Source organism: Aegilops tauschii, chromosome 4 (assembly GCF_002575655.3).
Source record: "Aegilops tauschii subsp. strangulata cultivar AL8/78 chromosome 4, Aet v6.0, whole genome shotgun sequence".
In the NCBI taxonomy this organism is placed as follows: domain Eukaryota; kingdom Viridiplantae; phylum Streptophyta; class Magnoliopsida; order Poales; family Poaceae; genus Aegilops; species Aegilops tauschii.
The window spans coordinates 324,737,568-324,809,656 of record NC_053038.3 but is presented as its reverse complement, the minus strand read 5'-3'; the positions used below and the strand labels follow the sequence as shown (position 1 = coordinate 324,809,656).

Here is a 72,089-nt window from a genome sequence, read left to right as displayed (position 1 = left end):
CGAAGGTCTGAGGTAAACTACTCACACATCATCGGAGAGGCTATGGTGTTGATGTAGAAGCCCTCCGTGATCGATGCCCCCTCCGACGGAGCGCCGGAAAAGGCCCCAAGATGGGATCTCACGGGTACAGAAGGTTGCGGCGGTGGAAATAGGGTTTCGTGGTGCTCTCGGATGTTTTCGGGGTACGTAGGTATATATAGGAGGAAGAAGTAGGTCGGTGGAGCTACGAGGGGCCCACGAGGGTGGGGGCGTGCCCAGGGGGGCAGGTGCGCCTCCCTGCCTCGTGGCCTCCTCGTTCGTTTCTTGACGTCCACTCCAAGTCCTCTGGATTACGTTTGTTCCAAAAATAACTCTCCCGAAGGTTTCATTCCGTTTGGACTCCGTTTGATATTCCTTTTCTGCGAAACACTGAAATAGGCAAAAAAACAGCAATTTGCACTGGGCCTTGGGTTAATTGGTTAGTCCCAAAAATAATATAAAAGTGTATAATAAAGCCCATTAAACATCCAAAACAGAATATATAATAGCATGGAACAATCAAATATTATAGATACGTTGGAGACGTATCAAGCATCCCCAAGCTTAATTCCTGCTCGTCCTCGAGTAGGTAAATGATAAAAACAGAATTTTTGATGTGGAATGCTTCCTAACATATTTCTCTTTGTAATTTTCTTTATTGTGGCATGAATGTTCAGATCCGAAAGATTCAAGATAAAAGTTTAATATTGACATAAAAATAATAATACTTCAAGCATACTAACAAAGCAATCATGTCTTCTCAAAATAGCATGGCCAAAGAAAGTTATCCCTACAAAACCATATAGTCTGGCTATGCTCTATCTTCATCACATAAAGTATTTAATCATGCACAACCCCGATGACAAGCCAAGCAATTGTTTCATACTTTTGATGTTCTCAAACTTTTTCAATCTTCACGCAATACATGAGCGTGAGCCATGGACATAGCACTATATGTGGAATAGAATGGTGGTTGTGGAGAAGACAAAAAGGAGAAGATAGTCTCACATCAACTTGGTGTATCAACGGGTTATGGAGATGCCCATTAATAGATATCAATGTGAGTGAGTAGGGATTGCCATGCAACGGATGCACTAGAGCTATAAGTGTATGAAAGCTCAACAAAAGAAACTAAGTGGGTGTGTATCCAGCTGGCTTGCTCATGAAGACCTAGGGCATTTTTGAGGAAGCCCATCATTGGAATATACAAGCCAAGTTCTATAATGTAAAATTCCCACTAGTATATGAAAGTGACAACATAGGAGACTCTCTATCATGAAGATCATGGTGCTACTTTGAAGCACAAGTGTGGTAAAAGGATAGTAACATTGTCCCTTCTCTCTTTTTCTCTCATTTTTTTGGGCCTTTTTTCTTTTTTTATGGCCTCTTTTTTTTTCTTTTTTTTCCTCTTTTTTTCTTCGTCCGGAGTCTCATCCCGACTTGTGGGGGAATCATGGTCTCCATCATCCTTTCCTCACTTGGGACAATGCTCTAATAATGATGATCATCACACTTTTATTTACTTACAAGCTCAAAAATTACAAGTCAATACTTAGAACAAAATATGACTCTATGTGAATGCCTCCGGCGGGGTACCGGGATATGCAATGAATCAAGAGTGACATGTATGAAAGAATTATGAAGGTGGCTTTGCCACAAATACGATGTCAACTACATGATCATGCAAAGCAATATGACAATGATGGAGTGTGTCATAATAAACGGAACGGTGGTAAGTTGCATGGCAATATATCTCGGAATGGCTATGGAAATGCCATAATAGGTAGGTATGGTAGCTGTTTTGAGGAAGGTAATGGTGGGTGTATGGTACCGGCGAAAGTTGCGCGATACTAGAGAGGGTAGCAATGGTGGAAGGGTGAGAGTGCGTATAATCCATGGACTCAACATTAGTCATAAAGAACTCACATACTTATTGCAAAAATCTATTAGTTATCGAAACGAAGTACTACGCGCATGCTCCTAGGGGGATAGATTGGTAGGAAAAGACCATCGCTCGTCCCCGACCGCCACTCATAAGGAAGACAATCAATAAATAAATCATGCTCCGACTTCATCACATAACGGTTCACCATATGTGCATGCTACGGGAATCACAAACTTTAACACAAGTATTTCTCAAATTCACAACTACTCAACTAGCATGACTTTAATATCACCATCTTCATATCTCAAAACAATTATCAAGTATCAAACTTCTCATAGTATTCAATGCACTCTATATGATAGTTTTTATTATATCCAACTTGGATGCCTATCATATTAGGACTAATTTTTTAACCAAAGCAAATTACTATGATGTTCTAAAAGACTCTCAAAATAATATAAGTGAAGCATGAGAGATCAATTATTTCTATAAAATAAAACCATCGCCATGCTCTAGAGCAAAATTTTCTAGCTCAAAAGATATAAGTGAAGCACATCGAGTATTCTAATAAATTCCGATTCATGTGTGTCTCTCCCAAAAGGTGTGTACAGCAAGGATGATTGTGGTGAACTAAAAAGTAAAGACTCAAATCATACAAGACGCTCCAAGCAAAACACATATCATGTGGTGAATAAAAATATAGCTCCAAGTAAAGTTACCGATGGACGAAGACGAAAGAGGGGATGCCTTCCGTGGCATCCCCAAGCTTAGGCTTTTGGTTATCCTTGTATTTTACCTTGGGGTGCCTTGGGCATCTCCAATCTTAGGCTCTTGCCACTCCTTGTTCCATAATCCATCAAATCTTTACCCAAAACTTGAAAACTTCACAACACAAAACTCAACAGAAAATCTCATGAGCTCCGTTAGCGAAAGAAAACAAAACACCACTTCAAGGTACTGTAATGAACTCATTATTTATTTATATTGGTGTTAAACCTACTGTATTCCAACTTCTCCATGGTTCATAACCTCCGATACTAGCCATAGATTCATCAAAATAAGCAAACAACACACGAAAAACAGAATCTGTCAAAAACAGAACAGTCTGTAGTAATCTGTATCTAACGCAAACTTCAGGAACTCAGAAAAATCTACCAAACTATGACGACATAGATAATTTGTTTATTGATCTATTTAAATTGGAATCAGTATTTTATCACGTTCTGGTGATTTTTAACAATTGTTTTCATGAGCAGAAAGTTTCTGACTTTTTCAGCAAGATCAAATAACTATCGTCCAAGAAGATCCTATAGGTTTTACTTGGCACAAACACTAATTAAAACATAAAACCACATCTAACCAGAGGCTAGATAAATTATTTAATAGGAACAAAAAGCAAGGAACAAAAATAAAATTGGGTTTCCTCCCAACAAGCGCTATCGTTTAACGCCCCTAGCTAGGCTTAGGATTTCAACGATGCTCACACGAAAGATAATAATTGAAACACAAAGAGAGCATCATGAAACATGTGACAAACATATTTAAGTCTAACATACTTCCTATGCATAGGCATCTTATAGGCAAACAAATTATCAAGGCAAGCAAAATCTAGCATATGCAAGGAAGCGGAAAGAAACAATAGCAATATCAACATAACGAGAGGTAATTTAGTAACATGAAAATTTCTACAATCATATTTTCCTCTCTCATCATAATTATATGTAGGATCATAGGCAAATTCAACAAAATAGCTATCACATAACATATTTTCAACACGATCCACATGCATGCGAAGTTGACACTCTTCCAAAATAGTGGGATTAACATTAACTAAAGTCATGACCTCTCCAAACCCACTTTTATCAAAAATTTCATAAGATTGAACATTCTCCAAATATGTGGGATCTAAAGTTGACACTCTTCCAAACCCACTTTCAATATTATTGCAAACACTATTATCAATCTCATATTCATCATGGGCTTAAATAAATTTTCAAGATCATAAGAAGAATCACCCCAATCATGATCATTGCAACAAGTAGTAGACATAGCAAAACTAGCATCCCCAAGCTTAGGGTTTTGCATATTATTAGCACAATTGACATAAAGAGAATTTATAGTAAAATCATTGCAATCATGATTTTATTCAAGGAGCTATCGTGAATCTCTTCATAAATTTCTTCATCACAATTTTCAGATTCACGAATTTCAAGCAAAACTTCATAAAGATAATCTAGTGCACAAAACTCACTAGCAATTGGTTCGTCATAATTGGATCTCTTAAAAAGATTAGCAAGCGGATGGGGATCCATAGATCTTAGGTTCTCTGAATAGTAATAAATAAACAACTATTCCAACCAAACGAGCAAACGAGCCAAGTGAGACATCAAAGCAAACGAAAAGACGAACAGAAGAAGGGCGAATAAAACGGCAAGGGTGAAGTGGGGGACAGGAAAACGAGAGGCAAATGGCAAATAATGTAATGCGAGGGATAAGAGCTTGTGATGGGTACTTGATATGTCTTGACTTGTGCGTAGACTCCCCGGCAACGGCGCCAAAAATCCTTCTTGCTACCTCTTGAGCATGCGTTGGTTTTCCCTTGAAGAGGAAAGGGTGATGCAACAAAGTAGCGTAAGTATTTCCCTCAGTTTTTGAGAACCAAGGTATCAATCCAGTAGGAGGCCACACGCAAGCCCCTCGTACCTACACAAACAAACAAGAACCTTGCAACCAACGCGATAAAGGGGTTGTTAATCCATTCACAACCACTTGCAAAAGTGAGATCTGGTAGAGATAATAAGATAAATATTTTTGGTATTTTTATGATAAAGATTGCAAAATAAACGGCGACAGAAATAGCTAGTTGACGAGAGATTAATATAATGGAAGATAGACCCCGGGGTCATAGGTTTCACTAGTGGCTTCTCTCAAGATAGCATAAGTATCATGGTGGGTGAACAAATTACTGTCGAGCAATTGATAGAAAAGTGCATAGTTATGAGAATATCTAGGCATGATCATGTATATAGGCATCACGTCCGCGACAAGTAGACCGACTCCTACCTGCATCTACTACTATTACTCCACACATCGACCGCTATCCAGCATGCATCTAGAGTATTAAGTTCATAAGAACAGAGTGACACATTAGGCAAGATGACATGATGTAGAGGGATAAACTCAAGCAATATGATATAAACCCCATCTTTTTATCCTCGATGGCAACAATGCAATACGTGTCGTTTCCCCTTCTGTCACTGGGGTCGAGCACCGCATGATTGAACCCAAAGCTAAGCACTTCTCCCATTGCAAGAAAGATCAATCTAGTAGGCCAAACCAAACTAATAATTCAAAGAGACTTGCAAAGATAACCAATCATACATAAAAGAATTCAGAGGAGATTCAAATATTGTTCATAGATAATCTTGATCATAAACCCACAATTCATCGGATCTCAACAAACACACCGCAAAAAGAATTACGTCGAATAGATCTCCAAGAAGATCGAGGAGAACTTTGTATTAAGATCCAAAGAGAGAGAAGAAGCCATCTAGCTAATAGCTATGGACCCGAAGGTCTGAGGTAAACTACTCACACATCATTGGAGAGGCTATGGTGTTGATGTAGAAGCCCTCCATGATCGATGCCCCCTCCGGCGGAGCGCCGGAAAAGGCCCCAAGATGGGATCTCATGGGTATAGAAGGTTGCGGCGGTGGAAATAGGGTTTTGTGGTGCTCTCGGGTGTTTTCGGGGTACGTAGGTATATATAGGAGGAAGAAGTAGGTCGGTGGAGCTACGAGGGGTCCACGAGGGTGGGGGCGCGCCCAGGGGGGCAGGCGCGCCTCCCTGCCTCGTGGCCTCCTTGTTCGTTTCTTAACGTCCACTCCAAGTCCTCTGGATCACGTTTGTTCCAAAAATAACTCTCCTGAAGGTTTCATTCCGTTTGGACTCCGTTTGATATTCCTTTTCTGCGAAACACCGAAATAGGCAAAAAACAGCAATTTGCACTGGGCCTTGGGTTAATAGGTTAGTCCCAAAAATAATATAAAAGTGTATAATAAAGCCCATTAAACATCCAAAACAGAATATATAATAACATGGAACAATAAAAAATTATAGATACGTTGGAGACGTATCATTTATTAAGATGTGCTACAACAGTTTCAGATTCATAGCCATAAAAAGGATCAGATTCAACCAAAGTAATTATCTCAGGGTCGACAGAGAAATCATAATCCTTATCAGTAATACAGATAGGTGAAGTAGCAAAAGCAGGGTCATATTTCATTCTAGCATTCAATGATTTTTCTTTCAGCTTAGCTAATAATTTCTTAAGATCATATCTATCATTGCAAGCAAGAAAATCTCTAGCAGTTTCTTCATCCATAATATAACCCTCAGGCACAACAGACAATTCATATCTAGGGGGAGAACCTTCATCATCACTTTCATCCATATTATCAGTTTCAATAATTTCATTCTCTCTAACCCTAGCAAGTTGTTCATCCAGAAATTCACCTAGTGGCACAGTATTATCAAGCATAGAAGTAGTTTCATCATAAGTATCATGCATAGCAGAAGTGGCATCATCAATAACATGCGACATATTGGAATTCATAGCAGAAGCAGGTTTAGGTGTCGCAAGTTTACTCAAAACAGAAGGAGAATCAAGTGCAGAGCTAGAAGGCAGTTCCTTACCTCCCCTCGTAGTTGAGGGATAAATTTTGGTTTTTTCGTCTTTCAAGTTCCTCATAGTGACCAGCAGATATAAATCCCAAGTGACTCAAAGAATAGAACTATGCTCCCCGGCAACGGCGCCAGAAAATAGTCTTGATAACCCACAAGTATAGGGGATCGCAACAGTTTTCGAGGGTAGAGTATTCAACCCAAATTTATTGATTCGACACAAGGGAAGCCAAAGAATATTCTCAAGTATTAGCAGTTGAGTTGTCAATTCAACCACACCTGGATAACTTAATATCTGCAGCAAAGTATTTAGTAGCAAATTAGTATGGAAGTAACGGTAACGGTTGCAAAAGTAGCAGTAGCAATTTGTAGTAATTGTAACAGTGGCAACAAAAAAGTAACTAAGCAAAGATCAATATGTGAAAAGCTCGTAGGCATTGGATCAGTGATGGATAATTATGTCGGATGCAATTCTTCATGCAACAGTTATAACATAGGGTGATACAGAACTAGCTCCAGTTCATCAATGTAATGTAGGTATGTACTCCGAATATAGTCATACGTGCTTATGGAAAAGAACTTGCATGACATCTTTTGTCCTACCCTCTCGTGGCAGCGGGGTCCTATTGGAAACTAAGGGATATAGGCCTCCTTTTAATAGAGTGCCGTACCAAAGCATTAACACTTAGTGAATACATGAACTCCTCAAACTACAGTCATCACCGGGAGTGGTCCCGATTATTGTCACTTCAGGGTTACCGGATCATAACACATAGTAGGTGATTAATGACTTGCAAGATAGGATCAAGAACTTACATATATTCATGAAACATAATAGGTTCAGATCTGAACTCATGGCACTCGGGCCCTAGTGACAAGCATTAAGCATAGCAAAGTCATAACAACATCAATCTCAGAACATAATGGATACTAGGGATCAAACCCTAACAAAACTAACTCGATTACATGATAAATCTCATCCAACCCATCACCGTCCAGCAAGCCTACGATGGAATTACTCACGCACGGCGGTGAGCATCATGAAATTGGTGATGGAGGATGGTTGATGATGACGACGGCGATGGATTCCCCTCTCCGGAGCCCCGAACGGACTCCAGATCAGCCCTCCCGAGAGAGATTAGGGCTTGGCGGCGGCTCCGTATTGTCAAACGCGATGAATCCTTCTCTCTGATTTTTTTTCTCCCCGAACGTGAATATATAGAGTTGGAGTTGAGGTCGGTGGAGCACCAGGGGGCCCACGAGGCAGGGGGCGCGCCCCCACCCTCTTGGACAGGGTGTGGGCCCCTGGTCTTGATTCTTTCACCAGTATTTTTTATAAATTCCAAAAATATTTTCCGTGAAGCTTCAGGTCATTCTGAGAACTTTTATTTCTGGACAAAAATAACACCATGGCAATTCTACTGAAAACAGTGTCAGTCCGGGTTAGTTCCATTCAAATCATGCAAGTTAGAGTCCAAAACAAAGGCAAAAGTGTTTGGAAAAGTAGATATGATGGAGACGTATCATTGACCTACGAAGTATGGTAGTAACTTGATCTAAAGTTTCATCATCATTATCATTAGCTTCCTCACTAATTGGTGTAGGCATCACCTAAACTGATTTCTGTGATGAACTACTTTCCAATTTAAGGGTAGGTACAATTACCTCATCAAGTTCTACTTTCCTCCCACTCACTTCTTTCGAGAGAAACTCCTTCTCTAGAAAGGATCCATTCTTAGCAACAAAGATCTTGCCTTTGGATCTGTGATAGAAGGTGTACCCAATAGTCTCTTTTGGGTATTCTATGAAGACACACTTCTCCGTTTTGGGTTCGAGCTTATCAGGCTGAAGCCTTTCCACACAAGCATCGCAACCCCAAACTTTAAGAAACGACAGCTTAGGTTTCTTGCCAAACCACAGTTCATACAGTGTCGTCTCAACGGATTTAGATGGTGCCCTATTTAATGTGAATGCAACTGTCTCTAATGCATAACCCCATAACGACAGTGGTAAATCGGTAAGAGACATCATAGATCGCACCATATCTAATAAAGTACGGTTACGACATTCGGACACACCATTACGCAGTGGTGTTCCAGGTGGCATGAGTTGTGAAACTATTCCACATTGTTTTAAATGAAGGCTAAACTCGTAACTCAAATATTCGTCTCCGCGATCAAATCGTAGAAACTTTATTTTCTTGTTACGATGATTCTCCACTTCACTCTGAGATTCTTTGAACTTTTCAAATGTTTCAGACTTGTGTTTCATTAAGTAGATATACCCATATCTGCTCAAATCATCTGTGAAGGTCAGGAAATAACGATACCCGCCGTGAGCCTCAACACTCATCGGATCGCATACATCGGTATGTATTATTTCCAATAAGTCAGTAGCTCGCTCCATTGTTCTGGAGAACGGAGTTTTAGTCATCTTGCCCACGAGGCATGGTTCGCAAGCATCAAATGATTCATAATCAAGTGATTCCAAAAGTCCATCTGCATGGAGTTTCTTCATGCGCTTTACACCAATATGACCTAAACGGCAGTGCCACAAATATGTTGCACTATCATTATCAACTTTGCATCTTTTGGCATCAATACTATGAATATGTGTATCACTACGATCGAGATTCAATAAACCATTTACATTGGGTGTAAGACCATAGAAGGTTTTATTCATTTAAATAGAACAACAATTATTCTTTGACTTAAATGAATAACCGTATTGCAATAAACATGATCCAATCATATTCATGCTCAACGCAAACACCAAATAACATTTATTTAGGTTCAACACTAATCCCGAAGGTAAAGGGAGCATGCGATGGTGATCTTATCAACCTTGGAATCATTTCCAACACACATCGTCACCTCGCCCTTAACTAGTCTTTGTTCATTTTTTAATTCCTGTTTCGAGTTACTACTCTTAGCAACTGAACCGGTATCAAATACCAAGGGGTTGCTATAAACACTAGTAAAGTACACATCAATAACATGTATATCAAATATACCTTTGTTCACTTTGCCATCCTTCTTATCCACCAAGTATCTAGAGGTAGTTCCAGTTCCAGTGACCATTTCCTTTGTAGTAGAAGCACTCAGTTTTAGGCTTGAGTCTAGCTTTGGGTTTCTTCACGGGAGTGACAACTTGTTTGTCATTCTTTCTTGAAGTTCCCTTTCTATTCCTTTGCCCTTTTCTTGAAACTAGTGGTCTTGTAAACCATCAACATTTGATGCTCTTTCCTGATTTCTACCTTCGCCGATTTCGGCATCGCGAAGAGCTCGGGAATCATTTTCGTCATCCCCTTGCATATTATAGTTCATCACGAAGTTCTAGTAGCTTGGTGATAGTGACTAGTCTATCAATCACTATCTTATCTGGAAGATTAACTCCCACTTGATTCAAGTGATTGTAGTACTCAGACATTCTGAGCACATGCTCACTGGTTGAGTATTCTCCTCCATCTTGTAGGCAAAGTACTTGTCAGAGGTCTCATACCTCTCGACTCGGGCATGAGTCTGAAATACCAATTTCAGCTCTTGGAACATCTTATATGCTCCGTGGAGTTCAAAACGTTTTTTAAGTCCCGGTTCTAAGCCGTAAAGCATGGTGCACTAAACTATCAAATAGTCATCATACTGAGCTTGCCAAACGTTCATAACGTCTGCATCTGGTCCTGCAATAGGTCCGTCACCTAGCGGTGCATTAAGGACATAATTCTTCTATGCAGCAATGAGGATAATCCTCAGATGACGGACCGAGTCCGCATCATTGCTAGTATCATCTTTCAACTTATTTTTCTCTAGGAACATATCAAAAATAAACGGGGAGCTACATCGCAAGCTATTGATCTACAACATAGATATGCAAATACTATCAGGGCTAAGTTCATGATAAATTAAAGTTCAATTAATCATATTACTTAAGAACTCCCACTTAGATAGACATCCCTCTAGTCATCTAAATGGTCACGTGATCCATATCAACTAAACCATGTCTGATCATCACGTGAGATGGAGTAGTTTTCAATGGTGAACATCACTATGTTGATCATATCTACTATATGATTCACGTTCGACCTTTCGGTCTCAGTGTTCCGAGGATCATATCTAACCCGAGTATTCTGCACGTGCAAAACTGGCTTGCACCCGTTGTATGTGAACCTAGAGCTTATCACACCCAATCATTACATGGTGTCTCGGCACGACAAACTGTAGCAATGGTGCATACTCGGGGAGAACACTTATACCTTGAAATTTAGTGATGGATCATCTTATAATGCTACCGCCATACTAAGCAAAATAAGATGCATAAAAGATAAACATCACATGCAATCAGAACATGTGACATGATATGGCCATCATCATCTTGTGCCTTTGATCTCCATCTCCAAAGCACCGTCATGATCTCCATCGTCACCGGCTTGACACCTTGATCTCCATCATAGCATCCTTGTCGTCTCGCCAACTATTGCTTCTACGACTATCGCTACCGCTTAGTGATAAAGTGAAGCAATTACATGGCGATTGCATTTCATACAATAAAGCGACAACCATAAGGCTCCTGCCAGTTGCCGATAACTTCTACAAAACATGATCATCTCATACAAAAATTTATATCTCATCATGTCTTGACCATATCACATCACAACATGCCCTGCAAAAACAAGTTACACGTCCTCTACTTTGTTGTTGCAAGTTTTATGTGGCTGCTACGGGCTTCTAGCAAGAACCGTTCTTACCTACGCATCAAAACCACAACGACATTTCGTCAAGTGTGCTGTTTTAACCTTCAACAAGGACCGACCATAGTCAAACTCGATTCAACTAAAGTTGGAGAAACAGACACCCGCCAGCAACCTGTGTGCGAAGCACGTCGGTAGAACCAGTCTCATGAACGCGGTCATGTAATGTCGGTCTGGGCCGCTTCATCCAACAATACCGCCGAATCAAAGTAAGACGTTGGTGAAGTATGACTATTATCGCCCACAACTCATTGTGTTCTACTCGTGCATATATCATCTACGCATAGACCTGGCTCTGATGCCACTGTTGGGGAACGTAGTAATTGAAAAAAATTCCTACTATCACACAAGATCTATCTAGGAGATGCATAGCAATGAGGGGGGAGAGTGTGTCCACATACCCTCATAGACCGAAAGCGGAAGCGTTTAGTAACGCGATTGATGTAGTCGAATGTCTTCACGATCCAACCAATCCAAGTACCGAATGTACGGCACCTCCGTGTTCAGCACACGTTCAACACGATGATGTCCCTCGAGCTCATGATCCAGTAGAGGGTCGAGGGAGAGTTTCATTAGCACGACGGCATGGCGACGGTGATGATGAAGTTACCGGCGCAGGGCTTCGCCTAAGCACTACGACGATATGACCGAGGTGTTAAACTGTGGAGGGTGGCACCGCACACGGCTAAGAGATTGTCTGTTGTGCTTTGGGGTGCCCCCTAGCCACGTATATAAAGGAGGGAGAGGAGGAGGCCGGCGGCCAGGAGGGGCGCGCCATAGGGGGAGTCCAACTAGGATTCCCAATCCTAGTTGGACTCCCCTTCCTTTTCCAAGAGGGGGAGAGAGGGAAGGAGGAGGAGAGGGAGAAGGAACGAGGGGGGTGCCGCCCCCTCCCTAGTCCAATTCGGACTTGCCATGGTGGGAGCGCGCGGCCACCCTTGCGGCCCTCCTCTCCTTTCCACTAAGGCTCACTACTTCCCCGAGGGGGTTCCGGTAACCTCCCGGTACTCCGAAAAATACCTGAATCACTCCGGAACCATTCCGGTGTCCGAATATAACCTTCCAATATATCAATCTTTACCTCTCGACCATTTCGAGACTCCTCGTCATGTCCGTGATCTCATCCGGGACTCCGAACAATCTTCGGTCATCAAAATCACATAACTCATAATACAAATCGTCGTCGAACGTTAAGCGTGCGGACCCTACGGGTTCGAGAACTATGTAGACATGACCGAGACACATCTCCGGTCAATAACAATTAGCGGAACCTGGATGCTCATATTGGCTCCTACATATTCTACAAAGATCTTTATCGGTCAAACCGCATAACAACATACGTCATTCCCTTTGTCATCGGTATGTTACTTGCCCGAGATTCGATCGTCGAAATCCTTATACCTAGTTCAATCTCGTTACCGGCAAGTCTCTTTACTCGTTCTGTAATGCATCATCCTGTAACTAACTCATTAGTCACATTGCTTTCAAGGCTTATAGTGATGTGCATTACCGAGAGGGCCCAGAGATACCTCTCCGAAACACAGAGTGACAAATCCTAATCTCGATCTATGCCAACCCAACAAACACCTTCGGAGACACCTGTAGAGCATCTTTATAATCACCCTTTTACGTTGTGACGTTTGATAGCACACAAGGTATTCCTCCGGTATTCGGGAGTTGCATAATCTCATAGTCAGAGGAATATGTATAAGTCATGAAGAAAGCAATAGCAATAAAACTTAACGATCATTATGCTAAGCTAACAGATGGGTCTTGTCCATCACATCATTCTCCTAATGATGTGATCTCGTTCATCAAATGACAACACATGTCTATGGTCAGAAAACTTAACCATCTTTGATTAACGAGCTAGTCTAGTAGAGGCATACTAGGGACACTTTGTTTTGTCTATGTATTCACACATGTATCAAGTTTCCAGTTAATACAATCCTAGCATGAATAATAGATATTTATCATGACATAAGGAAATATAAATAACAACTTTATTATTGCCTCTAGGGCATATTTCCTTCAAAAGCAGGGGAGGTCAACAGGAAAAAAATGTAAAGTGTGTGTAGTATTACAAAGAAAAGCACAGTAGCTGCCATATTGCACCCGCAAAAATAAGTTGCCACTCGTATTGCCGTTGGGGTAGCAGTTGTAGTATGCAAATGTGGAGTTTGAACACATGGTAGAACATGGCAGAGTATGAACTAGCTTTAAAATGGAAAATGAATTGCGTACTAAAAAGTCCATGATGATCTAAATGTGGTTGGAAATGTTGAAGGTGCGTTTATGCATGAGTGAAGCTGCCATTTGTAAAACACATGAACTTGCCATGTCGCTTGAAAAAATAACTTGCTGTCTGCCAAAGCTTCGTGTTTAGTATAAATTATTCAGTTGTTAATTGTGCCTGGGTCATGTCAATACCATGATAAAAAATGTTTGTCGAATAATTTGTGCATGAATAAAATGCAGGGCCTCCGGACGCAGCTACTGCCACTTGGGGCGCACTGGCTATTCCAGAGTCGCACGCATACCAGACTTCCCAACCAAACTACACCGAGCAGACTGTCGTTCGCAAGGCAGGAGCGTCGAGAACCAGAAGAAACAACAGTCTTGAATCTGATGTGAGCAACTCAAGAGCAGATGACTCAAACTCGGATGCGGAGACAGTTGGTGAACATGAGGATGAAGATGAACAAGATGATGATCAGGGAGAGGATGAGACACATGGGCATGAGTGCGAACAAGATGATGATGTGGTACAGGATGAGCCGCATGAGGATGAGCTGCAATCATCGCTAGTACCTCCAGCACCACGTTTGTGCACATGAAATTTGCTACATTTGAAGATGCAAAGGAATAATACCAGAGTTATGCAAAGTTCAATGGTTTTGCAGTATACACAGATCATCACAGAAAACTAGTAAAAATAGGAAAGTACAACAAAGCTGAGTTGAGGTGCTTCAAGTCAAGAAAGAACAAGAAGAAAAAAGGGGGGAAATGGTCCAGTCATCGGAGAGCGGCGAAGAGACATCATGGTCAAAACAAATTGCCCTGCCAGGATGAAGCTGAACGTCGAAGGGGCCTGGTGTGTGGTAACAAAGTACGTGGGACGTCACAATCATGAAATGATAAAGAAATTTGACCTGGTTAGGTTTCTGAGTGCTCACCGTGGGTTCACGCCGGAGGAGCAGCAGTTTGTAAAGTTGCTCCATGATTGCAACCTCCAACCTGGGAGAATGGTCCACATCCTATCAATGATACACAGCAAAACAGGGAAGCTCAGCAGCATGCCATATCTTCCTTCAGATGTGGTTAACCTGGTGGCAAAGTATCGAAGGGAAAGTCAACGGACGGACATGGAGGACACAATTGCATACTTCATGGAAAAGAGAAGGAAGACCCTGATTTCTTCTACAAAATCAAGCTGGATGGGGAGGACCGCGTGATGAACATGTATTGGATAGATGGTGCAGTGCGCAGGGCGAACAAGCACTTTCGTGACTGTGTGTCCTTCGATGCTACATATCTGACCAATATGTACAAGATTCCATGTGCTCCATTCATTGGCATAAACAACCTGTTGGGGAACGTAGTAATTTCAAAAAAATTCCTACGCACACGCAAGATCATGGTGATGCATAGCAACGAGAGGGGAGAGTGTTGTCCACGTACCCTCGTAGACCGTAAGCGGAAGCGTTATAACAACGCGGTTGATGTAGTCGTACGTCTTCACGATCGACCGATCCTAGTACCAAAAGTACGACACCTCCACGATCTGCACACGTTCGGCTCGGTGACGTCCCACGAACTCACGATCCAGCAGAGTGTCGAGGGAGAGCTTCGTCAGCACGACGGCGTGATGACGGTGATGATGAAGCTACCGGCGCAGGGCTTCGCCTAAGCACTGCAACGATATGACCGAGGTGGATTATGGTGGAGGGGGGCACCGCACACGGCTAAGAGATCAATGATCAACTTGGTGTGTCTATGGGGTGCCCCCTCCCCCGTATATAAAGGAGTGGAGGAGGGGGAGAGGGCCGGCCTCCTAGGCGCGCCCAAGGGGGGAGTCCTACTCCCGGTGGGAGTAGGATTCGCCCTTTCCCTTGTTGGAGTAGGAGAGAAGGAAGGGGGAGAGAGAGGGAAGGAAAGGGGGGCCCGGCCCCCCACCCAATTCGGATTGGGCTAGGGGGGCGCGCCCTCCACCTTGGCCTTCCTCTCCTCTATTCAACTAAGGCCCAATAAGGCCCATATACTCCCCGGGGGGTTCCGGTAACCTCCTGGTACTCCGGTAAATGCCCGAACTCACCCAGAACCATTCCGATGTCCAAACATAGCCATCCAATATATCGATCTTTATGTCTCGACCATTTTGAGACTCCTCATCATGTCCGTGATCACACCTGGGACTCCGAACAACCTTCGGTACATCAAAACACATAAACTCATAATACCGATCGTCACCGAACGTTAAGCGTGCGGACCCTATGGGTTCGAGAACTATGTAGACATGACCGAGACACGTTTCCGGTCAATAACCAATAGCGGAACCTGGATGTTCATATTGGCTCCCACATATTCTACGAAGATCTTTATCGGTCAAACCGCATAACAACATATGTTGTTCCCTTTGTCATCGGTATGTTACTTGCTCGAGATTCGGTCGTCGGTATCTCAATACCTAGTTTAATCTCGTTACCGGCAAGTCTCTTTCCTCGTTCCGTAATGCATCATCCTGCAACTAACTCATTAGTCACATTGCTTGCAAGGCTTATAGTGATGTGCATTACCGAGAGGGCCCAAAGATACCTCTCCGACAATCCGAGTGACAAATCCTAATCTTGATCTATGCCAACTCAACAATTACCATCGGAGACACCTGTAGAGAACCTTTATAATCACCCAGTTACGTTGTGACGTTTCATAGCACACAAAGTGTTCCTCCGGTATTCGAGAGTTGCATAATCTCATAGTCATAGGAACATGTATAAGTCATGAAGAAAGCAATAGCAATACTAAACGATCAAGTGCTAAGCTAACAGAATGGGTCAAGTCAATCATATCATTCTCTAATGATGTGATCCCGTTAATCAAATGAAAACTCATGTCTATGGCTAGGAAACTTAACCATCTTTGATTCAACGAGCTAGTCAAGTAGAGGCATACTAGTGACACTCTGTCTGTCTATGCATTCACACATGTACTAAGTTTCCGGTTAATACAATTCTAGCATGAATAATAAACATTTGTCATGATATAAGGAAATATAAATAACAACTTCATTATTGCCTCTAGGGCATATTTCCTTCAGTCTCCCACTTGCACTAGAGTCAATAACCTAGTTCACATCGCCATGTGATTTAACACCAATAGTTCACATCACCATGTGATTAACACCCATAGTTCACATCGCCATGTGACCAACACTCAAAGGGTTTACTAGAGTCAGTAATCTTAGTTCACATCACCATGTGATTAACACCCAAAGAGTACTAAGGTGTGATCATGTTTTGCTTGTGAGAGAAGTTTAGTCAACGGGTCTGCCATATTCAGATCCATATGTATTTTGCAAATTTCTATGTCAACAATGCTCTGCATGGAGCTACTCTAGCTAATTGCTCCCACTTTCAATATGTACCCAGATTGAGACTTAGAGTCATCTGGATCAATGTCAAAACTTGCATCGACGTAACCCTTTACGACGAACCTTTTGTCACCTCCATAATCGAGAAACATATCCTTATTCCACTAAGGATAATTTTGACCTCTTTCCAGTGATCTACTCCTAGATCACTATTGTACTCCCTTGCCAAACACAGTGCAGGGTATACAATAGGTCTGGTACACAGCATGGCATACTTTTATAGAACCTATGGCTGAGGCATAGGGAATGACTTTCATTCTCTTCCTATCTTCTGTCGTGGTCGGGCTTTGAGTCTTACTCAACTTCACACCTTACAACACAGGCAAGAACTCCTTCTTTGACTATTCCATTTTGAACTACTTCAAAAATTTGTCAAGGTATGTACTCATTGAAAAAACTTATCAAGCGTCTTGATCTATCTCTATAGATCTTGATGCTCAATATGTAAGCAGCTTCATCGAGGTCTTTCATTGAAAAACTCCTTTCAAACACTCCTTTATGCTTTCCAGAAAATTCTACATCATTTCCGATCAACAATATGTCATTCACATATACTTATCAGAAAGGTGTAGTGCTCCCACTCACTTTCTTGTAAATACAGGCTTTATCGCAAGTTTGTATAAAACTATATGCTTTGATCAACTCATCAAAGCGTATATTCCAACTCCGAGATGCTTGCACCAGTCCATAGATGGATCGCTAGAGCTTGCACATTTTGTTAGCACTTTTAGGATCGACTGGTTGCATCATATACAACTCTTCTTTAAGAAATCCATTAAGGAATGCAGTTTTGACATCCATTTGCCAGATTTCATAAAATGTGGCAATTGCTAATATGATTCGGACAGACTTAAGCATTGCTACGAGTGAGAAAATCTCATCGTAGTCAACACCTTGAACTTTGTCAAAAACCTTTTTCGACAAGTCTAGCTTTGTAGATAGTAACACTACTATCAGCGACCGTCTTCTTCTTGAAGATCCATTTATTTTCTATGGCTTGCCGATCATCGGGTAAGTCAACCAAAGTCCACACTTTGTTCTCATACATGGATCCCATCTCAGATCTCATGGCCTCAAGCCATTTTGCGGAATCAGAGCTCATCATCGCTTCCTCATAGTTCGTAGGTTCGTCATGGTCAAGTAACATGACCTCCAGAACAGGATTACCGTCCCACTCTGGTGCAGACCGTACTCTGGTTGACCTACGAGGTTCGGTAGTAACTTGATCTGAAGTTTCATGATCATCATCATTAATCTTCCTCACTAATTGGTGTAGGCATCACTAGAACTGATTTCTATGATGAACTATTTTCCAATTCGGGAGAAGGTACAATTACCTCATCAAGTTCTACTTTCCTCCCACTCACTTCTTTCAAGAGAAACTCCTTCTCTAGAAAGGATCCATTCTTAGCAACAAAGATCTTGCCTTCGGATCTGTGGTAGAAGGTGTACCCAACATTTTCTGTTGGGTATCCTATGAAGACGCACTTCTCCGATTTGGGTTTGAGCTTATCAGGTTGAAACTTTTTCACATAAGCATTGCAACCTCAAACTTTAAGAAACGACAGCTTAGGTTTCTTACCAAACCATAGTTCATACGGTGTCGTCTCAACAGATTTAGACGGTGCCCTATTTAACGTGAATGTAGCTGTCTCTAATGCATAACCCCCAAATGATAGTGGTAAATCAGTAAGAGACATCATAGATTGCACTATATCCAATAAAGTACGGTTATGACGTTCGGACACACCATTATGTTGTGGTGTTCTAGGTGGCATGAGTTTGTGAAACTATTCCACATTGTTTTAATTGAAGGCCAAACTCATAACTCTAATATTTTCCTCTGCGATCAGATTGTAGAAACTTTATTTTCTTGTTACGATGATTCTCTACTTCACTCTGAAAATATTTGAACTTTTCAAGTGTTTCAGACTTGTGTTTCATCAAGTAGATATACACATATATGCTCAAATCATCTGTGAAGGTCAGAAAACAATGGTACCCGCCGTGAGCCTCAACACTCATTGGACCGCATACATCGGTATGTATTATTTCCAATAAGTCAGTGGCTCGCTCCATTGTTCCGGAGAACGGAGTCTTAGTCATCTTGCCCATGAGGCATGGTTCGCAAGCATCAAGTGATTCCAAAAGCCCATCAGCATTGGTTTTCTTCATGCGCTTTACACCAATATGACCTAAACGGCAGTGCCACAAATATGTTGCATTATCATTATCAACTTTGCATCTTTTGGCATCAATATTATGAATATGTGTATCAACACGATCGAGATTCAATAAACCATTTATTTTTAGTGTATGACCATAGAAGGTTTTATTCATGTAAACAGAACAACAATTATTCTTTGACTTAAATGAATAACCGTATTGCAATAAACATGATCTAATCATATTCATGCTCAACGCAAACACCAAATAACATTTATTTTAGGTTCAACACTAACCCCGAAGGTAAAGGGAGTGTGCGATGGTGATCTTATCATCCTTGGAATCATTTCCAACACACATCGCCACCTCGCCCTTAACTAGTCTCTGTTTATTTTGCAACTCTTGTTTCGAGTTACTACTCTTAGCAACTGAACCGGTATCAAATACCGAGGGGTTGCTATAAACACTAGTAAAGTACACATCAATAACATGTATATCAAATATACCTTTGTTCACTTTGCCATCCTTCTTATCCGCCAAGTATCTAGGGGTAGTTCCAGTTCCAGTGACCATTTCCTTTGTAGTAGAAGCACTCAGTTTTAGGCTTGAGTCTAGCTTTGGGTTTCTTCACGGGAGTGACAACTTGTTTGTCATTCTTTCTTGAAGTTCCCTTTCTATTCCTTTGCCCTTTTCTTGAAACTAGTGGTCTTGTAAACCATCAACATTTGATGCTCTTTCCTGATTTCTACCTTCGCCGATTTCAGCATCGCGAAGAGCCCGGGAATTACTTTCATCATCCCTTGCATATTATAGTTCATCACGAGGTTCTAGTAACTTGGTGATAGTGACTAGAGAACTTTGTCAATTACTATATTATCTGGAAGATTAAATCCCACTTCATTCAAGCAATTGTAGTACCCAGACAATCTGAGCACATGCTCACTGGTTGAGCTATTCTCCTCCATCTTGTAGGCAAAGTACTGTCAGAGGTCTCATACCTCTCGACACGAGCATGGGTATGAAATACCAATTTCAACTCTTGGAACATCTTATATGATCCGTGTCAAAACATTTTTGAAGTCCCGGTTCTAAGCCGTAAAGCATGGTGCACTTAAACTATCAAGTAGTCATCATACCGAGCTTTGTCAAACGTTCATAACGTCTGCATCTGCTCCTGCAATAGGTCTGTCACCTAGCGATGCATCAAGGACATAATTATTCTGTGCAGCAATGAGGATAATCCTCAGATCACGGACCAAGTCCGCATCATTGCTACTATCATCTTTCAACTTATTTTTCTCTAGGAACATATCAAAAATAAACCGGGAGCTACATCGCGAGCTATTGATCTACAACATAGTTATGCAAATACTATCAGGACTAAGTTCATGATAAATTAAAGTTCAATTAATCATATTACTAAAGAACTCCCACTTAGATAGACATCCCTCTAGTCATCTAAATGATCACGTGATCCATATCAACTAAACCATGTCCGATCATCACGTGAGATGGAGTAGTTTTCAATGCTGAACATCACTATGTTGATCATATCTACTATATGATTCACGCTCGACCTTTCAGTCTCAGTGTTCCGAGGCCATATCTGCATATGCTAGGCTCGTCAAGTTTAACCCGAGTATTTTGCGTGTGCAAAACTGGCTTGCACCCGTTGTATGTGAACGTAGAGCTTATCACACCCAATCATCACGTGGTGTCTCAGCATGAAGAACTGTCGCAACGGTGCATACTCAGGGAGAACACTTATACCTTGAAATTTAGTGAGAGATCATCTTATAATGCTACCGTCGAACTAAGCAAAATAAGATGCATAAAGGATAAACATCACATGCAATCAATATAAGTGATATGATATGGCCATCATCATCTTGTGCCTTTGATCTCCATCTGCAAAGCACCGTCATGATCACCATCGTCACCGGTGCGACACCTTGATCTCCATCGTAGCATCGTTGTCGTCTCGCCAACTATTGCTTCTATGACTATCGCTACCGCTTAGTGATAAAGTAAAGCAATTACATGGCGATTGCATTTCATACAATAAAGCGACAACCATATGGCTCTGATACGTCTCCAACGTATCTATAATTTTTTATTGTTCCATGCTATTATATTATCTGTTTTGGATGTTTATGGGCTTTATTAAACACTTTTATATTATTTTTGGGACTAACCTATTAACCCAAAGCCCAGTGCCAGTTTCTGTTTTTCTTCTTGTTTCAATGTTTCGCAGAAAAGGAATATCAAACGGAGTCCAAACGGAATGAAACCTTCGGAAAAGTTATTTTTGGAAAGAAAGCAATACGGGAGACTTGGAGTGCACGTCAGGGGATCAACGAGGAGGGCACGAGGCAGGGGGCGCGCCCTCCACCCTCGTGGGCCCCTCATGGCTCCCCTTACCGACTTCTTTCGCCTATATATCTCCATATACCCTAAAACGATCGGGGAACAGAATAGATCGGGAGTGCCGCCGCCGCAAGCCTCTATAGCCACCAAAAACCAATCGGGACCCTGTTCCGGCACCCTGCCGGAGGGGGGAACCCTCACCGGTGGCCATCTTCATCATCCCGGCGCTCTCCATGACGAGGAGGGAGTAGTTCACCCTTGGGGCTGAGGGTATGTACTAGTAGCTATGTGTTTGATCTCTCTCTCTCTCGTGTTCTTGAGGTGATACGATCTTGACGTATCGCGAGCTTTGCTATTATAGTTGGATCTTATGATGTTTCTCCCCCTCTACTCTCTTGTGATGGATTGAGTTTCCCCTTTGAAGTTATCTTATCGGATTGACTCTTTTAATGATTTGAGAACACTTGATGTATGTCTTGCGTGGGATAACCATGGTGACAATGGGTTATTCTATTGATTCACTTGATGTATGTTTTGGTGATCAACTTGCGGGTTCCGCCCATGAACCTATGCATAGGGGTTGGCACACGTTTTCGTCTTGACTCTCCGGTAGAAACTTTGGGGCACTCTTTGAGGTTCTGTGTGTTGGTTGAATAGATGAATCTGAGATTGTGTGATGCATATCGTATAATCATACCCACGGATACTTGAGGTGACATTGGAGTATCTAGGTGACATTAGGGTTTTGGTTGATGGGTGTCTTAAGGTGTTATTTTACTATGAACTCTAGGGCTGTTTGTGACACTTATAGGAATAGCCCAATGGATTGATCGGAAAAAATAACTTTGAGGTGGTTTCGACCCTTCCATAATCTCTTCGTTTGTTCTCCGCTATTAGTGACTTTGGAGTGACTCTTTGTTGCATGTTGAGGGATAGTTATATGATCCAATTATGTTATTATTGTTGAGAGAACTTGCACTAGTGAAAGTATGAACCCTAGGCCTTGTTTCCTAGCATTGCAATACCGTTTACGCTCACTTTTATCATTAGTTACCTTGCTGTTTTTATATTTTCAGTTTACAAAAACCCATATCTACCATCCATATTGCACTTGTATCACCATCTCTTCGCCGAACTAGTGCACCTATACAATTTACCATTGTATTGGGTGTGTTGGGGACACAAGAGACTCTTTGTTATTTGGTTGTAGGGTTGTTTGAGAGAGACCACCTTCATCCTACGCCTCCCACGGATTGATAAACCTTAGGTCATCCACTTGAGGGAAATTTGCTACTGTCCTACAAACCTCTGCACGTGGAGGCCCAACAACGTCTACAAGAAGAAGGTTGTGTAGTAGACATCAGGCTCCTACCAGTTGCCGATAACTCCATTACAAAACATGATCATCTCATACAATAAAATTTAGCATGATGTCTTGACCATATCACATCACAACATGCCCTGCAAAAACAAGTTAGATGTCCTCTACTTTGTTATTGCAAGTTTTACGTGGCTGCTACGGGCTGAGCAAGAACCGTTCTTACCTACGCATCAAAACCACAACGATTTTTCGTCAAGTATGTGTTGTTTTAACCTTCAACAAGGACCGGGCGTAGCCACACTCGATTCAACTAAAGTTGGAGAAACTGACACCCGCCAGCCACCTGTGTGCGAAGCACGTCGGTACAACCAGTCTCGCGTAAGCGTACACGTAATATCGGTCCGGGCCGCTTCATCCAACAATACCGCCGAATCAAAGTATGACATGCTCGTAAGAAGTATGAATGTTATCGCCCACAACTCACTTGTGTTCTACTCGTGCATATAACATCTACGCATAAACCTGGCTCGGATGCCACCGTTGGGGAACGTAGTAATTTCAAAAAAAATCCTACGCACACGCAAGATCATGGTGATGCATAGCAATGAGAGGGGAGAGTGTTCTCCACGTACCCTCATAGACCGTAAGTGGAAGCGTTATGACAACGTGGTTGATGTAGTCGTACATCTTCACGATCGACTGATCCTAGTACCGAAAGTACGGCACCTCTGCGATCTGCACACGTTTGGCTCGGTGACGTCCCACAAACTCACGATCCAGCAGAGTGTCGAGGGAGAGCTTCGTCAGCATGACGCCGTGATGACAGTGATGATGAAGCTACCGGCACAGGGCTTCGCCTAAGCACTGATACGATATGACCGAGGTGGATTATGGTGGAGGGGGGCACCGCACATGGCTAAGAGATCAATGATCAACTTGTGTGTCTATGGGGTGCCCCCCTCCCCCATATATAAAGGAGTGGAGGAGGGGGAGAGGGCCGGCCTCCTAGGCGCGCCCAAGGGGGGAGTCCTACTCCCGGTGGGAGTAGGATTCCCCCTTTCCCTTGTTGGAGTAGGAGAGAAGGAAGGGGGAGAGAGAGGGAAGGAAAGGGGGGCCGGCCCCCACCCAATTCGGATTGGGCTAGGGGGGCGTGCCCTCCACCTTGGCCTTCTTCTCCTCTATTCCACTAAGGCCCGATAAGGCCCATATACTCCCCGGGGGGTTCCGGTAACCTCCCGGTACTCCGGTAAATGCCCGAACTCACCCCGAACCATTCCGGTGTCCAAACATAGCCATCCAATATATTGATCTTTATGTCTCGACCATTTCGAGACTCCTCGTCATGTCTGTGATCACATCCGGGACTCCAAACAACCTTCGTACATCAAAACACATAAACTCATAATACCGATCGTCACCGAATGTTAAGCGTGCGGACCCTACGGGTTCGAGAACTATGTAGACATGACCGAGACACGTTTCCGGTCAATAAACAATAGCGGAACCTGGATGTTCATATTGGCTCCCACATATTCTATGAAGATCTTTATCGGTCAAACCGCATAACAACATACGTTGTTCCCTTTGTCATCGGTATGTTACTTGCCCGAGATTCGATCGTCGGTATCTCAATACCTAGTTTAATCTCGTTACCGGCAAGTCTCTTTACTCGTTCCGTAATGCATCAGCCCTCCAACTAACTCATTAATCACATTGCTTGCAAGGCTTATAGTGATGTGCATTACCGAGAGGGCCCAGAGATACCTCTCTGACAATCCGAGTGACGAATTCTAATCTTGATCTATGCCAAATCGACAAGTACCATCGGAGACACCTGTAGATCACCTTTATAATCACCCAGTTATGTTGTGACGTTTGGTAGCACACAAAGTGTTCCTCCAGTATTCGGGAGTTGCATAATCTCATAGTCATAGGAACATGTATAAGTCATGAAGAAAGCAATAGCAATATACTAAACGATCAAGTGCTAAGCTAACGGAATGGGTCAAGTTAATCACATAATTCTCTAATGATGTGATCCCGTTAATCAAATGACAACTCATGTCTATGGCTAGGAAACTTAACCATCTTTGATTCAACAAGCTAGTCAAGTAGAGGCATACTAGTGAGACTCTGTTTGTCTATGTATTCACACATGTACTAAGTTTCCGGTTAATACAATTCTAGCATGAATAATAAACATTTATCATGATATAAGGAAATATAAATAACAACTTTATTATTGCCTCTAGGGCATATTTCCTTCACAACCACAGCCAATCGCTGCAGTTCGGGTGTGGGTTTATTAGGAACGAGGATGCTGGTAGTTATATTTGGCTATTCAAGACTTTCAAGGAATGCATGGGCGGGCTTGAACCGATGAACATCATGACAGACCAGGATTTCGTTATGTGGTATTGAGGAAGTGTTCCCTAACACAATACACATGCACTATAGGTGGCATGTTATTAAGAAAGCAGAAGAAACGTTGGGTCCCTTTTTTGCTGAAAGACCGGAACTGCACAAAGCATTTGAATTGTGTGTTGACCATAGTTTGACACCGGAAGAATTCGAGCAAAGCTGGAAAGCAATGATAGATAAATACCAGGTTCAAGACAATGAAACACTACAAAACCTTTGGGAGAAGAGGAAGTTTTGGGTGCCAGCTTATTTCATGCAGGGCTTCTATCCCTTTCTGCAAACAACCCAGTGTAGCGAAGGTTTCAACGCAGTGGTGAAGAGATATGTGAACCCAGGGAACTCAATTCTTAGGTTTGTGCAGCAGTACAATGCAATTCAGCAAAAAAAATTGGGTGCAGAGCTACAAGCGTTGGCAAACACAGCTCTAAAGAACGCAAGGATGCTCACGTGTAACCCATTGGAGAGACAAATGATGAAGGTTTATACCCAACAAATATTCCACAAGTAAGGTTTTTTGCATTCATGGTTATCGGGGTTTTGTAAAGGAAATAGTTGGTTCACTTAGTAGTTTAAATTTAGTTGCTATATTGGGTGTACAAAGGTATTGACATGCTTGTTCATAGAACTGATTGGCATGTTGGGTGCACATGTAGATGCCATGCTGGTTTTAACAGTGGTTACCATTTTGTAGTTTGAATGGTAGTTGCATGGTAGATGAACAATGATGATGATGGATACTTATTGAAAATAGACATGTGAACTTGCCATGCATGAATGACCTATGTTGCCATTACGTAGCAGAAATAGTTGCCATGTTTGTGTAAAGACTTAGCTCTAAACTTGACATGGTTTGTCAATGAATTTTGTTGTGATTTTATCAGCAAACCCGTGCCATGTGTTGCATGGTACAAGTTGCCATGCATGCTCTAACAAAGTAAAACTTGCAATGCTGGTGTAAACAGAAGTTACCATGTCTATGTCCGAATGACAGATGAGTGGTGGACGAACAATGGTTGGATTTGAAACTTGTTGAATTTGCTATGTGAACTTGCCATGTATAAATGACTGTAGTTGCCATCATGTAGAAGTGTTAGTTGCCATGTTTGCAGAAAGACTTAGCTCTAATTTGCCAATGTGGGACATTGAAACTTGTTATGGTTTTGTCAGTAAAACGTGTACCATGTTTTGTATGGTGAAAAGTTGCCATGCTAGCTGTTACAAATAAAACGTATCATGCTTATGGCACTATGAAAAATGGCATGATTGGAGGACTTAAGTTGGCATGCTTCCTGTAGTGGTAAGGCTTGCAATGCTTTCATCAGTGGAAAATGCCATGTTTAGATGTCTTAAGTTGCCATCCATGAATAACTGGAGTTGCCATTTGTGATTCAATGAAATTGCCATGAGTGCACGGTGAGGCCGCGCACGTATGTAGCTGCTTTTGGGTGAGCTAACTTGTAATGCAAAATAAAAAAACTGCAGGTTCCAATGGGAGCTAAGGCTATCAACCGGTTACACCGTGTTTCAAGTCGGCGACTTCACGTACAAGGTTTGCACCATGCGGGACATGTCGGACTCCGAAGCCGAAGACCAGGACAAAGGAAGAAACTACATGGTGACGACGTACATAGCAGAAGGGGTGTATTACTGTCAATGCTGCAAGTTTGAAAGAGATGGTGTGATCTGCTGCCATATTCTAAGGGTAATGGACATGAATGGCGTGAAACAGGTGCCACCAAGGTACATTCTTGAGCGTTGGTCTTGGAACGCAGATGAAGCACTCTGCCAGCATGGCTCACAGCAAGTACTCGCAGAGCATGAAGATGGGCCCAACACAACTATGGAAACAGTCAGGCATGTGGTAATGACAAGGAGATTTACCAACATAGCGGATGAGGCTTGCAAATATGATGTGATGAGTAGAGCAGTTGAGAGGCACACAAACGCGCTAGAAAGAGAATTGGAGTCAATCAAGAGGAGAATGGAGGAGGAGGCACTACATCGATTCCCAAAGAAAAGCAAGACTGCTCCTACGTCAACAGGGCCATCAACAGAAAACTCGGAGGTTGGTTCCGGATCATCCGACACACACACGCACGTGAGGAACCCTCCAAGGACAGTCACTAAAGGGCGACCAAAACAGATAAGATACAAGTCAACACTCGAGATCCAAGCAAAGCACAAGAAGCCTACAAAGAAGACAACGGCGGAAGCTTGGGCTACTTAGAAAAGTGAGTCAGCTAGAAGGTTGTGTGTATTAAAAATTTGGAATGATTGGCTGAATGATAAACTGTAGGTGCGTCCACGGCAATTTGGTGTCGTTTATCGTTACAAATTAAAGACATTCGTTGTGGTATGGGAAAAAGACATGAAAGTTGCCACGTTGCTACACAAAATGTAGTTAGTCAACTATGGCAAAGAGTAACAGAAAGCTCATGCTCTGTGGAAAGTGGGACAACTAGCGGGGTATGCGTTTGGAAAATTTGGAATGATTGTGCTTATAGTAAAATGTACATGCGTCCGCGTCAATTTGGTGGCATTTAGCATTTCAAAAATCAAAAAACATAGTTATCATTGTGAGTAGACATGAAAAGTTGCCATGTTTCTTGAAAAAATGTATTAACCCCACGCCGGAAAAGAGGTGTAAGTTTTTCCATAGTTGACATGTCGTTTATCGTTAAAACTTAAAGACATTCGTTGTGGTATGGGAAAAAGACATGAAAGTCGTCACGTTGCTACACAAAATGTAGTTAGTCAACTATGGCAAAGAGTAACAAAAAGCTTAGGATCTGTGAAAAGTGGGACAACTAACGGGGTATGCATTTGGAAAATTTGGAATGATTGTGCTTATCGTAAACTGTACATGCCTCCACGTCAATTTGGTGGCATTTAGCATTTCAAAAATCAAAAAACTTAGTTGTCATTGTGAGCAGACATGAAAATTTGCCATGTTGCTTGAAAAAATGTATTAACCCCATGCTGGAAAAGAGGTGTGAGTTTTGAGGAAAAGGTGCCACTAAATTGCAACTATGATCAGCGTAAAAAATGAAGAGCTAATTGCAAAAAAGTGTTGCATCGAACAACTGATGTTTACTTGACATTTTGAAGAAAGGAGACTGTCGTGACAACGGGCCTTTGCGGAACAGAAAACTACAAAAATTGACACCCTTATGACAAACTATATGATCTAAAAGTGATGTAACGACAAAAAATGAAATGTTAGCACAAGCGTGACAGGCCGGCCCACTGACGGAAATGAGGTTTGGCATTGAAGTTATATGTTGTAAAATACAAGCACAAAAGGTTCACGACAGAAACGATGGTATTGTGCAGTTACAAGAATGACAGTGATAGTGAAAAAGAAAACAAAGGAGAGGGAAATAGGGGCGCAGTACCTTACATTCATCCGAACATTGAATGTAAGTACATAGGTAAAAACAGTAGTGTTTCATTATCTTGTGCACTCACTTGTATCTCTTGATAGCAGCTTTAACATCAGACTCCAACCAAGCCAGTGCACCCTCCCGCTTGTTGAAATCGACAGTCGTGACCCAATTCCACAAATAAATATTCCTAAGCTCTGCGACTATTTCTTTGTTCAAAGTTGGCGCCTTCCTGCCTTCCCACTTTGCAAGATATTCGAGGGTGTAGAGACCACAGTCGTAGCTGGTTTCAGTGAGCAATATGGAAACAAGGGTAAAATAAAATAAGTTAGAAGTTTCCATGCTAAAAGAAGCAGAAAATATGGTACAAAGGTTATTATGGCATGGGTGCTAGTGCAAAAAAGGATTTTATGTGATGAGTAAAAAACATTTAGGTAATGTGTGGTAGTGAAAAAATTACCATGTTGAGCTATTTGAAAATGACATGGTTGTGAGAAATGTCAGCGGCAAAGTAGTAAATGTTGGAGAACGCAGTTAGAAAATGAAGTTGCCATGTAAAGTAGGTAAGGAAAAATGGTAGTTTATATGTAGTGTACTATTCATATTAAGCACAAAGGGGAAGAAGTGACGTCGGATGGGGGTTTGGGAGCATGTTGTAATGTTGGCAGAAATTGCCATGCCCCTAGGAATGAAGCCATGTCATCAATTTGGGGATGAAGTTGCCATGAAGTATGTGTTGGAATTGCCATGGTCCTGTATATAAAGTTGTCATGTAGTATGAAGTGAAGTTGCCATGGTCCTACAACTGAAGTTGACGTGCACTATGTAGTGAAGTTGCCATGGTCATGTAACTAAAGTTTCCATGCAGTATGAAGTGAAATTGCCATGTTCCTATAACTAAACCTGCCATCAGAAAATTGGATTGACATGCGTGGAGACAAAGTTGCTGTGATTGACACAATAAAGGTGCCTCCAACAAGAACAAGAAAATGGAGCAAAATGACATGTAAACCTGTGTGAATTAGCCGTACACATGGAAAATGGAAAGAAGGGCAGAATCTTACGTGTTTCCCTGCTTTTTGGACTTCACATACTCGATAGGGAAATCTTTGATCTGGACCTTGGAGCCACTGTAGTGACGCGCCCAGGTTTCCTTCAAGTTGTTCATGAAAAACTCTGCGTGGGAGCGAAGCGACTCGTCATCTCTCGAACGGACTGAGTCGAGAACATCGAAGCGTTGCTTCGCCAAGTTGATGCAAATCGTGTAGTAGTGACCAGCTTTGTCGTGTGGGTCATTGGGAGCAAGCTCTTGAAACAACGTGAACATCACCTGCACATTTCCCGGAAAAAGGTGTCAAAAGTAAAAGAACTGTAAGGAATAGTTAACAAAATAGGGAGGTAATACTAAAAGAACAGTTGTGTGACAGTGGGTGAAGGGGGTAATGGGATGCAACATGTTGACCATATGGTACAAGCAAAATAAGCAGTAGTGGAAAAAGGTTTCAACAACTGAAAAGGAAAGGGTACACACAAATTTCTTCAGTGTGAGCTTGAATTCACCATGCTAGGTGAACGCTTTATGAATTTGTTTGTGAGAGAAGTCGCCATAAAAAATCCTACTGGTGATGGTTGTGGTCATAATGATCTTATCGGGATGGATGTCGACGTGGCTGTTGATGAAGCCAATACCCGCGGAGATAACATTCTGGGATAGTCTGCTGGTAGGCATCAGGGACTCAGCGAGATCATCCATGTGAACAAACATCTCATAGCAGTTGATGACCTTAGTTCTGTCCAAACATGAGCTGGAATAAATGAGCAATAAAAAATAAAAAGAGTGGTACACATGAAGAAGGGTCTGAACTAAAAAAGTTGGGAGAAGAAGTGGAGGATGAGAAGCATCTTACTCTCTGATTCCATTCATATGCTTGTTGTTGCTTCGCGCATTTCCAAAACGCCCAACGATATCGTAAAGTGCTTGTTGTTGCTTTGTGGCCTTTATTGGAGGTTCAGAGTCCACTTCCGGGGGGGTTGCACAACCCTTGCCTGCCGCACAGAACCTGGGGTGGCACTGCTGTGCACATCAACAGAAGTGGTAGCATGTGTAACAGGTGAGCTAGAAGGGGCTTTTGTCTGCTTTTTTTCATTGATGATGATATCTCCATAGGTGATCCTGCGTGTGGTAAACAAACTTGTGAGGAAGGCAATTTGTAAACGGCCATACAGTTAATAGACAATAGAGAACAAAATAGGGCAATGGACACACGGAGTAAAATGTGTTGGAATTGCCAACAAAAAAAGAAAGTTGCTAACGCAATAGTATTATGTGGGTAATACCTTGAACAATAGGCTCTGCAAATTTGACAGCCTTTCTGCCATCAACAATTGGATGCGCCATCATCTGGTCCGGCTGGGACGGGAATGCATATGACACTGGGATAACATCAACTGGCTCGATTGGCTGGCTCAAAGCAATTCCGAGGTTGAACAGTGGTGGCGTGAAAGCCATAGGGTGCCTGCCCTCGTGCTCATTCTGCTTTTCAATCACACAAAGAGACACTGCCAACGGGGACAGATCAACAAAGATGTCCTTGTCGACTGATCCGACATCCTTAGGCTTGGAAGTGGGGCGCGGAGTCGTGTCCGGAATATCAATAAGCACCTTCTTGGCTGTCCCTTTTACGGGATGGTCAACTCTTGGAGTTTAAGGGACACCCATATCCAGTGGGACACGTGTGTGCTTGAGCGTTGGATTGAGATGAATCTTTTCTTTGTGATAGACTATCGGTTCCCGGACCGTTCCACCTCCAAGTACGTTTGTCTGAACTGGATCGCCAGTCTTGCCCTGGGGGGCAGGCGGGAACAAGGTTGAAGCAGGCACATACCCTGTGTCCTGACCATGCACATTGCCTGACTGATCAGGTTTGTTCTGAGGGCTCTTCCTGGTACCGACTGCCTGTTTTGCTGTTTTCTTGTCAGCTACTAGTGAAGCAGCTTTGGAAACAGTGTGCGGATGAGCGGTGCGATCATGCGGTCCAGCCTGATGTTCTTGTTGAGTGACTACCGGACCCTTGTTTTCCACAGTAGTTGCGGCGGCCGACTTGTGCAATCTTTACCTACTGACCGAGGTCGCTCAGACGTACCAACAGTAGTGTTTGGCACATGCACCTTAGGCTGCTGCGTTTGGTGCACAGGATCAGACACTGCTGGGCTACCTTCGAGCCCCATGGATACCAATGTCGGCGCAACCTCCGCTGCTCTTGGGGAGATCAATTCATCAGAGCCCCCTGATCCTGCACCTTCATTGTCGGTCAACGCGACAGCAATGGATGACAACAACTTAGCCGGTGCATCAGAACTAGTGACAGCAGGTGCTTTGACAAAGTCCACATTGTCAGATGAAGAAAGCTTAGCGTGCATGCGCTCCAATGGGTCTTTTTTCTTAGATTTAGCCATATGACCAGGTTGATTGCTTCTCTTCTTTAGCCTGCATGCAAGTAAAGTAGTAAAATAGAAAGGCTGTAAGTTACCGTGCATGAAAGTCGTAAATAAAATTTTCCATGGAGTAAAATGAAGATTAAAGGGCTGGAAACAGTGAAAAAATGTTGGTAGTATCAAAGAAGTTGAAAAGTTGCCATGTGGTTAATGATTTGTAAGTATGAATGAAAATAAGGTCAAGCAGAAAAAAATAGTGGACATGTTGTGGATGAGAAGATAGTAATAAAAAGCCATTTCTGTAGGGTTAAAGTTACCACATGGCGGCTACCCGAAAGTTGCCACGTATGGTACAAGAAAATGTAGGGAAGTAAAGTTGCCACCTTAGCGGGTATGAGGGCAAAATGTGGGAGGTGACATAAGTGTGTAAGGTACAAGGTTGCCATGTATGGACAACTAGAAGTTGCCATGTAGTGTCTGTAAAACTAGCCATACAAAAACATAACACTTAAATGTGTGTATGCCGTAGTGCTAACCTTTTCCCTGCATCCCTCATGTCCTCAAGAACAACCGGATCACCCATGTTGGAGGACGCAAAGCGAGGAGATGAACGTGTAGCCGTATGAGCCTTGCATGCACGAGCAGAAGATCTGGAAGGCTGTTGGACAATTTTCTCTATGGCCACTCTTCCACCAGCGGTTGCCTCCCTACAAGAAAAACAAAAAACATTAGTCGCGGAGGGAGAACGATGAAGCAGAAATAGGTATAATAATAATAAATGATTTAAAATTGCAAGAAATAATAATGAACACAAATTATACCTCTTTCTAGCAGCAACGGGGTCCAACTTTGTCCTTTTGGAAGCAGCTTGATGGTCCGCATCTTGTGCATCCCTATCCCTTTTGGAGGCTTCAGTACCAGGATGCCCACCCAATCCCTGTCCAGTGGATTGTTCAGCACCTCCGCGATTGTGCTCAGACGACGTGTCATGCTCAGTGTCGTCCATTCTGTTATCGCCATCATTACGGGTGTCGTCTTGCTGGTCATCATCGTCGTAGTCACTATCGTCAACTGATAAATCTTCATCGCTGGGGGGTACCTCTTGCGAATCATTGTGGTCATATCTGCCCCTAGATCCAGTTGGACGAGAAGTGCCACCGCGAACAAAAGAACGAAACTGGTTGGCAACTTCTTCTCCGTCACCAGCCGACATTGCAGTCCAACCCCATACAAGGTTGCCAAGGAGGTTGGTCATACCGGACGCAAACTGTCCAACAAGATTCTCAATGTTACTGCGTGCCTGCATTTGGAAAACACGAAGAAAATGGGAGAGAGACCAAACTTCTCAGCCAGGAGTATGGACTATCTTGGAAAAATGATGCATCAGAAAAAGTTGTGTGGTACTTACAGTTAAAGGGCATGAAGCATTTGTGTGACCATCCATCCATTTGCTGAAGTTGTCGGGGCCCCCAAAGAAGCTGTAATCAACGTTGTGTTCTCCCATAAGTTGAAAAGAAGAAGAAAAGGTAGCAGGTTTGAAAAGTCAGTAAGAAGATATCACTCAGACATGAAAAACTTAGGTTGGTAACTTCAGTTTGAACTTGTGAGACACCATGAGTATGAGCAAAGAAAGTAAGAACCAACGACCCGGAACATTGGAAAAAATGACATTATTTAATGTAGTAATGTAACCAGCCATGCGTGTCGCAGTGTAGAAGTGTGCATGATTGGAGCAATGAAGTTGGCATTGCTAGATACAATATGTGTTGCCAGTCGTGATTAGGTGACATATAAGTAAAAATGGATGCAAAGTAAAAAAGTGGCCAAGTTGGCGTGTACGATAAGTGAAAATAAGGAAAATAACAGTTGGAAAAGCAGATGGTTAGTATGAAGTTGCCACATAGTTAGAATGTGAATGTGGGGATGGAAAAGTGCGGGTAAAAGTACTAGCCTATAGCTTGCCAAACGTCCCATCGGGCTTCCTGTCCGCAGCGAGAAAAACCTTGATTGCGGCATCAGTCCAAGCACACGCAGCAAACTTGTGTGGTGGAGGGAGTCCGCCAACTGGGTTAAGGTTGACAGTGCTGATGTCAAGTTTATCGACATACATGAGCTGAAAAGAAAATGTGAGACATGCAGGTCAAGGCACTGCACAAAAAAATAGCTTGTAATGCGAAAAAGGAGTAAGAAAACACTGCTGAGTGGGGGAGTGGGGTGACTCAGAGTGGAAAAGTCAGATGGTTTGGCATGAAGTAAACTTGCCATCAGATGCAGCCGGCAGCCTTTGTTGTACATTTTATTGGATAGTGAAGTGTGAATAAACCAACTATGAACTTGCACCAGTTCATGTTGGCAACATTCCCTATTTGGTCCTGCGAGATAGAGAAAATGACAAAAAGAACAAGGAAAAAAGCGTAAGCTGCAGCATTATGTTGGTAAAAAAAGGAGAAAATGAACTTGAAAGCTACGAAATAAATATATGATTAAGTAGGTAAGGTTCAATCGGGTGCAGGACAAAAATTCATACCAAAACAGGGAAGCATCTGCTGCCGGGGCGTAACGATGTCGTGGGAGCAAAGACATTTGAGATCAAGTACATGAGCAGCTTCCTCTTGAAATCATCGTCGCTTGTTTCCATCGCACCAAGCATATTCGCAAAAGCAGAGTTCGCCGGGAGGGACGTAAGCCCAGGGAACATTTCAGGAAAAAGACGTGCTTGCACTTTCGTATCAACCTTGTATGGGACATCCATGCCGCCATTGGGGACACCAAGTGTATTGAAAACAGATTCCTCATCTAATGGAATCCTACCACGTCCTGGTATGACAAATTCCCTCTTGTCCGGATGGTATAACCTCGCAAACCAGTCGCACATGGGGTTATCCAAGTTGGTGCGCTGAATGTTCATCAACGCCTGCATCCCCATTTCCTTTGCAACTTCTTTCTGGGCATCATCGAAATCTTCATACAGTTATGTTAGATGTTCATGTGATCCCCTGTTGCGCGCGGCTTTGTGTTGTTCAATGCATGTGCGAAATTTAAGTTAAAAAGGAGATAATAGGGGCTTAGGGGTTGGCACCATCACAAACAAACATGTTTAAAATGGAGAGAGATAGAGTCATGTGGATTGTACATACCTTATTTGCATTGTGATTAGCACCACCCACAACTTCAGCTCTGGGAGGCATGAAGTCATCATCGTCGGGGTTAGGGGCGTTCCGAACCATGGTGCTGCAAAATGCCAAAAGAAGACATGAGTGCAACCTGAGTGGTAATGAAGTTGCCATCCTAAAATGAACTAAGTAAGTGCACTAGAAGCTGACAGTTGGGAAAATTGATGCACAAATAAAAGAATGTTGCCATGTGGATGTCGGTCAAGTCACGCTGACAGTGCGCCAGGTGGTCATAACTGCCATCCAAAACAAGTAGGACATCTATATATGTTGAGCAGGCAAAGTTGCCATCACTAGCATATATCTATGAAAAATCAACATAACGGGTATGAGAGCACTGTAGTTGCCATCCACACTATACAGGGAAAAGTTGGTAAGTTGCCATCCACTGATCTACAGTCAGCGGACATAAATTGTCATCAGAACATAGTTTACACGAGTCGCTCTCTCTGAAAGTCAGACATATCTACGTAAGACAGTGTAGTTGCCAGCAGTGTGCGCAAAGAATGTTAGAACTTGCCATCGGCATCAACGGGATCAATGCTAGCAATGAAGAAAAATGTACTATCTATCTGTTGCAAAGCAACATCATCTGTCTGTAATAGTGAAAAAAGGTACCTCTGTAGCAAAAAAACAGAGTGTACTCTATTCTAAGCAGATGGAATTGCAGATTCTAGTATACAAACGTGCTGATGAACAAGTTTGGTGATAACCCACAAGTATAGGGGATCAATTGTAGCCTCTTTCGATAAGTAAGAGTGTCGAACCCAACGAGGAGCTAAAGGTAGAACAAATATTCTCTCAAGTTCTATCGACCACCGATACAACTCTACGCACGCTTGACATTCGCTTTACCTAGAACAAGTATGAAACTAGAAGTACTTTGTAGGTGTTTTTGGATAGGTTTGCAAGATAATAAAGAGCATGTAAATAAAAAGTAGGGGCTGTTTAGATAAAGACACAACTAAATTAGTTTTAGTAGAGAGCTTTTTGTTACGAGAAAGTTATTTGTCCCTAGGCAATCGATAACTAGACCGGTAATCACTATCGCAATTTTATTTGAGGGAGAGGCATAAGCTAACATACTTTCTCTACTTGGATCATATGCACTTATGATTGGAACTCTAGCAAGCATCCGTAACTACTAAAGATCATTAAGGTAAAACCCAACCATAGCATCAAAGCATCAAGTCCTCTTTATCCCATACGCAAACAACCTACTTACTCGGGTCTGTGCTTCTGTCACTCACGCCACCCACCATAAGCAAATCATGAACATATTGCAAACCCTACAGCGGGGATCCCTCACGCTTGTGCGACACGGAGAGCACCATAGGACAGCACCAATAATAAAACATGCAACTCAAACCAATCTTGATCATCAAATAACCCATAGGACAAAACAGATCTACTCAAACATCATAGGATAGCCATACATCATTGGGAAATAATATATAGCGTTGAGCACCATGTTTAAGTAGAGATTACAACGGGTAAGAGAGAGGTTACACCGCTGCATAGAGGGGGAAGAGTTGGTGATGATGGCGGTGAAGTTGTTGGTGAAGATTGCGGTGATGATGATGGCCCCGGTGGCCCTCCGGCGCCACCGGAAGCAAGGGGGAGAGAGCCCCCCTCCTTCTTCTTCTTCCTTGACCTTCTCCCTAGGTGGGAGAAGGGTTTCCCCTCTGGTCCATGGTCTCCATGGCGTGGGAGGGGCGAGAGCCCCTCCGAGATTGGATCTGTCTCTCTGTCTCTCTCTGTTTCTGCGTTTTCCTCTGCTGCCCTTTCACCGTTTCGTATATATATATGGAGATCCGTAACTCCGATTGGACTGAAATCTTCGTCGTGATTTTTCCCTAAAAATTAGCTTTCTTGCGGCCGAAGAAGGGCATCAACCGCCTTACGGGTGGCCCACGAGGGGGGCAGGCGCGCCCCCTGCCTCGTGGCCACCTCGGGCACCGTCTCGCGTTGATTCTTCTTCCGGAATTTTCCAAATATTCCAAAAATATTCTCCGTCCATTTTTATCCCGTTTGGACTCCGTTTGATATGGATATTCTGCGAAACAAAAACATGCAACAAACAGGAACTGGCACTGGGCACTGGATCAATATGTTAGTCCCCAAGAATAGTATAAAAAGTTGCCAAAAGTATATGAAAGTTGTAGAATATTGGCATGGAACAATAAAAAATTATAGATACGACGGAGACGTATCAGCATCCCCAAGCTTAATTCCTGCTCGTCCTCGAGTAGGTAAATGATAAAAAAGATAATTTTTGATGTGGAATGCTACCTAGCATAATCTTGATCACATATCTAATCATGGCATGAATATTAAGACACGAGTGATTCAAAGCAATAGTCTATCATTTGACATAAAAACAATAATACTTCAAGCATACCAACCAAGCAATTATGTCTTATTGAAATAACATAGCCAAAGAAAACTCATCCCTACAAAATCATATAGTCTGGCTATGCTCCATCTTCACCACACAAAGCATTCAAATCATGCACAACCCCGATGACAAGCTGAGCAATTGGTTCATACTTTTTAACGTGCTTCAGCCTTTTCAACCCTCACACAATACATGAGCGCAAGCCATGGATATAGCACTATGGGTGGAATAGAATATGATGATGGGGGTTATGTGGAGAAGACAAAAAAGGAGAAAGTCTCACATCGACGCGGCTAATCAATGGGCTATGGAGATGCCCATCAATTGATGTCAATGTGAGGAGTAGGGATTGCCATGCAACGGATGCACTAGAGCTATAAGTATATGAAAGCTCAAACTGAAACTAAGTAGGTGTGCATCCAACTTGCTTGCTCATGAAGACCTAGGGCATTTGAGGAAGCCCATCGTTGGAATATACAAGCCAAGTTCTATAATGAAAATTCCCACTAGTATATGAAACTGATAAATCAAGAGGCTCTCTATATGAAGAACATGGTGCTACTCTGAAGCACAAGTGTGGTAAAAGGATAGTAACATTGCCCCTTCTCTCTTTTTCTCTCATTTTTTTGTTTTTTTTGGGCCTTCTCTTTTTTTTCGTCCGGAGTCTCATCCCGACTTGTGGGGGAATCATAGTCTCCATCATCCTTACCTCACTGGGGCAATGCTCTACTAATGATGATCATCACACTTTTATTTACTTACAACTCAATATTACAACTCGATACTAGAACAAAGATATGACTCTATATGAATGCCTTCGGCGGTGTACCGGGATGTGCAATGATCTAGCGTAGCAATGACATCAAAAAACGGACAAGCCATGAAAACATCATGCTAGCTATCTTACGATCATGCAAAGCAATTATGACAATGAATGCTCAAGTCATGTATATGATGATGATGGAAGTTGCATGGCAATATATCTCGGAATGGCTATGGAAATGCCATGATAGGTAGGTATGGTGGCTGTTTTGAGGAAGATATAATGAGGCTTATGTGTGACAGAGCGTATCGTATCACGGGGTTTGGATGCACCGGCGAAGTTTGCACCAACTCTCGAGGTGAGAAAGGGCAATGCACGGTACCGAAGAGGCTAGCACTGATGGAAGGGTGAGAGTGCGTATAATCCATGGACTCACATTAGTCATAAAGAACTCATATACTTATTGCAAAAGTTTATTAGCTCTCGAAGCAAAGTACTACTACGCATGCCCCTAGGGGGATAGATTGGTAGGAAAAGACCATCGCTCGTCCCCGACCGCCACTCATAAGGAAGACAATCAATAAATACCTCATGCTCCAACTTCGTTACATAACGGTTCACCATACGTGCATGCTACGGGACTTGCAAACCTCAACACAAGTATTTCTCAATTTCACAATTACTCAACTAGCACGACTCTAATATCACCACCTTTGTATCGCAAAACTACTGCAAGGAATCAAACATATCATATTCAGTGATCTACAAGTTTTTATGTAGGATTTTATGACTAACCATGTGAATGACCAATTCCTGTCATCTCTCTAAATAGATATAAGTGAAGCAAGAGAGTTTAATTCTTTCTACAAAAGATATGCCCACGCTCTAACAAATATAAGTGAAGCAAAAGAGCATTCTACAAATGGCGGTTGTCTAAGTCAAGAGAAATACGCAATCCAAACTTCAAATGATATAAGTGAAGCACATGAAGCATTCTATAAAGCCATACTCAAAAGATATAAGTGAAGTGCAAAGAGCATTCTATAAATCAACCAAGGACCATCTCATACCAGCATGGTGCATAAAAGAAAAATGAAAACTAAGTGCAAAAGACGCTCCAAGATTTGCACATATCACATGAATGAAACGAATCCGAAAACATACCGATACTTGTTGAAGAAAGAGGGGATGCCTTCCGGGGCATCCCCAAGCTTAGACGCTTGAGTCTCCTTGAATATTTACTTGGGGTGCCTCGGGCATCCCCAAGCTTGAGCTCTTTCCTCTCTTCCTTCTTCTCACATCGAGACCTTCTCGATCATCGAACACTTCATCCACACAAAACTTCAACAGAAAACTCGGTAGGATCCGTTAGTATAATAAAGCAAATCACTACTCTAAGTACTGTTGCAAACCAATTCATATTTTGTTTTTTCATTGTGTCTACTGTAGTATAACTTTTTCATGGCTTAATCCACTGATATAAATCGATAGTTTCATCAAAACAAGCAAACTATGCATCAAAAACAGAATCTGTCTAAAACAGAACAGTCTGTAATAATCTGAACATTCACCATACTTATGATACTTGAAAAATTCTGCCAAAATTAGGAAAAATAAACAATTTGTATATAAAGACAGTGCAAAAAGAATCAGAACCATTTTATGTTCCAGTAAAAAATGTAAAATTGCACACTACAGCCAAAGTTTCTGTCCTGCACCGTACAAACCAACAAGCATTGCAAACATCCTAAAGGCAAACCTTGGCACATTATTTTTATTATACAAACTTTATAAAAGCACACAACAGAAATAAATGACTCTCTAAAACTTCCGGGTTGTCTCCCTGGCAGTGCTTTCTTTAAAGCCATTAAGCTAGGCATATAGTGCTCAAGTAGTGAATCCACCCGGATCCCAAGGTATATCAAAGCCAATTTTAATTAGCAATGATTTGTAATTTAGTAGTGAGCACAAAGCAACATATATCATGCAACAACGAAGTCTAACTCTCTTCCTATGCATCGGCATGTCATAAAAGAACAATTCATGCACGCATAGTAAAGGCCAATGCATAGTATAAACAGTTTCTTGCAATTTTACCATGTTGGAAACATAGAGAGGTGGAGATATAGTTCCTCTCTCATAATAATTGCAATTAGGAGTAGCAAGCACATGCATATTATATCTATCAAAATCATCATGTGTAACGGTAAAAGGCAACCCATCAATATAATCCTTAATAAAAGCAAACTTCTCCGAAATAGTGTAGTCGGGAGAATTCAAAAAGATAATAGGACTATCATGCGTGGGTGCAATAGCAACAATTTCATGTTTAACATAAGGAACTATAGAAAGTTCATCTCCATAAGCATAATTCATATTGGCATCTTGGCCACAAGCATAGTAAGCATCATCAAAAAGGGATATTTCAAAAGAATCAACGGGATCATAACAGTCATCATAGCAATCATCCTTCGGTAAGCACGAAGGGAAATTAAACAATGTATGAGTTGAAGAGTTACTCTCATTAGAAGGTGGGCACGGGTAGCTAATCCGCTCTTCCTTCTTTTGTTCTTCGCTCTCCTCCTCATCTTTTTCATCCAACGAGCTCACAGTTTCATCAATTTCTTCTTCCATAGACTCCTGCAAAATATTAGTGTCTTCTTGGACAGCGCAGTAGTCCTGAATATATGGTTCAACATAGGCATTAGAAGCATAATTATCATAGCAATATTTAAGTATGGCAAAATTTTCAGATTTGTAAAGAGTAGCATCATACGTTTCAATCAAAGAAGCAATTTCGTAAGCACCCTTAAAAGCAACAAATTCTTCAATTTGTTGAACATCATAATATTTATAAACACACTTAGCATACGAAGATAGGATTCCATTATCAATAAACTCACATTGGTAGGGGAGGTGTTTCTTAGGGTTTTCAGAACAACAAGTAACATCATATATTTCACATAAATTCCAAGCATAGCATTGCAAACGATGAATTTGACCCAATAGAATTTTCCCTTTTTCAGATATTCGGTGTCGCACATAACAAGCATGCTCATCTAAAGATTTGCCCTCAACTAAGCTAGTTGGGGTTTCAGCACGAGCACAAAGGGATCGAAGATGATCCAAGTAAAAAGCTTCAGGAGTGTGATAGATTTTGAGTGGTTCTTCAACCATTGGTTCAGTAGGTACAACTATTTTTTTTGGTATTTTGCGTTTCCTACCCATAACTAAAGATAGAAAACAACTAAGAACAGCAAATAAAAATTACTTAGTGATAAAGCAAACAAGCACACACGAGAATATTCACCCTACGCTATGGCTCCCCGGCAACGGCGCCAGAAAAAGGTCTTGATAACCCACAAGTATAGGGCACCCTACGCTATGGCTCCCCGGCAACGACGCCAGAAAAAGGTCTTGATAACCCACAAGTATAGGGGATCAATTGTAGCCTCTTTCGATAAGTAAGAGTGTCGAACCCAACGAGGAGCTAAAGGTAGAACAAATATTCCCTCAAGTTCTATCGACCACCGATACAACTCTACGCACGCTTGACGTTCGCTTTGTTGGGGAACGTAGCAGAAATTCAAAATTTTCTACGCATCACCAAGATCAATCTATGGAGTAATCTAGCAACGAGGGGAAGGGGAGTGCATCTACATACCATTGTAGATCGCGATGCGGAAGCGTTGCAAGAACGCGGATGAAGGAGTCGTACTCGTAGCGATTCAGATCGCGGTTGGTTCCGATCTAAGCGCCGAACCACGGCGCCTCCGCGTTCAACACACGTGCAGCCCGGTGACGTCTCCCACGCCTTGATCCAGCAAGGAGAGAGGGAGAGGTTGGGGAAGACTCCGTCCAGCAGCAGCACGACGGTGTGGTGGTGGTGGAGGAGCGTGGCAATCCTGCAGGGCTTCGCCAAGCACCGCAGGAGAGGAGGAGGACATGGAAGAGGGGGAGGGCTGCGCCAGAACTTGGGTTGCTGCTGCCCTCCCACCCCCCACATATATATAGGGTAAAGGGAGAGGGGGGCCGGCCCCCTCAGATCCAATCTGAGGAGGGGGCGGCGGCCAGGGGGGTTGCCTTGCCCCCCCAAGGCAAGGGGGGCGCCTCCCCTTAGGGTTCCCCCAAACCCCCAGGCGCATGGGCCCTGGGAGGGAAGGCGCCCAGCCCACTAAGGGGCTGGTCCCTCTCCACATACAGCCCATAGGGCCCTCCGGGGCTGGTGGCCCCTCCCGGTGGACCCCCGGAACCCTCCGGTGGTCCCGGTACATTACCGGTGACGCCCGAAACTCTTCCGGTGGCCAAAACGGGACTTCCCATATATAAATCTTTACCTCCGGACCATTCCGGAACTCCTCGTGACGTCCGGGATCTCATCCGGGACTCCGAACAACATTCGGTAACCACGTATATCTATTCCCTATAACCCTAGCATCATCGAACCTTAAGTGTGTAGACCCTACGAGTTCGGGAACCATGCAGACATGACCGAGACGTTCTCCGGCCAATAACCAACAGCGGGATCTGGATACCCATGTTGGTTCCCACATGTTCCACGATGATCTCATCGGATGAACCACGATGTCGGGGATTCAATCAATCCCGTATACAATTCCCTTTGTCTATCGGTATGTTACTTGCCCGAGATTCGATCGTCGGTATCCCGATACCTTGTTCAATCTCGTTACCGGCAAGTCCCTTTACTCGTTCCGCAACACATCATCCCGTGATCAACTCCTTGGTCACATTGTGCACATAATGATGATGTCCTACCGAGTGGGCCCAGAGATGCCTCTCCGTTTACATGGAGTGACAAATCCCAGTGTCGATTCGTGCCAACCCAACAGACACTTTCGGAGATACCTGTAGTGCACCTTTATAGCCACCCAGTTACGTTGTGACGTTTGGTACACCCAAAGCATTCCTACGGTATCCGGGATTTGCACAATCTCATGGTCTAAGAAAATGATACTTGACATTAGAAAAGCTCTTAGCAAACGAACTACACGATCTTGTGCTAGGCTTAGGATTGGGTCTTGTCCATCACATCATTCTCCTAATGATGTGATCCCGTTATCAACGACATCTAATGTCCATGGTCAGGAAACCATAACCATCTATTGATCAACGAGCTAGTCAACTAGAGGCTTACTAGGGACATTGTGTTGTCTATGTATCCACACATGTATCTGAGTTTCCTATCAATACAATTCTAGCATGGATAATAAACGATTATCATGAACAAGGAAATATAATAATAACCAATTTATTATTGCCTCTAGGGCATATTTCCAACAGTCTCCCACTTGCACTAGAGTCAATAATCTAGTTCACATCACCATGTGATTAACACTCACAGGTCACATCACCATGTGACCAACATCCAAAGAGTTTACTAGAGTCAACAATCTAGTTCACATCACTATGTGATTAACACTCAATGAGTTCTGGTTTGATCATGTTATGCTTGTGAGAGAGGTTATTAGTCAACGGGCCTGAACCTTTCAGATCCGTGTGTGCTTTACGAATATCTATGTCATCTTGTGGATGCTACCACGCGCTACTTGGAGCCATTTCAAATAACTGCTCTACTATACGAATCCGGTTCACTACTCAGAGTCATCCGGATTAGTGTCAAAGTTCGCATCGACGTAACCATTTACAACGAACTCCTTTTCACCTCCATAATCGAGAAAATTCCTTAGTCCACTAGATACTAAGGATAAGTTCGACCGCTATCATGTGATCCATTCCCGGATCACTATTGTACCCCTTGACCAACTCATGGCAAGGCACACTTCATGTGCGGTACACAGCATAGCATACTGTAAATCCTACGTCTAAAGCATAGGGGACGACCTTCGTCCTCTCTCTCTCTTCTACTGTGGTCAGGTCTTGAGTCTTACTCAATACTCACACCTTGTAACACAGCCAAGAACTCCTTCTTTGCTGATCTATTTTGAACTCCTTCAAAAACTTGTCACGGTATGTATTCATTTGAAAGTACTATTAAGCATTTTTGATCTATCCTTATAGATCTTGATGCTCAATGTTCAAGTAGCTTAATCCAGGTTTTCCATTGAAAAACACTTTTTCAAATAACCATGTATGCTATCCAGAAATTTTACATCATCTCTGATCAACAATATGTCAACAACATATACTCATCAGAAATTCTGTAGTGCTCCCACTCACTTCTTTGGAAATACAAGTTTCTCATAAACTTTGTATAAACCCAAAATCTTTGATCATCTCATCAAAGCGTACATTCCAACTCCGAGATGCTTACTCCAGTCCTTAGAAGGATTGCTGGAGCTTTGCATACTTGTTAGCATCTTTCAGGATTGACAAAAACCTTCTGGTTGTATCACATACAACCTTTCCTTACGAACACTGGTAAGGAAACTTGTTTTGATATCCTATCTGCAAGATTTCATAAATAATGCAGTAACTGCTGACACAATTCCAACAGACTCTTAGCATCGCCACGAGTGAGAAAGTCTCATCGTAGTCAACTCCTTGAACTTGTCGGAAAACATCTTAACGACAAGCCGAGCTTTCTTAATGGTGACACTTACCATCATTGTCTGTCTTCCTTTAAATCCATCTGCACCCAACAGCCTTACGACCATCAAGTATTTCTTCCAAAGTCTACACTTTGCTTTTATACATGGATCCTCTCTCAGATTTCATGGCCTCGAGCCATTCATCGGAATCCGGGCCCACCATCGCTTCTCTATAGCTCGTAGGTTCATTGTTGTCTAGCAACATGACTTCCAAGACAGGATTACGTACCACTCTGAAGTAGTACGCATCCTTATCGACCTACGAGGTTTGGTAGTGACTTGATCCGAAGTTTCATGATCACTATCATAAGCTTCCACTTCAATTGGTGTAGGTGCCACAGGAACAACTTCCTGTGCCCTGCTACACACTAGTTGAAGTTATGGTTCAATAACCTCATCAAGTCTCCACCATCCTCCCACTCAATTCTTTCGAGAGAAACTTTTCCTCGAGAAAGGACCTGTTTCTAGAAACAATCACTTTTGCTTCCAGATCTGAAATAGGAGGTATACCCAACTGTTTTGGGTATTCTATGAAGATGCATTTATCCGCTTTGGGTTCGTGCTTATCAGCCTGAAACCTTTTTCACATAAGCGTCGCAGCCCCAAACTTTTAAGAAATGACAACTTAGGTTTCTCTAAACGGTGTCGTCTTAACGGAACTGCGTGGTGCCCTATTTAAAGTGAATGCGGTTGTCTCTAATGCCTAACCCATAAACGATAGTGGTAATTCGATAAGAGACATCATGGTATGCACCATATCCAATAGGGTGCAGTTATGATGTTCGGACACACCATCACATTGTGGTGTTCCAGGCGGTATTAATTGTGAAACACTTTCCACAATGTCTTAATTGTGTGCCAAACTCGTAACTCAGATATCTCTATGATCATATCATAGACATTATATCCTCTTGTCACGACGATCTTCAACTTCACTCTGAAATTACTTGAACCTTTCAATAATTCAGACTTGTGTTTCATCAAGTAAATATTCTCAGCATCTACTCAAATCATCTGTGAAGTAAGAACATATCGATATCCACTGCGTGCCTCAGCACTCATTGGACTGCACACATCAAATGTATTACTTCCAACAAGTTGCTCTCTTGTTCCATCTTACTGAAAACGAGGCCTTTCAGTCATCTTGCCCATGTGGTATGATTTGCATGTCTCAAGTGATTCAAAATCAAGTGAGTCCAAATGATCCATCTGCATGGAGTTTCTTCATGCATATATACCAATAGACATGGTTCGCATGTCTCAATCTTTTCAAAAATGAGTGAGTCCAAAGATCCATCTACATGGAGCTTCTTCATGCGTTCTATACCAATATGACTCAAATGGCAGTGCCACAAGTATGTGGTACTATCATCACTATTTTATATCTTTTGGCATGAACATGTGTATCACTGCGATCGAGATTCATTTTAGGTGCAAGACCATTGAAGGTATTATTCAAATAAACAGAGTAACCATTATTCTCCTTAAATGAATAACCGTATTGTGATAAACATAATCCAATCATGTTTATGCTCAACGCAAACACCAAATAACAATTATTTAGGTTTAACACCAATCTCGATGGTAGAGGGAGCATGCGATGCTTGATCACATCAACCTTGGAAACACTTCCAACACATATCGTCATCTCACCTTTAGCTAGTCTCCGTTTATTCCGCAGCTTTTATTTCGAGTTACTAACACTTAGCAACCGAACCGGTATCTAATACCCTGGTGCTGCTAGGAGTACTAGTAAAGTACACATTCATATAATGTATATCCAATATACTTCTGTCGACCTTGCCTGCCTTCTCATCTACCAAGTATCTAGGGTAGTTTTGCTTCAGTGACCGTTCCCCTCATTACAGAAGCACTTAGTCTCGGGTTTGGGTTCAACCTTGGGATTCTTCACTAGAGCAGCAAATGATTTGCTGTTTCATGAAGTATCCCTTTTGCCCTTGCCCTTCTAGAAACTAGTGGTTTTACTAACCATCAACAATTGATGCTCCTTCTTGATTTCTACTTTCGCGGTGTCAAACATCGCGAGTTGCTCAAGGATCATCATGTCTATCCCTGATATGTTATAGTTCATCACGAAGCTCTAATAGCTTGGTGGCAGTGACTATGGAGAATCATCACTGTCTCATCTGGAAGATTAACTCCCACTCAATTCAAGCGATTGTGGTACTCGGACAATCTGATCACATGCTCAACGATTGAGCTTTTCTCCCTTAGTTTGCAGGCTTAAGAAACTTGTCAGAGGTCTCATACCTCTTGACGTGGACACTAGTCTGAAATCCCAATTTCAGTCTTCGGAACATCTCATATGTTTTGCGACGTTTCAAAACCGTCTTCGGTGCCACAATTCTAAACCGTTAGTATTACGCACTGAACTATCACACAGTCATCAAAACGTGTATGTCAGATGTTTCGCAACATCTACAGACGACGCTGAGGTTCAGCACACCGAGCGGTGCATTAAGGACATAAGCCTTCTGTGCAGCAATGAGGACAATCCTCAGTTTACGGACCCAGTCCGCATAATTGCTACTATCAACTTTCAACTAAATTTTCTCTAGGAACATATCTTAAACAGTAGAACTAAAGCGTAAGCTATGACATAATTTGCAAAGACCTTTTAACTATGTTCATGATAATTAAGTTCATCTGATTATTTAATGAACTCCCACTCAGATAGACATCCCTCTAGTCATCTAAGTGATACATGATCCGAGTCAAACTAGGCCGTGTCCGATCATCACGTGAGACGGACTAGTCATCATCGGTGAACATCTCCATGTTGATCGTATCTACTATACGACTCATGTTCGACCTTTCGGTCTCTTGTGTTCCGAGGCCATGTCTGTACATGCTAGGCTCGTCAAGTCAACCTAAGTGTTTCGCATGTGTTCCCAGGCCATGTCTGTACATGCTAGGCTCGTCAACACCCGTTGTATTCGAACGTTAGAATCTATCACACCCGATCATCACGTGGTGCTTCGAAACAACGAACCTTCGCAACGGTGCACAGTTAGGGGGAACACGTCTCTTGAAATTTTAGTGAGGGATCATCTTATTTATGCTACCGTCGTTCTAAGCAAATAAGATGTAAACATGATAAACATCACATGCAAATCATAAAGTGACGTGATATGGCCAATATCATCTTGCGCCTTTTGATCTCCATCTTCGAGGCGCGGCATGATCACCTTCGTCACCGGCATGATACCATGATCTTCATCATCATGATCTCCATCATCATGTCTTCATGAAGTTGTCTCGCCAACTATTACTTCTACTACTATGGCTAACGATTAGCAATAAAGTAAAGTAATTACATGGCGTTTTCATTGACACGCAGGTCATACAATAAATTAAGACAACTCCTATGGCTCCTGCCGGTTGTCATACTCATCGACATGCAAGTCGGATTCCTATTACAAGAACATGATCAATCTCATACATCACATATATCATTCATCACATCCTTTTGGCCATATCACATCACATAGCATACCCTGCAAAAACAAGTTAGACGTCCTCTAATTGTTGTTGCATGTTTTACGTGGCTGCTATGGGATTCTAGCAAGAACGTTTCTTACCTACGCAAAAGCCACAACGTGATATGCCAATTTCTATTTACCCTTCATAAGGACCCTTTTCATCGAATCCGATCCGACTAAAGTGGGAGAGACAGACACCCGCTAGCCACCTTATGCAACTAGTGCATGTCAGTCGGTGGAACCTGTCTCACGTAAGAGTACGTGTAAGGTCGGTCCGGGCCGCTTCATCCCACGATGCCGCCAAATCAAGATAAGACTAGTAACGGCAAGTAAATTGACAAAATCGACGCCCACAACTACTTTGTGTTCTACTCGTGCATAGAAACTACGCATAGACCTAGCTCATGATGCCACTGTTGGGGAACGTAGCAGAAATTCAAAATTTTCTACGCATCACCAAGATCAATCTATGGAGTAATCTAGCAACGAGGGGAAGGGGAGTGCATCTACATACCATTGTAGATCGCAATGCGGAAGCGTTGCAAGAACGCGGATGAAGGAGTCGTACTCGTAGCGATTCAGATCGCAGTTGGTTCCGATCTAAGCGTCGAACCACGGCGCCTCCGCGTTCAACACACATGCAGCCCGGTGACGTCTCCCACGCCTTGATACAACAAGGAGAGAGGGAGAGGTTGGGGAAGACTCCGTCCAGCAGCAGCACGACGGCGTGGTGGTGGTGGAGGAGCGTGGCAATCCTGTAGGGCTTCGCCAAGCACCGCAGGAGAGGAGGAGGACATGGAAGAGGGGGAGGGCTGCGCCAGAACTTGGGTTGCTGCTGCCCTCCCACCCCCCACATATATATAGGGGCAAGGGAGAGGGGGCCGGCCCCCTCAGATCCAATCTGAGGAGGGGGCGGCGGCCAGGGGGGTTGCCTTGCCCCCCAAGGCAAGGGGGCGCCTCCCCTTAGGGTTCCCCCAAACCCCCAGGCGCATGGGCCCTGGGAGGGAAGGCGCCCAGCCCACTAAGGGGCTGGTCCCTCTCCACATACAGCCCATAGGGCCCTCCGGGGCTGGTGGCCCCTCCCGGTGGACCCCCGGAACCCTCCGATGGTCCCGGTACATTACCGGTGACGCCCGAAACTCTTCCGGTGGCCAAAACGGGACTTCCCATATATAAATCTTTACCTCCGGACCATTCCGGAACTCCTCGTGACGTCCGGGATCTCATCCGGGACTCCGAACAACATTCGGTAACCACGTATATCTATTCCCTATAACCCTAGCATCATCGAACCTTAAGTGTGTAGACCCTACGGGTTCGGGAACCATGCAGACATGACCGAGACGTTCTCCGACCAATAACCAACAGCGGGATCTGGATACCCATGTTGGTTCCCACATGTTCCACGATGATCTCATCGGATGAACCACGATGTCGGGGATTCAATCAATCCCGTATACAATTCCCTTTGTCTATCGGTATGTTACTTGCCCGAGATTCGATCGTCGGTATCCCGATACCTTGTTCAATCTCGTTACCGGCAAGTCCCTTTACTCGTTCCGCAACACATCATCCCGTGATCAACTCCTTGGTCACATTGTGCACATAATGATGATGTCCTACCGAGTGGGCCCAGAGATACCTCTCCGTTTACACGGAGTGACAAATCCCAGTCTCGATTCGTGCCAACCCAACAGACACTTTCGGAGATACCTGTAGTGCACCTTTATAGCCACCCAGTTACGTTGTGACGTTTGGTACACCCAAAGCATTCCTACGGTATCCGGGAGTTGCACAATCTCATGGTCTAAGGAAATGATACCTGGCATTAGAAAAGCTCTTAGCAAACAAACTACACGATCTTGTGCTAGGCTTAGGATTGGGTCTTGTCCATCACATCATTCTCCTAATGATGTGATCCCGTTATCAACGACATCCAATGTCCATGGTCAGGAAACCGTAACCATCTATTGATCAACGAGCTAGTCAACTAGAGGCTTACTAGGGACATGGTGTTGTCTATGTATCCACACATGTATCTGAGTTTCCTATCAATACAATTCTAGCATGGATAATAAACGATTATCATGAACAAGGAAATATAATAATAACCAATTTATTATTGCCTCTAGGGCATATTTCCAACACGCTTTACCTAGAACAAGTATGAAACTAGAAGTACTTTGTAGGTGTTTTTGGATAGGTTTGCAAGATAATAAAGAGCACGTAAATAAAAAGTAGGGGCTGTTTAGATAAAGACACAACTAAATTAGTTTTAGTAGAGAGCTTTTTGTTACGAGAAAGTTATTTGTCCCTAGGCAATCGATAACTAGACCGGTAATCACTATCGCAATTTTATTTGAGGGAGAGGCATAAGCTAACATACTTTCTCTACTTGGATCATATGCACTTATGATTGGAACTCTAGCAAGCATCCGCAACTACTAAAGATCATTAAGGTAAAACCCAACCATAGCATCAAAGCATCAAGTCCTCTTTATCCCATACGCAAACAACCTACTTACTCGGGTCTGTGCTTCTGTCACTCACGCCACCCACCATAAGCAAATCATGAACATATTGCAAACCCTACAGCGGGGATCCCTCACGCTTGTGCGACACGGAGAGCACCATAGGACAGCACCAATAATAAAACATGCAACTCAAACCAATCTTGATCATCAAATAACCCATAGGACAAAACAGATCTACTCAAACATCATAGGATAGCCATACATCATTGGGAAATAATATATAGCGTTGAGCACCATGTTTAAGTAGATATTACAACGGGTAAGAGAGAGGTTACACCGCTGCATAGAGGGGGAAGAGTTGGTGATGATGGCGGTGAAGTTGTTGGTGAAGATTGCGGTGATGATGATGGCCCCGGCGGCCCTTCGGCGCCACCGGAAGCAAGGAGGAGAGAGCCCCCCTCCTTCTTCTTCTTCCTTGACCTTCTCACTAGGTGGGAGAAGGGTTTCCCCTCTGGTCCATGGTTTCCATGGCGTGGGAGGAGCGAGAGCCCCTCCGAGATTGGATCTGTCTCTCTGTCTCTCTCTGTTTCTGCGTTCTCCTCTGCTGCCCTTTCACCGTTTCGTATATATATGGAGATCCGTAACTCCGATTGGACTGAAATCTTTGCCGTGATTTTTTCCTAAAAATTAGCTTTCTTGCGGCCGAAGAAGGGCATCAACCGCCTTACGGGTGGCCCACGAGGGGGGCAGGCGCGCCCAGGGGGGGCAGGCGCGCTCCCCTGCCTCGTGGCCACCTCGGGCACCGTCTCGCGTTGATTCTTCTTCCGGAATTTTCCAAATATTCCAAAAATATTCTCCGTCCGTTTTTATCCCGTTTGGACTCCGTTTGATATGGATATTCTGCAAACAAAAACATGCAACAAACAGGAACTGGCACTGGGCACTGGATCAATATGTTAGTCCCAAAAATAGTATAAAAAGTTACCAAAAGTATATGAAAGTTGTAGAATATTGGCATGGAACAATCAAAAATTATAGATACGGCGGAGACGTATCATTTGGACAGATGTTGCCATCCTTTGTCTAGTAGACAAGATAACAAGTTGCCGTCCGCGGTCTAGTAGTGAAGCTAATAAGTTGCCATCCGCTAAAATATTGCATCCGTAATTTGATCTAAACGTAGATGGCAACAAACCGCATGCGAGGTTCAATAGGCACTGCACTAACATCAGATTTGTAGATCTAGCTTAAGAACTCCATAGTTCACTCTGCTCTAGCATCAGATTCGTGGATCTAGCTTAAGAACAAAAATCCGTAGTTCACTCTGCTCTAACGTCAGATTTGTAGATCTAGCTTAAGAACACACCCAGAGAACATGAGGGAACATTCACGTACCACACGAAAAAGTGATGTGCGCTGCGAACTGACCTCACCGAGGAGAAGAAAGCTTCGGCAGTCGCCGGAGAGGAAATCCGCCGAGGAGGAGCTCCGGCGAGTAAGCGCTTCTACACCCAATCCCTAATGGAAATTCGTCGCCACCTCGCACACAAGCCCCGCTGGTCGACTGGTGAACTTCCTCCGGACGAAGTAGTCGACTCGCCGGCACAGTTCGCGAGCGCCCCCGACAACAACGACGGCCGGCTGAGATCCTCGGCTTCAAATCCCTCACTCCCAACTCGCCGGAGAGAATGAAGTATGCGGGTGGTATGGAAACCACCCAGCGAATGGGGCGGGGGAGAGGGGTGCAATGCGGATGGGAATGGGAGCAACTGGAGAGGGGGAAGGGGAAAAGGGGGCGCGCGGCGGCGGTTTCGCCGTGGTGTACGACAACTGCTCGGGCGGAGGGGAGGGGGGAGGAGAAGTGGGGGAGTTCGGACCGAGATGCCGTTACCCCGAACGGTGGTGGCTGTCCTACGTGGCAGCAGCCCGAGTCAAGATTCGTGCAAAACAAAACGTGCGTCGATCAGCGCGTTCGGACCGAGGGGTGGAAACATGGACGGAGTTATCAATACCTTTTTTTATATAGGGAATAAAGTTTTAACTAGAGATGCTCTGCTCTACGATTAAGAAGCCGATTTTCCCGGAAACCAGAAAGAGCAAAGAGCAAACCGAGCGGACTCCTCGGTCGGCAAGTCCAAAGCCCAACGAGGGCGAAGACCACTGTTGTGACTTGCCATTCTCTTTCGTCTTTCTCCCCCTTTCCCCACCCGACGCACCCTCGCCGTCAAGTCTAGGGTTTAGCGGAGCCTGCAGCCGTCTCCCGAGCCGCCCATGGACGTCGACTCCGAACCGTCCGCCGAGAGCAAGCCCACCCAGATGGACCTCGAGGACCAGGCAAGCCGCCGCCGCCGCCGAACTTATTCTCTCGGGGATTTTTCTTTCTTTTTTGGGGTTTTGAATGCGATTTTCCGTGCGCAGGCGGACGCGAAGGGGAAGGGGAAGGCCGATGCCGCGGAGGAGGAGAAAGGAAATGGAAAGGGGAAGGGCGACGAACTCGCGGACTCCATCGGGAGTCTATCTATCGGCCCGGGGCGCGCCAACTTCAAGAAGAAGCCGGTGATCATCCTCGTCATTGGCATGGCCGGTGCGTCGATTTCGTTTGCCCTATTCAATTGCCATTTTAGCAGGACGGATGGCCGACCGAACCGGTGATATGTCGAGCTTTTATTGGGAGATTCTGGGATTGGAAGCTTACTCTGTTTTGGCCTACAATGTAGGGACGGGGAAGACCACCTTCATGCACCGTCTGGTGTGTCATATGCAGGCATCGGCGAACATGAGGGGTTATGTGCTCAACCTTGACCCTGCGGTGATGACACTGCCATTCGGAGCCAACATTGATATCCGCGATACCGTGCGCTACAAGGAGGTGATGAAAGAGTACGGACTTGGTCCCAATGGTGGCATTCTTACCTCACTCAACCTGTTCTCAACCAAGTTTGATGAGGTATGCATCTTATATGCATCTCGAATGTTTAGAATGGTAATGTGCACTATTTATGTACTCTGTTAGGCTATAAAATTCAAGGCAGTACAAACTTATAACCACGCAGTCAAACCAGGTTGTTTCATTTTTTTTTGTGGGTATTGATTCATGTAATTTTTTCATCATTCAATGTAAACTGTTGCATAAATTGTGCTTAATGTATAGTATAATGTAGAGTTCGTAGAAATTTATTTGATTCTGCTCTGAATAGTGACAACTTTTTGTGAAAATTGTATGCTACATTTATGGTATGTGAGACATCTTTTCCCACTTTATTATTGTGCCATTCAGCTAATATATGTCCAATATTCATCCTTACAGGTTATATCTGTTATTGAAAAGCGAGCAGACCAACTGGATTATGTGCTGGTGGACACCCCAGGGCAGATTGAAATCTTTACCTGGTCGGCTTCAGGAGCTATCATAACCGAAGCTTTTGCATCAACATTTCCAACAGTTGTTGCATATGTGGTTGACACCCCCAGGTCGACAAGCCCTGTGACCTTTATGAGCAACATGATGTATGCATGCAGTATCCTCTACAAGACCCGTTTGCCTCTGGTGCTGACATTTAATAAGGTTGATGTAGCCAAGCACGAGTTTGCTCTTGAGGTAAGTACACCCTTGTGATGATTTCAGTTTCACTGTTCTTGATTATGTACACTAATATTGCATTTAGCTACTATCATGTATTCACATTGTGTGTAACATTTGATTATGTGCAATGGTTCTCTTTTTGGTATACTTTTGTTGTCAATATGTAACATTTGAGCTGCCATGCTGAGCCGTATGATTTAGGTTTATTGAACATCTATATTAATCGACAATACACAAACAGGGTTTTTGTCCATGATGTTTCTTCAATTTAGTTCTTGGTTTCCTTTTCTTTTCTTCAAATTTTGGTAACTTGGCCTTCATTTATGTGCTGGACCAGTGGATGCAAGATTTTGAAGCATTTCAGACAGCTTTGGATTCCGACTCATCGTACTCATCTTCATTTACCCGGAGTCTCTCTCTTGTGTTGGACGAATTCTACAACAACCTACGCTCTGTTGGAGTATCGGCGGTATCTGGCACTGGAATTGATGCATTTTTTGAAGCTATAGAAGCAAGCGCTAATGAATACATGGAGACTTACAGGTCTGTCCCTTATCATATAGTTCTACAATTCCTGAATGAATTGTTGATACTAAAAACTAAAGAACTTATTAGTTGCTATCATCTAACAATTTTATCAGGGCTGATCTTGACAAGAGGATTGCTGAAAAGGAGAGACTAGAAGCTGAGCGTAGGAATGAGAACATGGAAAGATTGAGGAGAGATATGGAGAAGTCCAAAGGACAAACTGTGGTGCTCAGCACTGGTTTGAAGGACAAAACTCCTCCCTCAGAGATGACGGGGGACGCGGATGGGGAGGAAGAAGAGGAGGCGTTGGAGGATTTCAGGATTTCCGAGGATGATGATGATGAAGATGAAGGAGAAGATGATGAAGTGACTCATTTTGGCTTTTAAGGTATTAGCACTTCTCTGTTTATAATGTGCTCTGAAGGTGTTCTCGTTAGTTGAATATCTATTACTGTCAGGATAATGGGCATTCATCTTAACATGCATTGTTGATTCCGGTAATTAATGTGACATAACCATGAATTTTTTTGGGGCGCGTGTAAAGGTATATGCTGTTTTCTCAAGGGATATAGGATATTTAATAAACAGATTCACACTCCATGTGTAGTTATATTTTGTAAAATTGAAATCTGCATGAGGGTGGCAGTGCATTGCTGTTATATTACCGGATTGAGATGGTTTTATTGTTGATAAGATCAGTAGATCACCAACTCGAGCTGTTAATTTTCCTGTCAATGTAAAGGTTCGTCGATTCCATTCTGATCATATTAAGCTTGTCTTGACAGGTTGATTGAGTTGAACAGGGCGTTTACTGGAGGGTGTTCAGGAGGACCCGGTCGGGAGTGGTGTTTGTTTCCAGGTTATTACAGTGGAAATGAAATGCCAACGATATCACTAGGTGGATGACTGCCGTTAGTCTGTAAATCAACTCGCACTTTACCAAACTCGCTGCAATCTCATCGATGAACTGAACTGTATTCACTGGCTACGCTGTACCAATTGTCTCCTTGACTTGTCCTGCACACTTTTTTGAAAACAGCTGGAGCGGTAATTCGGTTACTTGCTTAGGCAAAGCCTCGGTTGGATTCCAAGAAGTTTAGCAATGCCCGGGCTTTCTTTTTTTACATTTGAAATATTTTATTATCTACAGCAACAGTGGTTACGTCATCCACCAAAACTTTTACAATAAAACCTGGGGGTGGGGGGGTCTCATCAAACCGACAATACTACTGAATCCCCCCTTGGCCAGGCAATGTTCAAAGATGATCTTACAAATTCAATCGTCATCTGGTAACAGTTCTCATACACTGTTGTAGCTATTCCGTAGGATCACCACCTGATGCTGCAAGACTTCAGCTCGGCAAGTTAGGACGAAGCAAGGCAGTCCATACATTTGATTGAATTCAAGGTACTTAATCCAAAAATTTAAGTCCATACATTGAAAGTGCATGCTTAGCAAGATTGTGAGTCTCGATATTCGAGGTCCTAAACTCATAACTAAAAAAGCAAGAATTAAACAAACCAGCTTTATCTATGATTCCATGTATCACTGCTCCATACGGCGCTGCACTCCCTTCTTTGGTCGCTTCATTTGCTATTTTGCGGCCCGATGCCACATCCATATTAGTGATGTACAAGTCCTCTGCCAGTGCTTTGTGCTTCTTTGATCGCCAATGTTTCAAGCGTAGTAGCATTGTCGATATGATTAATCATCACTACCGACGCCCCTTGGTAAACTCTCGTCTGATTTCTGCACACAACCGCTATGACTCCTCTTCCTCCCGCCCGAAGTACTGCCACATCAACATTTATTTTGGCGTGTCCATCCCTCGGGGGTAGCTAGTGCCTCGGTTTATGCAGAACTCTAATCTCATCCACGAAGTTGTTGATGAATGAGTGTGTCGCAAACGGAGTATGGAAGATGTCCTTGTGGATTACCTTCCATCTTGCAGCCCATATCACCCATATGGTCACAATCATTCGAGTATAATCATCCTGTTGCATTGTCTCATTCAAGGCGAAGAGCCACTTCTTGGCGCCCATACTCTGGTTGGTGCACATGTGTTCTACTAAGTCGTCGTTGGAGAGAGCCCAAACACTTCACGACATGCTGCAATTGAGTAGCGAGTGACGCCAATTGTCTGGCGCGCCACACAAGGCACAAACATGGGAGGTGGCCATGTTCCGATGGTGAGGAACATCACTAGTTGGTAATGAATGTTTGGCCAGCCTCCATGCGAAGATAGAGAGGATTTTCTTAAGACAAGAAAATAGAGAGAATTTTCATTTTTTTTGAGAAACTTTTTTTTCGAGGATCAAATAGAGAGAAATGGACTCGAAGTTACGATCGGTTCATCTCCAACATTGGCCCAGACGGCAATATACACACCACTTTCCTCATCTAAAAGAACGAGCCCACTGCCCAGGCCCATTTTTCACTTTGCTGCTCGCTCCTACACTAACCCACACGAACGGTCGCACCCGCACCTCACCTCATCTCACCAGAGAGAAAGAGAGAGAGAGAGAGAGAGAGAGAGAGTCCGAAGAAGGAGACGGCGGCGGGATGTTTCTGCGGCGGATCCTGAGCGGTGGGGGCGGGCTGGCGGCCCTGCGCTCTGCGCGGGCGGTGAAGGAGACGACGGGGATCGTGGGTCTGGACGTGGTGCCCGAGGCGCGGAATGTGCTCATCGGGCTCTACACGCGCACCCTCAAGGAGATCGAGGCCGTCCCCAAGGACGAGGGCTACCGCAAGGCCGTCGAGTCCTTCACCCGCCACCGCCTCCAGATCTGCCAGGAGGAGGAGGACTGGAAGCGCATCGAGGACCGCCTCGGCTGCGGCCAGGTCGAGGAGCTCATCGAGGAGGCCGAGGACGAGCTCAAGCTCATCGGCAAGATGATCGGTTCGTGCCTCTACGATTACCCATTCCCCTTCCTTTGCCCCGATTAGTTACTTTTATGTTTTATTATCCTTGTCTGATCGATCTATGGGGCAATCGATGGATGTGTGGGGAGTAGTTTGTTTGCCTGTTTGGTGATAAGGGATGTCTTTTCTTTTGATACGGGGAAATCCGAGGTTGCCTGCGGATTGCTCCTTGAGAAAATGTCCTCTCTGCTCTTCACCTAGTGCAAATGGTAAGTTAGGGTTGCATAGGAGTAGCTAACGCTTACTGTTCAACTACCAGTAGATCTGGCAACCTTTGTCAACAGATAGAACTTTGTGTGAAATTAATTGATGTTCATCTCCAACATTGGGATATGCAAGCCTACGTGATTACTGGTGTACAGGGAGTGAGGGATTTGATGATATTACCAGCGAAAATAAGACATCTAATGATCCGGAAGCACCTCAACTTAAAGTATTCATATCTACATAACCAAGTTATTATGCTCCTAATTGGGGAATAATTGTACTGCCATATTTCTATTAGACACGAGAACAAGACGACAGATCAATATGACCAATTTCTACAATATCTCGGGTGAAGACGTGAAAAAGTGTTATATTTATAGTAATGGTTATATGTCTCATGATGAAGGATATTTGAGATTTTTTTTTTATATAAGTTTTTTCAATACAAATATCATGTTGGGATTGGTTACTAGCTCCAATTTGATACAAATACCATGGGCGCTTTCTTGAAGTAATCTCATTGATATCATTAGCAATGTAGCTCGGCTGATTACAATACATGTATTAAGCTCTTTATGGCAGCAGATTTTCTTTCAGAAACTGGGAATTCCAATCTTCTCCGCACATTATTCTTTGTTTAGTACTATGGTTCGTTTTATAGATGGGAGTGGTCAGCTCACAGTATGGAGTAAATATGTTTTGAGCAAATTAGATGGCAGATATCAATGAGTTGTAGCATGCACTCACAAGAGTGATTGTCTAATGATATTCTATTTAGGCTATTTGATGCTCAAGGCAACCATCATAGTTACATTTCTTTAATCTGTCAGTCTGTCACCATATATGCTTAATGTATAACACCTTATGAGAACAATTTCTTTCGGTTTTATTAAATTGAAAAGTGACCTGTTGGTTACAGGGTGATTTGTTGAATACGAAAGCTGAACCATTTTGTGTTTCATCACTGGTTCGCGAAGTTACTTTTGCCATAACACTTGATACAATTAATGGATGTACCCATCTTCCATTTCTTTTGGATTAAGATCGCAGACTGTGCCTATGCCTGAAATGCTGTTTTTTAGGCTATTGTCTCCAGTATGAGAATCTCTAATTGATACAAAAGCTTTCAGTATCAGTTCTATTTTAATTACTATATGTTGCAATGCATTGCAGAGTGGGATCCCTGGGGTGTTCCTGATGACTACGAATGCGAGGTGATTGAAGATGACACACCTATTCCCAAGCATGTTCCGCAGCACCGGCCCGTTGCACTACCTGAGGAGTTCTTCAAGACATTAGATGCCATCAAATCAGATCCAGCTCTGCAGGGCGACTCTCCTCCGCAAGTGAAGTCATGAAACTTGCTCTTCAAGATGCATCATTTTTCACCTGTTGCAGTGTGTAGTTGAGACTAGTCTCATGGGTCCTTTGCCTGCAGTTTGCTTGTTGTCCCGAGCAGAATAAATTTGTTTCTGTGAATGTGAATGCGTTTTTAACGCAGTGCTTTAACACAGTAAAATACTGTTTCTGTTTTCTATTAATCGATGTTGACAAGATCAAATGCTGGTTTGTTTTATAACTTTTCGATTAATGTACTTCTAGAACCCTGCACTTCTTGAAGTGTCATTGCCTAGTGATTACCTGCAACGTGTATTAAGGTCTTTAAGCATTTCAAAAGCACCATTTTCCATGTACTGTATTTGACAAATGTTCCTGTAGGTATAGTATTTCTTTCCCTCTACCACATTCACTTTTTTTTTTCAAGAAAGGATGGCTCTTTAGGAGGGGTGCCCATCGGGAGTAGGTAATTCTGAAACTACATTACGGCGCGTTGCAACGGGATACACTGGCAGCGAAATTGGACTATCGTGTGGTAGAAACCACTACCATAGCAGCATCAACGTATCGTTGTTGTAGAAAATTATTAGTTCTTGGTCATATTAATTTAGTTCCATATTTTAATCGCTTGTTCTTTAAAATATCATGTATATCTAAATATACAAAAATATAGTATCATATGAAAATCTCCCTGTATGGCTATAACAAAATCCAAGAATTAAGTTAGTTTTTTCAACAATTAATTACATGATGCAAATTTAAATCTATATCTCCAACTTCTCTCTTTTATGCAAATTTAAATCTATATCTCCAACTTTTCTATTCAAGGTGCAACCAGTACAGTACACACCATTGATCTCTATATACTTCTGAAACCTACTCAAGAAATGAGCAAAATTAAATCTCAGACATTAAGTCAAAAATTAAATTGAGGAATGCTTTGTTACACCCACTTAAAAAGTTATTCGATCTCGATGTAGATTAGTGGTAAGAATTATACCTAGAGCCTGTTCGGAAGCTCTCCCGACTCTCAACTCTGCTCCGCGTGAGGAGCTGAGTTGGAGCCGCTCCGCGCGATTGTGCCGGCGCTCCCTCCGCTTCGGGAGCTGCAGTTGGGGAGCGGAGGGGATCCGAACAGGGCCCTAATCTAGTGGGTAAAAAATGGCAATATGGTCACCTCTCATGATTCCTCTCTTTCCCTGCGTCTTCTTCCTCTTGCATAACCTTCCGGCTACCACAGTTCCACCATGACCCATGAGTCATGGCTTCACCATCTTGATGCTGTTAATTTGATGGCTTCTACATGAGTAACATGAGTCATGGGCGCTTGGGAGTATGACGAGTTGATGGATCAAGTTGTATCAAGTTGGAGTAGGTACAACTTGATCCATCAACTCGTTATGTTACTCATGTAGTACTCTCCAAGCGCCCATGCCCAGCCTTTACGGGATTCCACAAATGCGAGCGGAATTTTTACCACTGACATACATCAATTCATCTACACAACACCTCTGTTCATGTCCTTGCCATCGTCGGTGCGTGCTGCCCGCTGATTGACCCAACCCTGAGACACACGAGGGCGTCGGACGAGACAACATTGACCACTGAACTCCCGCGAGGATGGACAAACGGAGCATTGAGGTAGAGTAGCACACTGAGGCGACGAGCCGGAAGTTGTTTCTGCCCGATATGAGGCTCACAGTCACTCAGTGCTCCCTGGAGCCGTACACGTTGCTTCACTGCAGTAGCCAGTAGGTTGACCATGAAGCGATTATTTCGTAAGTGGAGATGTTCTTGAGTGTGCCGGCGGCCATCCGCACTGCTACGGTCGCCATCCCGGACGGCGACGTCCCTCCGAGGCCTGACACTAGGAAGGTGGGTGTACTTTGCACCTGAGTCCCAGCCAGGCTTTGCACCGCCTCAACTCCAATTTGTAGCCCCTCTCTGCGGCGGCCGTAGTTGAGGCTCTCAACTCCAGATTCAGCCAACTGATTTGCAGGATTGACTTCCTACCGTCAAAATCTCTCGCTCCTAATTACTCCCTCGTTAAAATCTCTCTTTTTCTCTCCCTAATTTTCTCCATAAAAATCTCTCTCTATTAAACTCGTGGAGTGGCTGAGATAAAGAAAAGATTAAAAACGAAATCAAATCTCGTATGAGGCGTAGGGGATTGAGTCATGATATTTTCAGGGGAGATTCTTTTGATCGATGACCGTGCGAGGTGCGAGAAAAATTGGAAGGTGGAACGTTGCGGGGGAAGATGACGAAAACTTGACATACATTTCTTTTAGGGATTGGGTTTTGACGTGATTTACGCTTTACTCGGAGGAAATTATGCAGCGGGAGGGAGACCTTCCGGTTTTAAGATGGGTGTGGGGTTGAAAAACCAGATGACGAGGGGTGACGGAGCATACGCCCAAGCGGCTGACCCATTTGGTCTGCCTCGCCTTTTTTCCCAACAAACACACATATGTGCATACCAAAAATATTTAGATTGCTCGAATGAAGCCAGAATTTCATGCCACCATCCATGTCAGCATACAAAATTCATCGTCAGCCATAATTTAGAATTCATGTTGGCACACCGATGCCGACACACATGCCAATACATGCCGACACGACACACACACATGCAGACATACAAAAAGAATCGCGTCTTGGCTATAGTTAATGCATCTCGGGCAAACATGAAGAGGATCACGCTTCGCGCAAGCTCGAGCATCTCTTTTGCTTCTTCTCGAACCAAGCTCTTTTTCTGGGGGGCGGGGCATCTTTCTCAAGTCCACCGCCATGATCTCCACCTTCCTTCAAGATTAACGTGAGTTTCATCTCATTTTCTCTTGTCTAGGCATTGGTCTCATCGATCTTGATCTTCTTCTTTTGTATGTAAAAAAAGATCTTCATTTGCTCCTCTTTCTCTAGGCGCTTCCTCTATTCTCTCTTCTCAATTGCACCCTCTTTTGTGTCATGAACCCCTTCAAGGCGATTGTCGAAGCATCAGGCTTTTCGTCCACCTTGGAATTGGTCTTCCCCTCGCCGCTTCTTACCTTCACTTGGTTTGGCCACCGATGAAGGCCCCCCACCTTTCTTTTGGGTGGCATATTGCTCCTTAAACTTAGGGCACTCACAAATCATTGTCCAACAATGGGTCAATGTGAATGGCTTGTTCCCATCTTGAGCCTTAAAGATTTCCAATGTTTGAAAAGCCTACAAATGAAGATGAAAAGCAAGAACATACAATTATATGCATAGGAGAACGACAATTGCTCATATGACAAGGGAAGAAATTGTATACCATATCTTTGATGTCAAGGCCACTCACGGGACGGCCGGTGATATTCTCAAGGGAGACACAAAACTTGTTGCTCTCTAATTGAATGGATGCCCACCTCTTTTGGATTGAAACGTATGTGCAGTCACTCTCAAATTTGTAGGGCTCAAACTTGCAACGTTCATGGAAGTATGCATGTACCCTCTTCCAAAGTGTTGTTCCTTTTTTGCGTGGCGCCGGTTTTGGGATCATGGCCAATTTTCATCCAAGCTTCGCAAATGAACTTGCCCTCATCCTTCGTGTATCCTCCCATCCTCACACTTTGCCGCCTCTTTTGTACATTGACTTGATGAGATAGCTCATCATGAAACAATTGCTCCTCTTAGATGTTGACACTGTCTTGGTCTTTGTCTTGAGTTTCTTGGCCATGAACATCTTGGCTTTGAGTCTCCTCGGGATCATACCCTAGGGCACTGGAATTGATCATATCCTCCATGAATTCGTTGTAGTATGCCGGGTCATCTGCCATCGGTGCCGGCATATCAACAAACTGCCTGCGGGCATCAGGAAGGTTTCCCATGGGGATGACCCGTGGTCGCTTACTTTGCATCCCAGTGGACTGGCCGGGGATAGGGGTGGCACTAAGATCAAAGGGGAGGCACCACCTAGACGATCAACACATACTCGCCCATTTTCGGTGAGCCGTCCCAAGGCGACATGGAGAAGCGGGACGCGGCCGGGTCATGTTTGGGACGGTACCCATACATTGGCGACGTTGTTGACATGCATTATGACTCTGGAAGCTTGGGTGGGCCGGCCGCTAATGAGCCCATGCTGGCCGCGGCAGCGGTGGCGAGAAGGGTTGGTCCTTGCTACCATAGAATGAGGAGGGATTGCGACGCGGCCTTAGAAACGAGGGCATCGCTCTCAACGGCGACGGACTGGGCCTAAGCGGCTGCAGCCAGAGCGACTTCTTTTTTTGCCTTCTCATTCTTTCTCCGGCCTGCCCTCTTCAACATCTTGGTGCTCGTCTCCTTCGGCGTGTGCTTCTTCTTCAGCTTCTTCGAGCCAACGGCATGGGCGGCCACAACAGGGGCGGTGGCGGGATTGGGCACACTAGCCATGGTGGAAGGGCAGGAGGGTTTTGGGAGAGAGGGTGCAATGGTGTGCCACAGACGGGCGGGCTAGAGGAGGACATGGGGAGGATGCCGCGGTTGTCCACACAGAAGCAAACCCGACCCTAGTTTGGGCCGAAAATGGGTCCAAGCGGGCATCCCTCCATCTGCGTCGGTGTGTTGGGCTGCATTTTTGCATATTGCATTTTCCATAAGTGTATTTTAGAACGAGGTTATAATGAGTTTGTGCCTAAGGAGGAGGATGTGACGATTGACGGTGTTGATGACTCCGGCCATGGTGTGGAGGCACATGAAAATGAATCTTGAAAGAACAAAAGGTTAAAGTGGGCCGATACAATGTGGGATAACATAGGTTGTTGGGGGACGTAGTAATTTCAAAAATTTCCTACGCACACGCAAGATCATGGTGATGCATAGCAATGAGAGGGGAGAGTGTTGTCTACATACCCTCGTAGACCGTAAGTGGAAGCGTTATGACAATGCGGTTGATGTAGTCATACGTCTTCACGATCGACCGATCCTAGCACCGAAAGTACGGCACCTCCGGGATCTGCACACGTTCGGCTCGGTGACGTCCCACGAACTCACGATCCAGCAGAGTGTCGGGAAAGAGCTTCGTCAGCACGACGGCGTGATGACGGTGATGATGAAGCTACTGGCGCAGGGCTTCGCTTAAGCACTGCAACGATATGACCGAGTGGGATTATGGTGGAGGAGGGCACCGCACACGGCTAAGAACAATGTCTGTTGTGTGTTCTAGGGTGCCCCCTGCCCCCGTATATAAAGGAGCAAGGGGGAGGCCGGCTGGCCCTAGGGGCGCGCCAAGGAGAGGGGGGAGTTCTCCTCCTAGTAGGAGTAGGACTCCCCCTTTCCTAGTCCAACTAGGAAAGGGGAAGGGGAAAGGAAGGAGAGGGAGAGAGGGAGGAAAGAGGGGGCACCCCCCTCCTTGTCCAATTCGGACTCCCAAGGGGGGTGGGGGGCGGCCAGCCCATGGCTCCCTCCTCTCTCTCTCTCTCACAAGGCCCATGTTGGCCCATTAGTTCCCCCGGGGGTTCTGATAACCCCCTGGCACTCCGATAATTATCCGATGACCCCCGGAACACTTCTGTTGTCCGAATATAGTCGTCCAATATATTAATCTTTATGTCTCAACCATTTAGAGACTCCTCGTCATGTCCGTGATCACATCCGGGACTCCGAACTATCTTCGGTACATCAAAACACATAAACTCATAATACCGATCGTCACCGAACGTTAAGCGTGCGGACCCTACGGGTTCGAGAACTATGTAGACATGACCGAGACACGTCTCCGGTCAATAACCAATAGCGGAACCTGGATGTTCATATTGGCTCCTACATATTCTACGAAGATCTTTATCGGTCAAACCGCATAACAACATACGTTGTTCCCTTTGTCATCGGTATGTTACTTGCCCGACATTCGATCGTCGGTATCTCAATACCTAGTTCAATCTCGTTACCGGCAAGTCTCTTTAATCGTTCCGTAATGCATCATCCCGCAACTAACTCATTAGTTACATTGCTTGCAAGGCTTATAGTGATGTGCATTACCGAGAGGGCCCAGAGATACCTCTCCGACAATCGGAGTGACAAATCCTAATCTTGATCTATGCCAACTCAACAACTACCATCGGAGACACCTGTAGAGCACCTTTATAATCACCCAGTTACGTTGTGACGTTTGGTAGCACACAAAGTGTTCCTCCGGTATTCGAGAGTTGCATAATCTCATAGTCATAGGAACATGTATAAGTCATGAAGAAAGCAATAGCAATATACTAAATGATCAAGTGCTAAGCTAACGGAATGGGTCAAGTCAATCACATCATTCTCTAATGATGTGATCCTGTTAATCAAATGACAACTCTTGTCTATGGCTAGGAAACTTAACCATCTTTGATTCAACGAGCTAGTCAAGTAGAGGCATACTAGTGACACTCTGTTTGTCTATGTATTCACACATGTACTAAGTTTCCGGTTAATACAATTCTAGCATGAATAATAAACATTTATCATGATATAAGGAAATATAAATAACAACTTTATTATTGCCTCTAGGGCATATTTCCTTCAGTCTCCCACTTGCACTAGAGTCAATAATCTAGATTACACAGTAATGATTCTAACACCCATGGAGTCTTGGTGCTGATCATGTTTTGCTCGTGAGAGAGGCTTAGTCAACGGGTCTGCAACATTCAGATCTGTATGTATCTTGCAAATCTCTATGTCTCCCTCCTTGACTTGATTGCGGATGGAATTGAAGCGTCTCTTGATGTGCTTGGTTCTCTTGTGAAATCTGGATTCCTTTGCCAAGGCAATTGCACCAGTATTGTCACAAAAGATTTTCATTGGTCCCGATGCACTAGGTATGACACCTAGATCGGATATGAACTCCTTCATCCAGACTCCTTCATTTGCTACTTCCGAAGCAGCTATGTACTCCGCTTCACACGTAGATCCCGCCACGACGCTTTGCTTAGAACTGCTCCAACTGACAGCTCCACCGTTCAATATAAACACGTATCCGGTTTGTGACTTAGAGTCATCCAGATCAGTGTCAAAGCTTGCATCGACGTAACCATTTACGACGAGCTCTTTGTCACCTCCATAAATGAGAAACATATCCTTAGTCCTTTTCAGGTATTTCAGGATGTTCTTGACCGCTGTCCAATGATCCACTCCTGGATTACTTTGGTACCTCCCTGCTAAACTAATAGCAAGGCACACATCAGGTCTGGTACACAACATTGCATACATGATAGAGCCTATGGCTGAAGCATAGGGAACACCTTTCATTTTCTCTCTATCTTCTGTAGTGGTCGGGCATTGAGTCTGACTCAATTTCACACCTTGTAACACAGGCAAGAACCCTTTCTTTGCTTGATCCATTTTGAACTTCTTCAAAACTTTATCAAGGTATGTGCTTTGTGAAAGTCCAATTAAGCATCTCGATCTATCTCTATAGATCTTGATGCCCAATATATAAGCAGCTTCACCGAGGTCTTTCATTGAAAAACTCTTGTTCAAGTATCCTTTATGCTATCCAGAAATTCTATATCATTTCCAATCAACAATATGTCATCCACATATAATATTAGAAATGCTACAGAGCTCCCACTCACTTTCTTGTAAATACAGGCTTCTCCAAAAGCCTGTATAAAACCATATGCTTTGATCACACTATCAAAATGTTTATTCCAACTCCGAGATGCTTGCACCAGTCCATAAATGGATCGCTGGAGCTTGCACACTTTGTTAGCTTCCTTTGGATCGATAAAACCTTTAGGTTGCATCATATACAACTCTTCTTCCAGAAATCCATTCAGGAATGCAGTCTTTACATCCATTTGCCAAATTTCATAATCATAAAATGCAGCAATTGCTAACATGATTCGGACGGACTTAAGCATCGCTACGGGTGAGAAGGTCTCATCGTAGTCAACTCCTTGAACTTGTCGAAAACCTTTCGCGACAAGTCGAGCTTTGTAGACAGTAACATTACCGTCAGCGTCAGTCTTCTTCTTGAAGATCCATTTATTCTCGATGGCTTGCCGATCATCGGGCAAGTCAACCAAAGTCCACACTTTGTTCTCATACATGGATCCCATCTCAGATTTCATGGCCTCAAGCCATTTCGTGGAATCTGGGCTCATCATCGCTTCCTCATAGTTCGTATTCAAGTAACATGACCTCCAAAATAAGATTACCGTACCACTCTGGTGCGGATCTTACTCTGGTTGACCTACGAGGTTTGGTAGTAACTTGATCTGAAGTTACATGATCATCATCATTAGCTTCCTCACTAATTGGTGTAGGAGTCACAGGAACAAATTTCTGTAATGAACTACTTTCCAATAAGGGAGCAGGTACAGTTACCTCATCAAGTTCTACTTTCCTCCCACTCACTTCTTTCAAGAGAAACTCCTTTTCTAGAAAGGATCCATTCTTAGCAATGAATGTCTTGCCTTCGGATCTGTGATAGAAGGTGTACCCAACAGTCTCCTTTGGGTATCCTATGAAGACACATTTCTCCGATTTGGGTTCGAGCTTATCAGGTTGAAGCTTTTTCAAATAAGCATCGCAGCCCCAAAATTTTAAGAAACGACAACTTTGGTTTATTGCCAAACCACAATTCATAAGGTGTCGTCTCAACGGATTTAGATGGTGCCCTATTTAACGTGAATGCAGCCGTCTCTAAAGCATAACCCCAAAACGATAGCGGTAAATCAGTAAGAGACATCATAGATAGCACCATATCTAGTAAAGTACGATTATGACGTTCGGATACACCATTACGCTGTGGTGTTCCGGGTGGCGTGAGTTGCGAAACTATTCCGCATTGTTTCAAATGAAGACCAAACTTGTAACTCAAATATTCTCCTCCACTATTAGATCGTAGAAACTTTTATTTTCTTGTTACGATGATTTTCCACTTCACTCTGAAATTCTTTGAATTTTTCAAATGTTTCAGACTTATGCTTCATCAAGTAGATATTCCCATATCTGCTCAAATCATCTGTGAAGGTGAGAAAATAACGATACCCGCCGTGAGCCTCAACATTCATCGAACCACATACATCAGTATGTATGGTTTCCAACAAATCTGTTGCTCTCCATTGTTCCGGAGAACGGAGTTTTAGTCATCTTGCCCATGAGGCATGGTTCGCAAGTACCAAGTGATTCATAATCAAGTGATACCCAAAGTCCATCAGAATGGAGTTTCTTCATGCGCTTTACGCCAATATGACCCAAACGGCAGTGCCACAAATAAGTTGCACTATCATTATCAACTCTGCATCTTTTGGCTTCAATATTATGAATATGTGTGTCACTACTATCGAGATTCAACAAAAATAGACCACTCTTCAAGGGTGCATGACCATAAAAGATATTACTCATATAAATAGAACAACCATTATTCTCTGATTTAAATGAATAACTGTCTTGCATCAAACAAGATCCAGATATAATGTTCATGCTCAACGCTGGCACCAAATAACAATTATCCAGGTCTAAGACTAATCCCGAAGGTAGATGTAGAGGTAGTGTGCTGACCGCGATCACATCGACTTTGGAACCATTTCCCACGCGCATCGTCACCTCGTCCTTAGCCAATCTTCGCATAATCCGTAGTCCATGTTTCGAGTTGCAAATATTAGCAACAGAACCAGTATCAAATACCCAGGTGCTACTGCGAGCATTAGTAAGGTACACATCAATAACATGTATATCACATATACCTTTGTTCACCTTTCCATCCTTATCCGCCAAATACTTGGGGCAGTTCCGCTTCCAGTGACCAGTCCCTTTGCAGTAGAAGCACTCAGTCTCAGGCTTAGGTCCAGACTTGGGCTTCTTCACTTGAGCAGCAACTTGCTTGCCGTTCTTCTTGAAGTTCCCCTTCTTCCCTTTACCCTTTTTCTTGAAACTGGTGGTCTTGTTGACCATCAACACTTGATGCTCCTTCTTGATTTCTACCTCCGCAGCCTTTAGCATTGCGAAGAGCTCGGGAATTGTCTTATCCATCCCTTGCATATTATAGTTCATCACGAAGCTCTTGTAGCTTGGTGGCAGTGATTGAAGAATTCTGTCAATGACACTATCATCAGGAAGATTAACTCCCAGTTGAATCAAGTGATTGTTATACCCAGACATTTTGAGTATATGCTCACTCACAGAACTATTCTCCTCCATCTTGCAGCCGTAGAACTTATTGTAGACTTCATATCTCTCAATCCGGGCATTTGCTTGAAATATTAACTTCAACTCCTGGAACATCTCATATGCTCCATGACGTTCAAAACGTCGTTGAAGTCCCGGTTCTAAGCCGTAAAGCATGGCACACTGAACTATCAAGTAGTCATCAGCTTTGCTCTGCCAGACGTTCATAATATCTGGCGTTGCTCCTGCAGCGGGTTTAGCACCTAGCGGTGCTTCCAGGACGTAATTCTTCTGTGCAGCAATGAGGATAATCCTCAAGTTACGGACCCAGTCCGTGTAGTTGCTACCATCATCTTTCAACTTAGCTTTCTCTAGGAACGCATTAAAATTCAACGGAACAACAACACGGGCCATCTATCTACAACAACATAGACATGCAAAATACTATGAGGTACTAAGTTCATGACAAATTAAAGTTCAATTAATCATATTACTAAAGAACTCCCACTTAGATAGACATCCCTCTAATCATCTAAGTGATCACGTGATCCATATCAACTAAACCATGTTCGATCATCACGTGAGATGGAGTAGTTTTCAATGGTGAACATCACTATGTTGATCATATGTACTATATGATTCACGCCCGACCTTTCGGTCTCAGTGTTCCGATGCCATATCTGCATATGCTAGGCTCGTCAAGTTTAACCCGAGTATTCTGCATGTGCAAAACTGGCTTGCACCCGTTGTATGTGAACGTAGAGCTTATCACACCCGATCATCACGTGGTGTCTCGGCACGATGAACTTTCGCAATAGTGCATACTCAGGGAGAACACTTGTACCTTGAAATTTAGTGAGAGATCATCTTATAATGCTACCGTTGAACTAAGCAAAATAAGATGCATAAAGGATACATATCACATGCAATCAATATAAGTGATATGATATGGCCATCATCATCTTGTGACTTTGATCTCCATCTCCAAAGCACTGTCATGATCACCATCGTCACTGGCGCGACACCTTGATCTCCATCGTAGCATCGTTGTCGTCTCGCCAACTATTGCTTCTACGACTATCGCTACCGCTTAGTGATAAAGTAAATCAATTACATGGCGATTGCATTTCATACAATAAAGCGACAACCATATGGCTCCTGCCAGTTGCCGATAACTCTGTTACAAAACATGATCATCTCATACAATAAAATTTAGCATCATGTCTTGACCATATCACATCACAACATGCCCTGCAAAAACAAGTTAGACGTCCTCTACTTTGTTGTTGCAAGTTTTACGTGCCTGCTACAGGCTGAGCAAGAACCGTTCTTACCTACGCATCAAAACCACAACGATTTTTCGTCAAGTATGTGCTGTTTTAACCTTCAACAAGGACCGAGCGTAGCCACACTCGATTCAACTAAAGTTGGAGAAACTAACACCCTCCAGCCACCTGTGTGCGAAGCACGTTGGTAGAACTAGTCTCGCGTAAGCGTATGCGTGATGTCAATACCGCCGAATCAAAGTATGACATGCTGGTAAGCAGTATGACTATCATCGCCCACAACTCACTTGTGTTCTACTCATGCATATAACATCTACGCATAAACCTGGCTCGGATGCCACTGTTGGGGAACGTAGTAATTTCAAAATTTTCCTACGCACACGCAAGATCATGGTGATGCATAGCAACGAGAGGGGAGAGTGTTGTCTACGTACCCTCGTAGACCATAAGCGGAAGCGTTATGAAACGCGGTTGATGTAGTCGTACATCTTCACGATCGACCGATCCTAGCACCGAAAGTACGGCACCTCCGTGATCTGCACACGTTCGGCTCGGTAACGTCCCACGAACTCACGATCCAGCAGAGTGTCGGGGAAGAGCTTCATCAGCATGATAGTGTGATGATGGTGATGATGAAGCTACCGGCGCAGGGCTTCGCTTAAGCACTGCAACGATATGACTGAGGTGGATTATGGTGGAGGGGGGCACCGCACACGGCTAAGAACAATGTTTGTTGTGTGTTCTAGGGTGCCCCTGCCCCCGTATATAAAGGAGCAAGGGGGAGGCCGGCCGGCCCTAGGGGCGCGCCAAGGAGAGGGGGGAGTCCTCCTCCTAGCAGGAGTAGGACTCCCCCTCTAGTCCAACTGGGAAGGGGGAAGGGGAAAGGAAGGAGAGGGAGAGAGGGAGGAAAGAGGGCCCCCCTCCTTGTCCAATTCGGACTCCCAAAAGGGGGGGGGCAGCCCATGGATCCCTCCTCTCTCTCTCTCTCTCGCACAAGGCCCATGTTGGCCCATTAGTTCCCCCGGGGGTTCCGGTAACCCCCAGCACTCCGATAATTATCCGGTGACCCCCGAAACACTTCCGGTGTCCGAATATAGTCATCCAATATATGAATCTTTATGTCTCGACCATTTCGAGACTCCTCGTCATGTCCATGATCACATCCGGGACTCC

General features: G+C 43.5%; 2 protein-coding genes and 1 pseudogene across 3 annotated transcripts; 2 read left to right on the top strand and 1 right to left on the bottom strand.

Moving 5' to 3' along the window:
- Window positions 1-28,725: 28,725 nt before the first annotated feature.
- LOC109765579 (uncharacterized) lies at window positions 28,726-35,306 on the bottom strand (annotated as a pseudogene).
- Window positions 35,307-53,029: 17,723 nt separating this feature from the next.
- LOC109746638 (GPN-loop GTPase QQT2) lies at window positions 53,030-56,143 on the top strand. Of its 2 annotated transcripts, XM_020305751.4 has the most exons (7): window positions 53,030-53,293; window positions 53,378-53,543; window positions 53,677-53,906; window positions 54,267-54,557; window positions 54,880-55,085; window positions 55,184-55,458; window positions 55,856-56,143. In XM_020305751.4, the coding sequence occupies exons 1-6, from the start codon at window positions 53,231-53,233 to the stop codon at window positions 55,455-55,457; spliced, it is 1,230 nt and encodes a 409-aa protein (XP_020161340.1). In that variant the 5' UTR covers window positions 53,030-53,230; the 3' UTR covers window position 55,458; window positions 55,856-56,143. The 2 variants fall into 2 exon arrangements, with proteins under 2 accessions (XP_020161340.1, XP_020161339.1); XM_020305750.4 differs by having other exon boundaries at window positions 53,090-53,543.
- A 1,381-nt stretch (window positions 56,144-57,524) lies between these two features.
- LOC109746637 (probable NADH dehydrogenase [ubiquinone] 1 alpha subcomplex subunit 5, mitochondrial) lies at window positions 57,525-59,761 on the top strand. The gene is made up of 2 exons (XM_020305749.3): window positions 57,525-57,970; window positions 59,374-59,761. The coding sequence occupies exons 1-2, from the start codon at window positions 57,634-57,636 to the stop codon at window positions 59,556-59,558; spliced, it is 522 nt and encodes a 173-aa protein (XP_020161338.1). The 5' UTR covers window positions 57,525-57,633; the 3' UTR covers window positions 59,559-59,761.
- The last annotated feature ends 12,328 nt before the right edge of the window (window positions 59,762-72,089 follow it).

What these genes read in the sequence shown, in the direction of transcription:
- LOC109746638 (XM_020305750.4), top strand. Translation starts at nt 53,231, where the DNA reads ATGGACGTCGACTCCGAACCGTCCGCCGAGAGCAAGCCCACCCAGATG. An exon ending in TCTCAACCAAGTTTGATGAG is followed by an intron (nt 53,907 to 54,266) that starts GTATGCATCTTA and finishes TCATCCTTACAG; the next exon opens with GTTATATCTGTTATTGAAAA. An exon ending in GAATACATGGAGACTTACAG is followed by an intron (nt 55,086 to 55,183) that starts GTCTGTCCCTTA and finishes CAATTTTATCAG; the next exon opens with GGCTGATCTTGACAAGAGGA.
- LOC109746637 (XM_020305749.3), top strand. Translation starts at nt 57,634, where the DNA reads ATGTTTCTGCGGCGGATCCTGAGCGGTGGGGGCGGGCTGGCGGCCCTG. An exon ending in GCTCATCGGCAAGATGATCG is followed by an intron (nt 57,971 to 59,373) that starts GTTCGTGCCTCT and finishes AATGCATTGCAG; the next exon opens with AGTGGGATCCCTGGGGTGTT.